Here is a 71,018-nt window from a genome sequence, read left to right as displayed (position 1 = left end):
GTTTGCCTGTTATAATTATTGAGAATTGTATATATCAACTTTTACTTTCGTAGCTCTGACGTTGTAGTTGCCATTAAACGTTAGCCCACACTTATTGCAATTATAATTCTGCCTGTTAATTAAATGCAATTTCTTATTTGCTTCCTATTGTCAATTTGAATTTATGAATGAATGATTAAATTGATCTCAATTTAGGAACGTATTATTAACTTAGCTCACTACCTCCGTAAACAAAGCCATAGTGCAAGACTGGTGGTTGATGGTAACGTCAGCACAGGTAGGGCTCCTACACCAATAAAAACACTAGCTGATACAGATACAATTCTTTTATTGTTGTAGGAGCCCTAACTGTGCTGACGTTACCAGAATTCACTAAGGCTTTGTTTACGGAGGTAGGGCTTAGCTTCACCAACTTAGCTATTAGCTTTTCATTTAAGAAAGTCAAGCTCAATAATAAATACTCGATTGCAAGTATCAATTTTTGTTAAGACTGTGTGAAACTTCATCTTGATTTGAACTTTTATTGTTAGATTAAAGAAATGCAATTATTTAACAGAAATTCAGTTATCATGAGATGTGGCCAACAACAATCACCATGGTATGAACTTTAATTGTTCGTCTTGCTTTTAAAATCGGTTACCAGTTTAAATAATCACTGAAATATAATGGGATGAAAAATGTTAGGAACATTCCTTATTAGATCTTATAATGTGAGGAGGGGAAGAGATAGAACGTTGTTCATATTGAAACACTGTACATTTATATTATTGTTAGGTCTATGATTTTTCCAACTTCCAATTCTCATTGCTGCTCAACATTTCTTTCTTTTGCATTAGTCCTCCATAACACAACGTACCTATTATTAGGTAAACGGTAGTACTCGCAGTAGGCGTTTCAAAAAATATTACATAGCTCAGGCTTTTCCATTCAACGCTAATCCATTTGACGAACATATTATTTTCGGAATGAATGGAATAGTATTTTTGTGAACAAGTGATTTGTGAAAGTATTGCGAATGCAGTAAATGCAGTGAGATAGTCTACCATACTACTGCTACTGGTCCGTTTCGAACAACAGTATTTTTAGGCTTCATAACTCAAGGCTGACTGCGAACAGTTATTCTTCTGTAATGAGATGTTAGGAAAGTTTTACTTTCTTCATTCTTATCGACCATTCAAGTCTCCATTCCAAAAACTGAATGATGCAGCTACCGTTTGGGAGATATTGCATTTTGTTTCAGGAAAAGAAAGGACTTCGTATGAATTGAAAATTATTCAAACGTGTCCATTGAAACTCTGATTACAGTTTATGAAAATTTTGGATACTTTTCAAATAGTATACTGGTTTTCCTGCTTCAGAATAAAATTGAGATGTCCTTTAGCTCCTCATAGAAATTCCATACACTAAATAATTATCATGTTAAAGATTTATGATCAATACTTTTTTACTTGAAAATATACCCTCAGTGATATATAGGCTAAAGTTGCGACCTGTTGCTACATAATATTATATGTGTTCAAGTTACATATTTTTCAGCAAATTTTAAATCTTTCTCATTATATTTTCGTTATGTAAAACATAATTTAATGAGAAAGTAATTGGTATTTTCTTTAGTAACCTAAGTTCTGCTATTTTCATTATTATTCTACTTCAAGTATGTTATTATAGTTGTACTTTTGATTATCAGTTATTGATATAATATAGACTTAATTTATATAATGTTCATGGTATTCATCAAATATGTCAATCATTTTGTAGAGCAATAATATTTTCTAGTCTCTACCAGAGTTAAATAATAATTTTACAGGAATTGAGAATAAATAAGATCGATTGTTTAAGTTTACTTGGAGAAATTATGGGGGAATCCTTCCAAATTTTCCAGACAGCAAAGAGGTAGATCCTAAATATTGATATTGTAATTTATAATGTTTCCATATATTATGTAATTTTCTCCATCAAAATATCATCAATCCAATTTAACAAAAATCTTATCACATGTTTACATTAAATGAAGAAATTATCATCATTGAAGGCAATCCCCTCCACGTGACTACGAGAGGGTAGATTAATCCATTCATGATGCAACGTCTCATTTTATAAATCGATGAGATTGGAGTTTATGTTTGATAGTTTTCGTATTAATGTCATAAATCATTATTGTTCCGTTTGACACTTGATAAATCCCCAGATAATCATTGTTTCAGATGACACTAAATAAGTAATCAGTTTTATGCATATTTGAAGTACATGATGGTAATAAAGGGTGGAAAAAGAGTTTCAAGATGAATGTGAGCCTCTGGGTTGAGTGATTATTTATCTATTACAATAATGAACACTTGTTGACCTATGACTAGCATGCACTGATTTGGTGGTTGGTTGAGGATGTCACTATTCCTCTTCTTATCACTATTATCAAGTGAGTGTTGTGACCAACCTGTTAAGAGCAGTAGGCCCACAGTGCACACGATAAAAGATGAACAGAAGTTGGAAGCCATTGCGGTGGCGGCGAGATGAATCCGGAAAGTAATCACTAGATCACAGCGATGGTTCACGAGCTGGACTGATTGTTCACTACCATCGACCACGTCGAACGTTCACTACTAGCAACTACTCAACTGACACACTGAGCGACCGCACGGCTGTCGCACCGTCGACTGAACACTGAACTGAAACTCTATCCACTCCAGCCGCTGCTGCCGCCTCCGTTCATCAGCTTCCCCCCTCCCCTCACCCATCAAGGTGGACCCCCACTCCCCACCACCACGTATGGTGACAAATATGATACAATATGCCCACCACACAACAATACAATGTGCTCCTTCCTTGAAAATTGACAATGTCAATCCATAATATCAAAATTAATTCTTGATTTTTATTCAGGTTCTAATTGTTTATTACTTTCATATTCGTTAATTTCTTCAACCTTCTGTTCTTCTTTGTTCTTGATTCTTCTCCTTTATTGGCATCATCTCTAAGAACAGCTCCTCGTTCTCCTCTTTTCCTACAACTCCATCTCCTTCTTCTCCTTCTCATTATTATCTTCTTTTTTGCCCACCCACTGATCTTCCTTCTCCTTCTCCTCTTTCGTCTCTATCTTTCCTTATCTTTCTACTCTCCTGCAACCCTTCCTCTTCTTCCTACTTCTCCACTCCTCCTCTTCCTAATACACACCCTCTTCCTCCTTTATCACCTACTCTTCTCGGCATGAATTTTTTTCACGTTCTAAAGTAGAATGTTTTCCTCCTAATATATTTCTCTTCATAATATATCATATATTTTCATATGATTTCATACATTTATTTTTAGTAAGTTTCTTTCTGATTCTAATGCAGTAATGCTGCTTTAGAAATAGTAGAATAATATTGTACTGAAGGGTTGAGTGGGAGTGGAGGAAGGTTTGGCTGCTCCCTTACTTTTCCCTTGGCCTTGGAGGATCAAATAAAGCCAACCAATCTAGCGGTTCTTTAAGTTACTCTCTTCTTCCTTCTTCTCTTATTCCTCCTCATCTTCTCCATCGTCCTACTCCTCTTCCTTTCTCCAAAAATCATATAATATTAAGCGAAAGATATATGTTTATATTTTTATATGTTTATATGTCTGTATATCACCCGATCTCGTAAACGGCTCTAACAATTCTCACGAAATTTGGAACAAAGTAGGTTTATTATATAAAAATTCTATTGCATTAGGTGTCATCTCATGTATAACTTGCTGAAGGACAAGTTTCATCCTTGGACATAATTCATCCTTGAAAAAACAGCTGAAAATTTCATCGTCCCTCGATAATGGAAGTGAGATAGCGAGTGCGTGTGTGAGTGAGACAAAATTATGCCTCGGCTTTTGAACTACTGCATTCAATCCGCTGATCTCACGATAAATATTATCCGGCAAGAAAATTATCGACGTGATCAATGTACCTAGAATAATGTGTTCTAGGTACCTTGGACATGATAAACATTAATGAACCTAATGGTTGATGGATTAGGATGGAATGGCTACATGTTCACTTCAAAAAGTCCAAAATAGTAATCAGATGCTATTAGTGTAGAATAGAACATAGTATATTATAGCAAATATTGTAGCTAACATAGTATATCATTCTAAATATAAACTATAAATATATTATAATTTCCTCCCTCGTTATAAATGTTGTATGCTTTTGTATTCCAGGGCGAAGCTCGGTCCCCCGATATGATTACGTTCAGTAGAATGTTTAGTACTATCTATTGTTTTAGGTGGGTCGCACACAAACGGGAAGTGATTGTAAAGCCATAAGCAATCAGTCGGTCACCCCTCCAAGGACAGTACCAAGTGCTCGTGACTGAGTCGACCACATAGGCCTACTTGGACACTTGATCAACCATTGCCAAAAATCAATTATCAATCATGATTGATGATAGTGAAGCAATAAACCAAGGTAAGACAATAAATTATAATTTCCAACTTCAAAGCCCAAGACATTGTAGTTTTTCTTTTGCATGAGTGAGGGAAGGAATGCGCGAGGAAGACCAAGACTGAAGTACCTAGAACAACTGAAGAAGGATCTGAGATGTGCCAACTACAGTGAACTCAAAAGGATAGCGGATGACAGCGAGGCATGGAGAGTTGCTGCCAACCAGCCCAAACGCTGTTAACCAAAGAAGAAAATCATATTTTATTTCAACCCTGTTTGAGCCAACATTCATAAAACACTGAGAATGGCTGAAGAAGAATCAATACTTGAACTCCAAATTTCTAGATTCAAGAGTATTCATTGTTTATTAGTTTAAGATTATTAGTGAAAGAAAGTCAAACTTCGTAAGTAGTTATTAGTATCGGATTGAATAAAAGATAACACTCACGTTCATTTGAGTCATACATCAAAGGGAATTTATAACATTCACGCTCAGGTTCTAGACCTACTCTACAATTACTTGTAACTCAAAGTAATTGATCCATATTCATAGTGATGTAAATGAGAACAATAAAAGCTCACTGACTATTCCTAGTGGAAAAATTGAGCAAGCTTTGGTCTGCACTTTGGTTTATGAGAAGAGTATTCTGCATGAACTCTCATCCTTTTAAGGTTCACCACTCAGAATGCTTCTCAAGATTGTGCAAAAGTCTAAATGGACACTATGTCACATTGTTATGATGGTATTACATAACTGACAATGGAAGTAGCACCAAGAGTAGTAATGCGTTGGTAAATGCTGGCTACTTTCAATTAGCCACTGCCTGTAGATATGTGAAGCATTTCCATCCACGACTCTCACAGCATTGTATAGAAACCGTTGCTTCGACTCTTCTAACTGAAAATCTCACCTCCAATCAAAGATCTGGTATGATAATAGAGAAATGATGATTCTCATCCTCATTAAATTTGATATTATTTTCCTAGCGATTGCTATTGATTTGGGATTGTAATTCACTAATGGAACCTTCACTAAAAGGTTCATAGGAGGTGGCTCTTATTATTCAACGTTGAATTCATAATTGAAAATGTTTATTAATAATTCAATCAAACATTGATATGTTTGATTCTTATAGTTAGTGACCCCTGGCAGTTTCACTTACCCTCGTAATGTTGAATATCTACTAGAGTTATTTATATTTTTAAATTCTTATGTAGATTTTTCTAGACCCTACATTTGAAGTGGAACATGATGCTTGTAGCGCACTTGAAACTTGAGTTAATTCTGTTTCCCGTTAGTTGATTAATTAGAGAACTTGCTATTCATCAAATATTCATCAAATTTTTAGCAGAAACAGGTTTGTTAATAATCGACCTAAACATTCAAATTATATAGATTCAGTATATCACTCCCACTTTTCCAGTAGCAAGATTGGGAACCACATTGCTGGAAATCGCAATTTCATCAATTGGCTAGTCCAGTTTAACTAGGAGCACATTCCACATTTCTTACTACTCTATTTGATGTGGCGCCGATCACTCAATTTGTAATCGTTATCTAACATTCGCGTACACATATATGCATCAACTACATAAACACGCATATGTCGGTGTAATAAATCAACAGAGAAAGAAAATGAGGAATTTTAACTAGATTATATTGCTCTGTTTGAAATCCGAATTGATTAATCCTACTCTAAATTCGATGGTCAATTCTATCTCCGTTACTAGTGCTGTGTTACTTCATTCACGAGAAGAAGTAAATGCCTGAATTCTTAATTTCTTTTGAGTTATTTAGTAGGCCTAATAATGTAGGCCTATTTCCAGTCTGCATTCCTCATTCCATAACTTTTTGAGTTGCTGTGTATCAATGTACTTAGATTGATAATAAATTATTCCTGATGAACGTCTTCATCATTCATAGTAATGAGAGAAAACTATGCTGAGAAAAAACGATGCTGATAAGCAATTTGATTTATTTTTTGCGACTTAAGGAGAAACTTCAATAAATACTGCCCCATTATGACTTCAAGAGCAAAAGGTTATCAACCCGAAAAATGGTTCAACTGGGATACTGAAGAACTGAAGCAGATAAGATTAATGATTAGGTTAGCAACAATTAGATGTAAAAATGGACTAGATGTAAACTATGATTCAATCAATAGGGTCAAGCAGGGGCGCCATTTAGGGGGGACAGGGGGGGCCTTGCCCCCCCCCCAAGGATCAGATGAATAATGAAAATGCGGGTCTATCTACACGAATCCTTAGAATCTCATACTGATTTAATACTTTTTTTTAACAGCAGAAATATAATTCCTTCTACAGTATCAACAATGTAGCAAAATTGCCTTGAAAGTATGGGTACGGAGTAATAAAGAATATATTTTTCCCTGTGGTATAGTTGAAGCTCAAATATATAGAATGGGTACAATTATTGATGAGAGCACAATAAGTGAGTGATTGCATAAATTTCAACGAGAGAATTAACAAGTTGCAAGATGGCACAGTGAAAGCAAAAGAAAGGGCACAATCAGATAATCAATAATGTATGTACAGAGTAGGTGAGAATTATGGGAACAGCTTAATGTTTCTTAAGCTTTCTAACTGAAAGTTATTTTCCAATTAGAATATGATCTTCAATGAAATTGTTGAAATTGTCATTGTAATAGAAAAATTTATCTTTTTCCATGATTTTTAACAAAACTGTTTCAGTGTATTCCCACTTTAGGGCCTCTCTGTAGGCCTATATTTCTAATAAATACTTCATGATTAACAACTAATAATATAGGCCTATATGCTTGTATTGATACTTCAACCACATTTGTATAAAACTGGAGGAAATGAAGCATATAATAACATCTTCGAATGTAACATTCATGGGGAAACCGAGGACCCTCTATCCTTTGGGCGTATTCCTTTCTCCCCCCCTCTAATACCTCTTGGTTTTTGCCCCCCTAGCAGTTTGGTGAAATGGCGCCACTGGGGTCAAGAGTTTGTATGATATTAAGGTGACAGAAGCATGAAAGAAATATTTTGGAAATTTGGTTTCTACATACAGTAACAAATCGAAAAATTGTTGGAAAATTATAAATCATTTTAGAGGTAAATGCAATGGTGTAACTGAGAGTATTAACAAATTGAATTCTAATGTTAAATTAACCGAGAATGATTATGAAACAGCTTGAGCTTTCTATGAATTCTTTGCTCTCATAGGATCCAAAAATAGAAGTGATAGTAGATTAAAACAAATTGACCCAGCTGACAATGACATGGGTTCCTTCCAAGAAAAAAGTCTCTTCCTTTCACCCACCGATCCAACTGAGGTAACTAACGTGATCAGAGCACTGAAGATGAAATCATGTATTGGCTATGATGAAATACCAATTATTAAAGTATTGAAGTATTGCTCTGAGGTCATTGTTGAGCCGATTTCGCATCTTATCAATTCTTGCTTCCAACAAGGCATCTTCCAAGATGCTTTGAAAATAGCAAAGGTGATACCCATATTTAAGAAAGGGGATAAATTAGATGTTAACAATTATCGTCCAATATCAATTTTCCCGGCCATTTCCAAAATATTCGAAAGAATTTTGTTCATTAGGATAATGAAATATCCAAGAAAAAATTATATTTTAGCCCCATTCCAAAATGGCTTTTATATATGCACAGCTTATCGCTACAGATACAAGTGAGAATAGATCCAATAAATTGAAACTAAGTACAAGAGTGCCTCAAGGCTCAATATTGGGGCCCCTTTTCTACAACAACTGCTTTGATAGATATTTTTGAGCAACTGATATCAGATATTGAAGACAGGAAATTCGCTTGTGGTGTGCTGATAGACCTATGCAAAGCATTCGATTGCGTAGATAAGATGATCCTTCTTGATAAATTATACAGACTAGGAATTAGGGGTAATAGCTACAAGCTACACAGCTCATACCTAACAAACAGGTTTCAATATGTACAGCTTATCTCTACAGATACAAGTGAGAATAGATCCAATAAATTGAAACTAAGTACAAGAGTGCCTCAAGGCTCAATATTGGGGCCCCTTTTGTTTATAATATATATCAATGATATTCAATATAGCTACAAAGACAAGTCATCCATTACCATATATGCTGATGATACAACTTTGATCCATAGTGATAATAGTCCAGTCAAGGAAAGGTTATAGAGGGAGAAGACAATTTGGGAGAAGACAGTTTTGGGCTATGCCTGTTGTTTTCACCCAATCATGTTATATTTTATTATAATTATGATATGTAATGACAATGGAATAAATAAATAAATAAAAGTTGGAAAGAAAATTTTTGACCCCACAGTTCTGTTGAGGGTAGTTGAGAGGTAACTAAACATATCAAAATTCCCCACCCTTACCAACTGTGCTAAGGGTGTGAGGGTGGTTTAAAGGTACCATTTTTTTATTTCTCGCATAAAACTCAAAAACTATGTATCCTAAGGACTTGACAGTCATATAACAAATTAAAGCTTACATAATCTCCTACAATATTCATTCTACAACTTTTTCTACAACTCTCATATCTCCTCTAGTTTTCGAGATATCCGCTCTTGAAGGTGTGACATTTAAAAAAAAAAAACACGTTTGAAACAATAATTTTTTTTCCATTTTTGCTTCTATATCGCTTTAAAAATCGATAAGAGTCCATGCTGATTATCAGCTTATAGAGCATTGAATTTTCTTCAATTTGGTGTATAATTTCACTTTTTTACGAATTTCCCAACACCTTTTGCAGCAGCTTTAGGGTTGAGTGTGAAATCTTCATTTTTGCAACAATAGACCAATTGACAAAGGAATTTGGAGGGAATGTTTTAAACACAATTTTTGACTTTTCAGCTTTGTTGAGACTAGTTGGGAGAACATATCAAAAGTCCCCATTCCTAACTCATGTGCCAAGGGGATGAGGGTGGTTTAAAAGTTGCATTTTTCAGCGTTTTGCTTCCACGATCATATCTTGAGAATAATGAGTTCAACCAACATAACTAACTATTCAAAAATGAAGCTTGAAAAATTCTTTACACTTCATGTTCAGTAGAATTTTGTGATATTCCCAACAGTTCCCGAGATATTCGCTCTTGAAGGTGTGTAATTGTTAAAATAACTGGTTTTTATCCAATGTTTTGCTCTTTCAGGGATTATAACTCTCCAACAATGCATCATGAAAACTGATGCTTATCGTAGGTTTGTAGAACATTGAATTCTCTTCAAAATGATGTATTTATTTCTTTATTCCAAGTTTTCCTTTCATTGTTATAGCAGCTTCAATGTAGGGGGTGAAATTTTCGTTGCGGCAACAATTGTCAACTCAGCGGTTCCACACCTTCAACAGAGGGGATGCACACTTTTGCTATATCCACCTACTAACTAGTCCAAATCAAGCTGCAGAGTCAAAAATTGTGTCACAGACACCCCCTTCAAATGTCATTGTCAAATGATCAATTATTGCAGCAATGAGAATTTCACCCCCTACATTGAAGCTGCTATAACAATCAAAGGAAAACTTGGAATAGCGAAATAAATACAACATTTTGAAGAGAATTCAATGTTATACACACCTACGATAAGCATCAGTTTTCATGATGCATTGTTGGAGAGTTATAATCCCTGAAAGAGCAAAACATTGGATAAAAACCAGTTATTTTAACAATTACACACCTTCAAGAGCGAATATCTTGAAAACTAGAGGAGCTATGAAAAAAGTTGTACAATGAATATTGTAGGAGATTATGTAAGCTTTAATTTGTTATATGACTGTCAAGTCCTTGGGATACATCGTTTTCAGGTTTTATGCGAGAAATCAAAAATGGTACCTTTAAACCACCCTCACACCCTTAGCACAGGGGGTAGGGGTGGGGACTTTTGATATGTTCACCTCCCAACTACCCTAAACAGAACTGCGGGGTTAAAAATTGTCTTCCCAACTTTTCCCTCTTTACCCATTTTTGAGCATTCATCCCCTATAAATGTCTTGAAAACTTAGAGATGAACATGAATTCATAAAGTAATGAGTTAAATCAGTATTTTAACGAAATCAATCTTCTTCTGACAAAGAAATCCAATATGATTATATTTGAAAATAGACCTTTGTCCTTCCAGCCTTGACTCTCCTTGCCTGTCCTTCCTTCTTGTACTTGACTCTCAATCTTTAGACAATTCCAATGTTGTTAAATGTTGTCAAATTGGTCAACGGTCTCGAAGGCGGATGAGGAGAGATCCCAACGGCGGAGAGGGCGGAAGAGCCACAGGGCACTCACTTGCCCTAGGGTGGAGAAATCTACTCTAAAGGAGGAAGAACCCATCAAAGGGTCAACGGCATATGGATGCAGAAGGCAAGGGGAAACCACTGCATTAAAGACCATTATTGGTATCCTTTGTACAATCAGTACAGCAATCATGGATGGGTTTAAAACGAAATATTCCGGAGGTAAAAGCTCCCCAATCGGATCTCCGGGGGGAGCAGTGGCGAACCAGAACATGAAAGCAAGGCTGAAGAGTGTGAAGATCGGAACGTGGAATGCAAGAAGCCTCTTTGCATCGGGAAAGTTGGAAAATGTGGTGAAGGAAATGTCAAGACTCAGCATAAACATTCTGGGAATAAGCGATGTCAGATGGCCAGGCAGTGGTAAGTGTGGAACGAATAATGGAGTTTTCTATTACTCAGGAATAGATGATCCAAATCATCGGTATGGTGTGGGAGTAATTATAGATAAGGCTACCAATGCATCAGTTCAGAGTTTTACACCATATTCAGAAAGAGTCATGATGTTACAAATAAAAACATGCACAGGACACCTGAACATCATACAAATATATGCACCAACTGCAGACTTGGAGGAAGTAGAAGTCGAGGAGTTCTATGCGGAACTGGAAACAATAATTGCAAGCACTAAGAAAAGTGATGTAACTATAGTAATGGGGGATTTTAATGCTAAAGTGGGCAAAGATAAGGTAGAAGCACATACAGGGGGTTATGGACTGGGTGAGAGAAATGAGAGAGGTGAACGCCTAATACAATTTTGTCAGGAGAAAGATCTAATGGTAGCAAACACCTACTTCAAGCTTCCATATCGTAGATTGTACACCTGGAAATCTCCTGCTGATAATTCAGAAAATATTGTCAGAAATCAAATTGACTATATCCTCATCAATAATAGATATAGGAATGCAGTCACATCAACAAAAACCTATCCTGGGGCTGATATCAATTCAGATCACAACCCTGTAGTAGCTAAGCTGCATATTAAAATGAAAAAGATTACAAAACGACCAAGAAATTACATAGACGCAAGACTTCTCAAATACCTGAAATTCTGGATCTTATGGAAGGAAGAAGGAAGAGCAAGGGCAGGGTGCCCACAAGGGGGGGGGGCATGGCGCAATTTGCGCCATCAACATTTTTGGGGGGGCACGATTTTTTTTACATTTTATGTCAACATTTTGAATCATGGCTAAAAAATCAAGGTATTAAATAGAGATGTCCTAATGTAGTTAATTTTAATACTTTTTCCCACCTTTACAATGTTATATTTTGCAAAGTGTAACTCAATATAAAGCATGAGAAATACAATTGATAATATGTTGTATGCAGGAAATTTAGTAATTTTAAGCCTATGAGTTTGAAGGTAAATCTTTGACAAAAATAAATTATAACTTCATCATCCACTATTATTCTGATTCCCTGTGCTAAATTTTAATTTTTAATGGTTCTGTGTTTGAGGATCCTTGCTGTTGCAACCTAATTTTCTCAAAGGCACAATGATAAGTTGAATTGAAATGTACATTTTAATCTAATAATTATTTTAATTTCGAAGGCGTTTCATGATGATATTAATGTCTCTGAAATGAAAATGCAATTATAAACAACATCGCAAACTCTAGTGAATTTGACAGAAGAAAAAACTTCTTTTCTCAAAAATTTGTGAAAAATATCAAATGAAGCCAATTTCAATCTTTCAAATTTACACCCTATTTACCACACAGTAATCAAGTAATTATTGTAATACTTCATTACTTTCTTCTGTTTTGTATAATAGTCCAGTCAAATGGTCGTTTTTCAGGAAACAGCCCGAAAGAATTTTTATCGACGGTTCTATACGTATTTTGGGGCGCTGAATTCTAATCTGAAATTTTCTGACACACCAGAGGGCGGCTTCACCCCCAAAACTCCTAAAAAACCCAAAATTTCGGACTTTTTTCAAGTTTTTCATTTAATCTTGAGAACCTTTAACTTTTCGAGAAAAAGAATTCTCTAAAATATTGAAGATAATAAAATTTCCAATAAATTGAGTGGTCGTGCAGGACTCTACGATTTTTGGTTCTGGAGCTGAAAGTTTTCAAAAAAGGGGTATTTTCAAGGAGTTTTCAAAATTATGCAAACCTACCACTTCTACCCTATACAACTAGAATTTTTTCTAGTTATGATAGAAAGCTACACATCACGTGAATTAGCAATATTAATTCTGAACAGAATTCCTGAGGTACCTATTTTTGAATTTAGTAGTGGTGGGAGGGGGAATACACCCAAAAATAGAAAATCATGTCCTACAGCCAAAATTCAAATTTTCATTATAATACCTTTTCATGGCCTTCCTAACAAAAAAGAAACATATTTCGGCTGAAATCACCTTACGAGGGTTATGTTCTATGAGAATCACTCGTTCGATTTCAGTAATTCCTAGTGGGGGACACACATAAGGATACGTCCAGAATCAAAACTTTAAGCACTTATAACTTTTGACTGAATGATCACATCTCCTCGTACTACAGCTCGTTCATATCAGCTCGTCAAGGCGGTTGAAAATCATGTATCATCTCACTAAAATTTGTTAAAAATTAGGAAATTCCTCTTTTAGTGTATTTTAGCCCATATTTCAATGCATAGAAAAATGACCGATTTCTATATTCAAAACTGTGTGTCTTGGTAACTCAAAATGATACTTGGTCTTGATTTGAAGAAAAGAATATCTTCTTTTATGTGAGGTGAATGATTTTTGTAAAAATATAATCGTGAAGTAAGATACGTTTGATTAAAAAAATCAAGAAATTTTCGATATTTTTCTCATTTTTACAGTCTCGACAGTTTTTCGATATAAACAGTGATGCAAGATCAATTTAAGACAACTCAGCTTATAAAACATGAAATTTTCTCTCATTTAAGACCAATCGCAAGTTTCTATCATGTATTGTACTCATTTTAGAGACTCTTTAATAACAGTAAAATCGCAAGAAAAATGAGAAAATAAAGATCATCCTCAATTGGCTCGATTCAATTGGCTGTAACTTTTTAACGGTATTGGAAACAGAAGTATAATTCATGAAAGTGAAAAGAGGAGAGAATTCATCACAAACTCGACTACTTTTTGGATTTTTTATCTGAAGTGTTCCACAAGATACGCAACGTTGCATATGCGAGACTGTGAAAATGGGGGAAGTATCACAAATTTCTCGCACATTCAAAGTTGTGTATCTTGTGGAACACTTCAGATAAAAAATCCAAACAGTAGTCCTGCGCGACCAGTCAATTCATTGGAAATTTTATCATTTTTAATATTATAAGAGAATGCTTTTTCTCGATAAATTCAAGGTTCTCGAGAATAAATGGAAAACTTAAAAAAAGTCCAAAATTTTGGGGGTGAAGTCACCCTCTGGCTTATCAGCAAATTTCAGATTAGAATTTAGCGCCCCAAAATACAGACAGAACCATCGAAAAAAATTCTTTCGGGGCTGTTTCCTGAAAAACGATCATTTGACTGGACAATAAGTTGTTATCCTATTATATTAAGCGAGCAATTTCTGTATATCTGTTTATATTTTTCTATTTTTTATCTGGCTATCTCGTTATATGGTTATTTATGTTCAACGGATCTCGGAAACGGCTCTAACGATTTTCACGGAATTCGGAATATGGTAGGTGTATGATATCAAAATTCGATTGCACTAGGTCTCATCCCTGAGAAAACTCCCTGAAGGAGATGAAAAGGATAATTATTCATCCTTCGAAAAACAGATGATGATTTCGTCGTCTGTCGATAACAGAAGATGCGTGTGCCTGTGTGGGAGATCAGCTGTGTAATCAATTAGCTTAACGTATCTCGCGAGAAATCTAGAAATTTTAATTGACTCGATCAAATTACAGTAATCTGATTTGTTGACATGAGATGGTATATATCATAATATTCAAAGTTAATCATTATTTTACAGTTCTAAGTGATTAGTGAGTGTTATTTTGTTATTCAATTTGGTATGTAAACAATCTAAATTAGAACTTTTATGTTTTCGAATATTTGGACTGAAAATTTCACTTGAATTCAAGTGTATGAAACAAAACCTACTTTTTGGAATATTAAATATTCTAACTATAAATTTTTTAGTGTATAAATCAAAATTCGGGGAAGAAACAGTTTTGGGCTGTGCCTGTTAGTCATTTCCCAATCATTTCAAAGAATGGAGTTCATTTTATCAATGAATGAATAACGAGCAAATCTCGGTGCCACGATATTTGGTATTAAGTTAATAGATAGAATTTACAAAATGTATTTGTTCAGATGATATATTCATTCCAAAAATCAAACCACTTAAAGATACATTTTGTTCGACTTGTGTTATTTACTCCTGTAATGTTAAAAAGTAAATACTACCAACAACACAACATCAGTGACAACCTGTTCCAATTTATGATAAATATCGGGGCACCTAGCTCCGCTCTGGAGTACCTACAAAACTACAAAAGCATATAAAAATTATTATGAGAGAAGAAATTATAATAAATATTCATAGTTCATACAGAATGGTTCTATCTAATCACAGTGGATTGAGATTAATTCGCAGAGGAATGCAAAAATTTCTCTCACAAAAGCATGTTGAATTTTAATCCTGATTAATTTCACGTGAACCAAATCACAGAGGACCATCTCAAAAAGATAGCTTATCTGATTGGTTCTACTGGAATTAATCAGGATTAAAATTTAACCGGCTTTTGTACAACTGCCACTAAGTACCTGATTGAATTAGGTACAAAAGTTCAACAGCTGAGTCATAATTTTGTCTCAGTCCCACACACATGCACTCGCTCACTCACTTCCATCATCAACAGACGACGAAATTATCAGCTGTTTTTCCAAGGATGAATAAATTCTTTTAATGTCCTTCAGCGAGTTTTCCCAGGGATGAGAACAAGTGCAATCGGATTTTTATATGATAAACCTACTATTCTCTGAATTTCGTGAGAATCGTTAGAGCCGTTTTCGAGATCCAGTGAAATACAAACATATAAACATTTAAACATCAAAACATCTAAACAGAAATTGCTCGTTTAATAGTATAGGATTTAGAATACCTAAACTTGCCGACATTATATATTGTATGAATAAAATTGGTCCAAATTTGTATGAATGTTCACCAAAATTGCTATGCAATAAATATTCTTTTGCAATAAAAGAATATCAATGATATTATTATTCAACTTTTTATAAGTAACCTTTACATTTAAAAAGCAAAGCCTCCCTTACTTATCTTTTAATATCCTATTAAAATATTTGTCATGTAGTTTTCCTGATGTTATGTAGTACTTTTTAGTCCTCCCGAACAAGAACGGGTGCACTGCTAGTCTCAAAAATAATATCAAGAAGGTACTTTATTTCTACTTTAAAAGAGATAAGAAACGATGGTATATATTTTTATAATATTATGAAAACAGAAAGAATTCCCCACAAGAACAAAGGTGAATAATGTCCTTTGGAAGATTAGAATGTAAGATGTGAATTTTATTGTCATACACTGAGCACTGACTAATGTTAAAAACTAAAGGGTTGGGAATTGGGATACTTTGGGGGGGGGGGCATTACACTTGGATTGGGGGGGGGCATGCGCCATTGCCCTTGGGGGGGGCTGGGCACCCCTGAGCAAGGGTAAGGAAGAAGAATATAGAGAACTACAGAAGAGAATTCAAAAGAGTATAAGAGAGGCTAAGGAAGAGTATCTGACATTACAATGTGAAGAAATAGAAGTATTGGAGAAGAATTTTGACAGCTTCCATGTGCATAAGAAGGTTAAAGAACTGGCTGGATGTCGCAAAAGCAGAGCGAGTACAAAATATAATAAAGAATAAGGACGGGAGTATTATAACTGATGTGAAGGAAAAACTAAAGAGATGGAAAGCATATCTCTCAGAGCTCTCCCAAGACGAAAGACCGGTAAGACCAGTTGTAGAGAGAGGGGAAGTACATTTGATGATATTGAGATCAGAAGTGGAATATGCTTTAAAAGTAATGAAAGCAGGTAGAGTTGCAGGTCCAGATCAGAACCCCATAGAGATCATCAAGCTCTTTGATGAAGATGTAATTGATATTCTTGTGAACCTCTTTATGAGAAGGGAGAAATCCCCACACAATGGTTGATCTCCACTTTTGTAATCATTCTTAAGAAACCTAACCCAAGGGAGTGCACTGATTATAGATCTATTGTGCTTATGAGCCATACTCTAAAGTTGTTTCTAAAAATTATACACAAAAGGATATATAGAAAACTTGAGGAAGTGATAAGCAATTTGGATTACGAGAAGGGCTCGCAACAAGAGAGGCTCTCTTTGGGGTTAATGTGCTTTTCCAGAGATGCCTAGACATGAATCAAGACGTTTATGCCTGTTTCACAGATTTTGAAAAGGCATTTGACAAGGTAAGGCATGGAGTGATGTACAGGTTGCTTGACAACAAGGGCATTGATGCGGGCGATATAAAAATAATCAGCAATCTTTATTGGGGTCAGAAGGCGGCTGCAAGAATAGAGAATCAATTGACTGAGGAAATCGAGATCCGCCGAGGGGTAAGACAGGGCTGTATTTTGTCTCCACTCCTTTTTAATGTCTACAGCGAAGCTATCTTCAATGAAGTTTTGGAGGAGGAGTTGGCGGGCATAATTATAAATGGAGAAGCCATAAATAATATAAGGTATGCTGATGACACTGTCTTGTTGACAAGCAATATGGAGGATATGCAAAGATTGATCCAAAAATTGCATGACAGATGTGGTGAATTTGGTTTGAAATTGAATCTGAAGAAAACCAAATTAATGGTGGTCAGGAAAGCCTTGAATAGACAAATTCAGACAAACGTAATGGTGGATGGTACAGTCATAGAGAGGGTCCATAAGTATAGATATCTGGGGACGTGGGTGGAGGAAAGTGGGGATTCGACGGGAGAGATGAGAAAAAGGATTGAGATGGCCAGATCGACATTTGTAAAAATGAAAAAATTGTTCGCGAGCCGGGACATAAATATAGAATTGAAAATGAGGATGTTACGCTGTTACGTGTTTTCCACTCTCTTGTATGGGATGGAATCATGGACCCTCAAAAAGAACCATATGGATAAGTTGGAAGCCTTTGAGATGTGGTGCTACCGCAGGATGTGGCGGATACCGTGGACGGATAGAGTCACCAACATGGAAATCCTAGGGAAAATGAATAAACAATGTGAAATTGTTTACACCATAAAAAAGAGGAACCTCCTGAACCTTGGACATCTAATGAGAAGCCACAAATATATAACTCTGCAGACTATAGTTCAAGGAAAAATCAGCGGAAAAAGGAGTGTAGGAAGGCGACGTGTTTCCTGGCTTAAAAATTTGAGGGATTGGTTTGACTGCAGTAGCAAAGACTTGTTTCGAGCGGCGGTGAATAAAATCTGGATTGCTGTGCTGATAGCGAACCTCCGATAGGAGACGCACTAGAAGAAGAAGAAGAATGTTGTTAAGCTACTTGGCATACTTATAGACAGCAAGCTCACTTGAGTACAACATATAGATGATCTTATTAGTAAAATTTCAAGAAGTATATTCATACTACGCAGCATGATAAAAATCGCACCCAACGGCACAGGTAAAATTATTCATTACTCCCTTATATACTCCCACTTAGTATATGGTATTGAATTGTGGGGCAGTTCATCAAAAACGAACTTGGATAGAATTTTCCTCATACAACAGAAAGTTGTTAGGTATCTGGCGGGACTCGGATACAACCACCCTTGTAAAGAAGCATTCAGATCGCTATCGCTACTGACTGTATAGCCCAGTCAACGAAGTGTTATTATAGGGGGAACAATTTTTGACCCCGCAGTTCTGTTTAGGTAAGTGAGGAGGTAAACATATCAAAAGTCCCCACCCCTACCCCCTGTGCTTAGGGGGTGGGGTGGTTCAAAGGTACATTTTTTTGGTTTCTCGCATATAAATCGAAAACTATGCATTTTACAGACATGACTATTCTATAAGAAATTGAAGCTCACATAATTTCCTATAATGAATTCGCTATACCAATAGAGGGAAAACATTAAGTAGTGAAATAGTACATCAAATTAAAGAGAAAACAAAGCTCTACAAATCTACGGTGAACATTAATTTTTATGATGCATTGTTGGAGAGTTGTAGGCCCTGAAACATCAAAAAAATAAGATTAAAAGCTGTTATTTTTAACAATTTAACACTTTTAAGAGCGTATATCTCGAAAACTGTTGGAGATATCACGAATCACCATAGAGCAAATATTGTAGAGAATTTATCATGCTTCATTTCTGAATAGTTTTTCATGTCGGTTGAACGCATTTTTCTCAAGATATGAGCGTGTAAGCAAAACATTGAAAAATGCAACTTTTAAACCACCCTCATCCCTTTAGCACAAGGGATAGGGATGGGGACTCTTGATATGTTCACCCCCTAACTGGTCCCAACAAAGCTGCAAAGTCAAAAATTGTGTTCAAAATATTCTTTCCAAATTCCTATGTCAATTGGTCTATTTTTGCATAACGGAAGATCTCACACTCAACACTGAAGCTGCTGAAACAGTCGTGGGGATGTGCGTAAACTTGTGAAATTATACATCATATTGAAGAGAGTTTGATGCTCTATAAGCTTATGATCAGCATGGATTCTTCCCATGAATATTGAAAAAGTTAAAAGAGTAAAAATAGCAAAAAATTGAGGGAAAATGTGCTTTTTCAAAAATGTCACATCTTTTAGAGCGGATATCTCGAAAAGTGAAAGAGATATAGAAAAAGTTGTCAGTTCAATATTATAGGAAATTATGTGAGCTTCAATTTCTTATAGAATAGTCATGTGTGTAAAATGCAGAGGTTTCGAGTTATATGCGAGAAACCAAAAAATGGTACCCTTTGAACCACCCCCACCCCCTTAGCACAGTGGGTAGGGGTGGGGACTTTTGATATGTTTACCTCCTCACTCACCTTAACGGAACTGCGAGGTCAAAAATTGTCTTCCAAACATTTCCCTCTATACCCTTTTTTGAGTATTCATTGCCTGGACTAGTAGAACTGTTTTCAGGCTGATCATGTATTCAGTCCAAAATAGAACGAATTTCAGACTTAGAGCCGATATGCATTCGTACAATACTAGAGGGAAAGAAAACTTTGAAAATCAGCCTCATAGGATAAAGCTATTTGAGAGGAAGCCTAGTTATGCGGGGTGCAAGTTTTATAATAGACTTCCACGCTTTTTGAAGCTGTTGTTCACTAACGGTGTATTGAGAGGGTTCAAGGCTGACCTTTATAAGTTGTTTTTTGAAGGAGCATATTACTCGGCTGATGAGTTTTTTGAGGGCCATGATGACTATTGTGAGTTGTGTAAACTTGTAGATATTTTTGTTCTGACTGATTTTGTCGTGATGCTGAGATTATTTTTATATAATTGACGCATTCATGTGCATTTTGTGTATGTAGTCTGAGTAGGGATGATTGATATAGATTATTTATGTTTTATACAATGTTTTTGTGATTTGAACTGACTGTGATTGATTCTTTTTATTCTCCATTTGACCTGACTGTGATATAAATGCTATCAATAATTTTATTGGTATTGTTTTAATCATAAATAGATATGTTGTTGTTGTTTTTCTGTTATAGTAAAATTTAATTATGATCTAGACTGATTCAGCAGTGGAACAAATAAGCTGTGATAAGATTTATATTGAATAGACTATGGAATGGAACTTATATTAATATTGTATTGACTCTAAATTACTGTATGACGAAACTCTATGTTTGTAAAAGCTCTTGAGTTAATAAAACATTATTATTATTATTATTATTATTATTATTATTATTATATTATTATTATTATTATTATTATTATTATTATTATTATTATTATTATTATTATTATTATATTATTATTATTATGCTCCAATATAGTCCGGGCGCAAATGTCATGAACAAGGCACTCCATGGTCATTTTTGAGTAACAGTGGTGAAAGATCTCTCAATTTTTTCGTTAGTTCTAGCATGATAAGGATCGTGATAATGATAAGTCGAAATCACAGGCAAACACCTCGGAAACAAGATGGCCGCCAAAATTTTCAGGGTTTTTCTATATCGCTTGTATTTCAATAACCGTTTAAGATATTCAACCGTTTTTTCAGACGAAAATATTTTTAAAATCTTCCTCTACAATTTTTGTTTCATAAAACTTTCCTCTAAAACGCATATTTTTTTAGTTATAACCTTCAAAAGCCCAAAAAAACTTCTTTTCTAAATTTGTTCAAATTTCATTCATTATAATTTTTTTGTGCAAGAGATACAGAGAAATTTTAAATCTATGAAATTTAGAGCATTTTTCCAAATTTGGAACGATATGTCAAAAAATGAGTTCTCCAGCGCCCTCCAAAGAAAACCCTGCATGATTTCTGGTGCGTTTTTCCATACGCATGAGGTAACAAGCTAGAACTATAAAATAGATTTTTTCATGACTACTTCAAGATAGAGACTTGCAAATGGTCTCAATCTCTTCGTTACAATAAGAGGAATAAGAATATTGATGATGGAAACAACGAAGATATTCGACATCATTGAAAAATACAAGATGGCGGTCATTATTGACAAAATTTTTATATCGCTTGTCATTCAGTTATTGTGAGAAATATCGGATTGGTTTTACCACCAAAGTGTTTAGAATTAACCAAAAAATAATGTTCAAGAGAATCATCTCATTTCAACCACTCTTTCCATTATTTATTCCATTTCAAAAACTTGAAACATACATTTTTCGGGGACAATATTTCACTTTCCACTCTGTATAATGTATTCGCAGTAGACAAACACTAGTATTATTGGCACAGTGTTGTAGAATATTTCCAAAACTTCAAAATAACATCTGTGACAAAATTGTAGAGGAAGATTTTAAAAATATTTTCGTCTGAAAAAACGGTTGAATATCTTAAACGGTTATTGAAATACAAGCGATATAGCAAAACCCTGAAAATTTTGGCGAGGTGTTTGCCTGTGATTTCGACTTATCATCATCATGATCCTTATTATGCTAGACCTAACGAATAAATAAATTGAGACATCTTCCACGGCTGTTGCTCAAAAATGACCACGGAATGACATTTGCGCCCACACTATAATAACTCAATGAGTTTTCTTTCAACAGTGTATTGTATGCGAATTGCGGAAAATATTGACAATATTATTCTATTCAGAATGTTGTTGAACATTCACAGGTTTGTTAGTCAAATTTTGAATTCTAGGTCATGTAAGTTTCATAATATATATATATATATATATATATATATATATATATATATATATATATATATATATAAAATTCATACTTGTCTCAATACTACTTCTAATATAATATAATTTTAATAAGTCCTGCATTTTCGACTTTACAATATTCAACTATTTCCGCGTATCGATTCCCTTTAATTATTGCTGTGGTGAACCTAACTGAATCTTAAACCACTGACCTTATTTTTCATTTATTAATACGTTTATCACTTTATGACAATAGTTGTTTAATGTCTTTAGCTTCAAGGAATCTTATAGGTGTTGATCCTGGTCATGAAATGAAAATGATTAGTTTATTACGGAGTGTTTTCCTCTATTTCATAGTAGTGTGGCCTGAGGTAGTGGCGTGAGAGATGATTAGCAAATTGTAAGTTAAGTAGAACTTAATTTGTTCTAGCAACGAAGAAACTGCAAATCATTGGAGAAAATTAATTAGTCCTCCTTCTAATCAGTCTTTCCTAGCTGTGATTACGGGAGTGGACACGATCAATGAAAGGGAAATTTTTCTTGTAATTTATTCTTGCCTGCTCGTTCAGTTCCTTGCTGGACACCACACCGCTCCAAGCCAGAACTACTTTTTTCGCACAAACAGTTAAAAATATACCAAGAACAGTATCAAGCTTAAAACTGGCTTTTGTTGGAACCAGTTTTTTGCAACTTTGGTTAACTTTCCTGTGATGTCGTTCCTTATGTGTCTGGTACCGTGTATCAATATCATATGTGAACAGTAATCTATTTCGCTTCAGTAGCTTCGTCTAGGCTGCGCCAGCATAAGAGGCTGCAGAGTGGTCTCAAATTAGGTACACAAATTTAGATTGAAAACTTAAAACATTTATTCACACTCTATTTGCAAACATTCACCGCTCACCGATGTATTATGTAGATTAGTGGTATAAATGTTGAGAATCAAATCAATTCCAGCAAGTCAAACAGAATACTTGTTGACAGTTGATAAAGACTCATTACCGAGGAGTTCCCGAAGAGACAATCTAAATTTAAGAATCGAAATCATATATTTCAATGAAGTCATATACCTCATCTACAATAATCAATTATTCATTCGAGAATCATCCTACAACATTTTTTACAACATTTGAAATAGGAGGTAGGCTACAGTATTTATCTTAATCTATATTTCAACAAAACCTCATGCTTCGATTTTTTTATTGCGTATTTCCAGTATTCAGGATTTAGCCGCTAGAAGCAACATAGGACAAAAAATAATGAAAAAGTATTATTCCTTCACTCTGACGCAGTGGCGGCTCCAAAGGGGAAGATCGTTTGGGTCCCAAATCATGTGTTCTTTAACACTAGGTAAATTCGATATAACAAATATTGGAAATCGATAAAATATAAAAAACTATCACAATACACTACCAGCAGGATTGCTTCGCTCGCCTTATACGTGTAGCTAAGACTCAGCCTGATATGAGACCATTTTGTCATTCAAACTTTTCTGGCTGAACCAGCCAGAAGAAATGAGACCATTTGTCATCAAACTCCCGGGTCAATAAATTTTCAGATTCGGAAAAGCTGAGAAAAGCCGATTATTGGCATTTCTTTGATGTATTTCAAAGGCTTTTCAACACAACATCTTTATTCCTGATCTGAACCTGTTTATCAAAGTCAAACAATTCCTGCTTATTAGTTCTCAAAAAAGTATAGAAAACGCAATAAAAACATATTTATGGCCTTTATTTGGATATTTTTAGAGATATGCTCTGAGTGCCCCTCGAGAGTGCTCCTGATGATGAGTGAGTGATTAAGTACCATTTTGATTTTATTAATCGATAAATTGATACAGCCTTGCTCATGTGGTTTCACTTGATGAGATATATATTGAATATTGATTGACAAATATAGTGAACTAGCCTAGCTAGGCATTTGTTCTCGGAAAATCTGAGAAAACGTAGAAAAACACTGAAAAACACCGATTTTTGGCGTATCTTTGGCGTTATTTGAAAGCCCTTCTAATACAACATTGTTCCACTTCGGCTGAACTATCTGTGCTTTTATATTCCCTGTCAATTATTAAAACAGGTAAAAGAACGCATTGAAATGTAGAAAAAAACAGGAAATTTAACGTATTCTGGCGTATCTTTGACGAAATATTGAACTCTTTCCTTCAAAAAATTTCAAGACGCTGAATAAACCTTTTCACTAAATTTCAACGTTCACTGTCAATCTGAAAAAGCTGAGAAAAAGCAGAAACCCGTAGAATTTAGGCTTATATTTGGCGTTATTTTAAAGCCCTTCCAATACAACATTTGCATACCTTAGATAGAAAGAAATATAATTTGAACTTTTTCCGTCCATTAGTTTTGGAAGAGTTGGGAAGAGGCAGAAAAATACTGGAAACACTGAAAAAACACTAATTTTGAGCGTATATTTGGTTTTATATCAAAAACCTTATTCAACACTTTTACAGCTAAGCGGAACTTTTGAATTGAATTTGACAATTTATGTTCATTTGTTCTCGAAAAAACTAATAAAAAACAGTAAAATGCAGTAAAACACTGGAATAATGTCCGATTTTTTAACTACATGTAGTAAAACTTTGTCAGAACCTAGCTGAGCTTTTGTAATAATGTACCAAATTTGAACATTTTCTGATCATTTTTTCTCGATTAAGCTGACAAAACGCAAAAAACTGAACATTCTCTGTTCATTTTCTCTCGATTAAGCTGACAAAACGCAAAAAAACAGAAGATTTTTAGTTATGTTTATGAATGGGTGAGTGGGTAAGTGAGTACCATGTCAACGGATTGAGATTCTTTATTGTTTGATCCTAGGGAAAATCTATTTTTTTACAGATTACCTTTGAAATACCTTTGTCGTGGAATCGAACACCATGCGAATATGTAATGGAAGGCTAAATGATAAACATTTCGGAATGGGGACAGAAAAACACAGAAATTGAGGACATATCTGATTCGAGGGTATCATTCTTGATAATTGGCTACAGATAAAATAGGAAGCTTAGCGAATTCGAGTTTGATTGCAGTTATAGATTGCTGGGGAGAAATTGAAAAAATGTTCCGTAAATTGCGTAGTGGGTGAATTGAATAACCTTTACCGCATTCTATCCACAACGAAGATCATTCCAATTCTTGCAATAGTACACCATAGGAAAGAAAACATTGTGAAGCAAGTCGAATCGAGCTTGGACTGATAAACGCAGTGAAAAGGTCAAGCTCACCTCGCTGCAGTGGAGGCAATCGCTATTACAGATCCGTGTACTCAGGGCAACAATTTTTCTTAGCCACGTTCTCAGTTGCCTTGAAATGTCCTCTTCGAAGGATTTTATGGATAAGTAACCTGCTAGTAATAAAAGAATATCGAAGGACAGCTAAATATGTAATAAACTATTACAGTAATAACTACTCCAGTACCACATCAGGGACAAAGCTACAGTTGAAGAATCGAATTTAGTTTCCTACTGCCGCTTTCTAATGCAATGACATTCTTCTGGACAGTTTTCAGTCATGATAAATATTTTAGACATTAAATATAACACTACTGTGACATCGAGTTCATTCAATCGACATGCGACTGAAGTAGAACCACCAACATCGAATTGCTTCCTTGATCATTAAACTGAATTTGTTCAGCCTCTATAAAAACTTATGAAGTGAATGCAGGGTCCTCTATTGTTTTAGTATCGAATCAAATATTATCTGTCATTCAATGCGATGCTACATATTCTACTACACTTGGGAGAATGTAGTTCAAGAAAGATATAGTCGCATGCACCATTCTCAGAATTGATAGTGTAATCAATAATATTGTATTGCATGCTCTCAGATAAGAGATAGTCTTACTTGAAATTTTTTTTCTACTTTGTAATTAGTTGAGCTTTTTGTTTATTAATTCTAATTGATATATCGGACATCATTCAAGAATGCTGTTTAATACGTTCAAAATAAGTTAGCTAGATTATTGAGCACCTGTTGCACCGTTAAATCTTTGAACTTCCTTCCTCTCTCACCTACAGTGTAAATAAACTTTCAACACCCAAGTGTTGAAATAAATAATGTTATTTCAATTGTTGTGATGTAATTGTCAAATGGTATTTACTTCAAAAGGTGAGAATTATTTTCTTACATGACCGTTAAAGATTAATAATAGTGTTTTATGACTATTATTTAATGAATTCAAGAATTTGCACTGAAAGCTGATTTTTATTTCAGTTGATGATTAGGCCTCCAAGAAGATGATTGGGCGCAGGTGTGTGTCAAATCCCCCCCCTCTTGGACTAGACCCCCCTCCCACAAATTGGTTCGTAAAACCCCCGCTCCCAAGAATTACTCAAATTTCCTAGCTCCCCCCTCCTTATTGGGCGGCATTTTGATTTTCACTGGCTTTTCTTCATTGATCCTCTCTATCATTTCCATGGAAATGAAAGTACTTTCTTAATTATGTGACTATCTTATCATACAATTATATATGTTGCTCATTGAATCATTCGAATGCTATCCAATTTGTGAACATATTCAAAGTTAAAATTCTTGATCAATTTTGGACCAAGTGCTTTTTAAAAATCTGTTATCGACTTGGTAGATGGTGCTATTTTGAGACAATCTCTATAGTAAAGTATTAGTATTTTCAGTTCGTTTGCATTTTTCGAAGTTATCCAATATTGAAATATTACAATAATTAATAAATCTTGCCGTAATCTGTAATTGGTAAGCATGACTGTTCATTTATATGTGTCAGAATTTGATTGGGAATATAAATTATTTCATAATCATCTTCTTCTCCTAATGCCCATCCGTTACCGAATGCAATGTTCATAATCATAATGAAACTGAACTTCATTTATCGCTCAGCAACAGCGAATTTTGCGTCTTCTGCTCTTCAATACTTCCAGCTCCTAAGATGGAAAGGTAAATAATATTACGAGTACACATGTAAGTGTCGACCATTTCGAACCTTATGCCGGTGATAATTATTGCTCAGCATAATGTCAAGGATAAAGAAACAGCTTTGCATTACTCTGTGAGATAGCATCTACGGTGTGAGTAGTGAGTTGTAGGTGTGCAGTTAGCATTTGAAAGCACATTGCAATTTCGAAAAACATGGTATTGGTCTATCACCGCCATACAGAAACAGAAACCATGATTCTTCAAGAAACTGTGTGTATATTTCAACGATTTATTTGCTGAAGGATTATAAACAAACGGTCATAATTCTGTGATAACATTTAAATTCAACTCACATAAGTCCATACAGACACGAGGACTCCTACAGTCTTTAACAGTCTTATAGAAAAAGCAATAGTCATCCCTGCGATATGATGTTTGTCGAAATGTAATTTTGCTGATTGTTGATAGGTCTTAACAAATGGGTATCATGATGACCTTGAAAAAAATTGTATTTATCAATTTTCTCATAATTAAATAAAGTTTAAAAAATTTAGAGAGAAGTTCATCTCTACACTTCTAAATTGAAACATATTGGAGGAGGAAGTTGTTAGGAATAGTTGATGAATTGTTTCTTTCTAGATATCTGCTACTGCTATTAGACTTCAAGAGTCTTTATAAGTAATTTGAGCCTAATCTTTCGTCTATGAATTGATCAATGCGTTTTCAACACTTGTCATTAGTAGAATGATAGTGATCTTTCCTAATCGTTATTGAATTGCTCGTTTGACCATTAATGATAGTACACACACTTGAAATTTGACGTCTCTGAAATATCTAGCAGTGAATAACACTGCACAAACAGAAATCTAAAAACAATCGGGAGTAATTTTGTGCATAAACGACTGCCTCATATCAATGAAGTGATGCTATTGAATCTTCTAAATGCCCGCTATGATTGCTGATAGATATCAAACAACGACAATAAAACACTTCGAGTTGAATGATTTAACTAATCCGAATCACTTCATAGATCTGTAGACTCTTTAATAATTATAATCGAGTGATAATGATACAAGCATTGTATTAAAGTTCTCTCCATAGCAAAAAATAGTTATATATTTTCTGCAATAGCTAAATATTTTCTTGAAACCATATAAAAATAAATTCATTGCAGCATGACTAGGGGAAACCAATCACATGAATCACATTCATCAATGAAAAAATCAGGAAATTTAATCCATCTGACAGTTTTGCATAGATATTGTATTGAATTGCATATAACCCCTTATCAGAAATAACAAAACGGTGCACGTATAACATTTTCTCAACCAATTGAATTAATAAAATCACTTTTGTGTTTGTTGTCTCTCGTAGCTAGGTTATCGAATTCTTCAAAGCGTGTTGAAAACTCATTATCCATTGACGAAAAAATTGAATAAATTAAATTATAATTCTAGAATTTGTGTCTTCGGAGTTTTTTTTGCTTCATAACATTTGTTCAATTGTTCTATGCTTAGTGATTTCTCATACGCTACCAAATCAAATTCATAAATATTTCAGGATGATATTAGCGTTGATGATGTAAGTGGAGATTCTGTCGGCGAAAATTAAATTGTAGGTCACTGGGTATTTCAACGAATTCTCATCCTTTGACCTCTAAATTGACATACAGTTGATCTGATGGACGTGATCCTTGATTCGGTGCGTGAGAACTTAACGGTGATGTCTTATTAAATTTGACTTTCGAAAAATTATCATTGCCGTTTCGTAATAACTGATGTTGATAAGAGTTCTTAACTCTTACCTCCGCAAAATAAAACGACCTGCTATTACGTGACAAGAGTCGTCCATTCCATAAATCTCCTACTCAAAGCTTTTCACGGAAAAGAAACTAATTGACCATAAAAACGGACGTGATATCCAGCTCAATATGAAGTTTTTCGGGTGTAATGAATGAATAAACTGGAAAGGTTGAAATTGATGAGCTGTAATAACCAATTTAGAGACAACTTATCATCATTCACTCAGAAACTACCTGGAAATTACAGCTTACCGGAGAATCATCCACTGGCGAGTCCAAACTATCGAAAGATTAACGGCCAAATCGTGCAATATTTGGCCTGATAATGCTTTATTATTCACGATGGATGAGCTATGAATAAAATATACTTTTCACTTGAAGGCTGTGAAAGTATCAAACTGGATTGTAGGAGTATTTCGAAATTATTTTGAATCAATTACTTAGGTAAACAAAAATTGATGGAATAACTGATTCATTACAAAGACCTGGGATTACTAAAATATAATATAAAAATAACTGAATACACAATACATGAGGTAGATTAAACATTAAAATATAAGATTGGTTTCTTCTTTTTAAATCAAGATATTCGTCATGCTTCAATATAATCTATATTATGATAAAGTATAGAACTGGCTTATACACGTAAGGGATAGGAAATTCACGAATGACGCATCATCACGTCTGAACTACTGGACTGATTAACTTGAAATTTTGCATTTAGATTTATTATCAACCGAGGATGGTTATAGGCCTATTTTCAATTCTTCAAGTTCATTGCGTCAAGTTTCCAGTTTGTCATGTTTTTTAATTAGGCTCTAGCGGAGCAGGGGTTACCTACTATGTAATTGAATGACTATGATTAACCATTTATAGATTCATTGTTTTGAAACATTGAACACATATCATTAGAATATGGAAAAATCTCTTTGTATGTGAATTCTTGAGGGATTATATGTGCTCCTCCAATATCAACCATGATATCTTATTGAACACTATGAGGTGAATAGCAATCATTAGCTCTTGATCACTCTTGAACTGCAAATCGATGCATCAAGTTGTGAATGAAAAGATCAAGTGCATTTGTTCTACGTTTCCCTCATCCCATCTAATCCATCTAAATTATGGACTTCAGCCTTAATTAATTATGATCTGATTAATAACTTTAGTACATTTCTATCTTCTTGTTGAAATACTCGTTTTCAGGCTTCGCTTCCAAAGCTTAGCGATGTAGCAATGAGTATGTCATTCGTGAGTGTAGATAGACGGCTTTTTCTGAATAATTGACAGATTTACGTCAAAATAATTACCAATCCAGATTGAGTAGCCGCGACCCGAGACCCAGACAGGCAGAGGCGGCGGTTCCACATGAAACGCCACTGCCGACTTCATAATCGTTTTCTCGCCTTTCGATAGCAACAATTGATTACCAACGTGGAACAGGCACGTCAGTCTGGTCCATTTTGAATCGATGCCAGTCAATAGAATGATGGAGATGCAAAATGCAAAACCTTGTTTCATATAGCAGAGCTGCTCCCATTGTTTGGCTCCTCTGTGCTTCTCTAGGGCGAAGTGCGTCCTAGCCTTATAGGGAAAAACAGCCTACGCCAAAGATCGGAATTATTCCAGTCCATTCTTCGGTTTATCCTTGGAATAATGTACTGCCAACAACCACGCATTCATAGGGCGCCATTGTATGAATGATGAATTACGATCACTTAACCATCCCGCTATTGAGGGAAGCAGCTTCTTTATGTTGCACTGTCAGTGTGATAATAAACTAGAGAATTCATGTGGAAATTAACAAGCTTGCTCACTTAGTAGGTTCACTTGGCAATGAACTTTCCTACCATTTATCATATCACGTTAATGTCCGGTGATTCAAATGTTGAAAGTTTATACTTGAGAATATAGCAGTAGCAGCCTTCATCACACAGCACAAAGCAGTTTTATGAGACTTGACACGAAAATAGTTGAGAGTAATATTCCATGGAAAAATAATAGTGTCAAAATGTAAATGTGGTTCTCTGTCTATCCTCAGCAACCAGAGCAACCTACTACGGCTTCATCCGATTTCAAGTAGTCACTCCTAGTAATCCTCAAAACTGTCAATTGATTATAAAGCGATCTGTTGGTAAAAATTGTATTTACCATAGACATGAAATCTATAGTAAAGAAAAGAATTGGTTTGTACATTTATTTGATAGGAAATTCACGAATGACGCATTGTCACATCTGAACTACTCAACTGATTAACTTGAAATTTTGCTTAAGATTCTTAATTCACCTATGAGGATGGTTATAGGCCTATTTTTAGTTCGTCAAGATTCTAGTTTGTGATCTTTGCTAGAGTGGTCGTAGATGAGGATAGTGTCTTCTTTAGCTTCAATCATTCGATTAGTAGGCAGCTTTCCTAAGTTTCCTGTCCAGAGCTATACTTTCTAATTGGATTTAGCACTGGATCCCTAGATCTTTGGTAGCTTGCTTCAGATGTTTTAGCCGGGGTCTTCCACTTGCCCTTTGTCCAAAACCTTCTAGTATACCTTTATTAGAATACATTGCAGTATTCTAAATGTGAATTCGTTGTGTATGGCTAATTACATGGTCAAGCAAAGAATACCGCCTGACCATTAGAATACGCAAATGAGATCGCTTCTCATCAACCCTTTGAAATACTTCCTCTTTAGTAATTAGTAAAATACTGTATTAAACGGTTTATCTTCCATCCTCTTCTTCTATCTATCTATCTATCGGCTTATATACATGTACGAGGTAGGAAATACACGAATGACGCATCATCACTTCTGAACTTGCAATTTCACATGAAGATTCTGAATTCATCGAGGATGGATATATGCTTATTCTCATCGCTATTAATTGATCAATTTCAATTAAATAATTGAAACAAATCTATCCAAATCGTGATTCAATGTTAACGTAATCATAAAAGCCCAACCAAACACATCTTTCCCCAACTGACTCCGCAGCTTGACCCCATATTATTGTTGGTAGCATGTGCGACTCATGAATGAAAGGTTGCGGGTTCGACACCAATCAAACTCAATTTTTTTGCTAAAAATTTCCACATAATTTTGACAAGATAATAAATAATTTTTTAGGTTTCCTGAACAAAAGGTGATTTTACAACACGAAATTTTTACACGAAAGCACGGTTTACATGCTAATAGTGAATAATATCAAATTCTTTAAGAAGCTGTAGAGTCTCTCATGCTGATAACAAACAATTCCTAAAGTTGCGTACAGACTTTCGCTCTGCTCCGCAATCGAACGGCACTCGAGCAGATCGATTGATGATCGACCGGGGAGCAAGAGTGGAACGCGAGAAGAGCTAACATCTCCCGTAACGTTCATGATCGGAGCGATTGCGGAGCGAGTGCGGAGCGTGCGTGGAGCGACTGCGGAGCGTGTTGGAGGCGCGTATATCTGTACGCACCTTTAAATGCCAAAGTTTACCAGGGGAGCTAATTATTTTCGTCTGAATCTCAACAGTAATCGAGTGGTCTATCTTATATCGAAATCATAGCCAAATGTATTTGAAGCTTTGATTGATTGTCAATAGTCAATATTATTGCAATCGTTGCTGTTGCTAGCAAGAACCTGGTGGAATAGTAAATTACAGACTGATACACGTTTTTTGAATAGAAGTGATTAGAGTGGTTCGTATCTTGTTATTGAAATGTGAATGCTCTGCCTACAATAGAATAACAAATTGCTAGCAAATGATTTGCGGTAAATTCTCTGACAACCCATTCGAGTGCTGGTTCACGATGTTTAAAAGTTGCGCAGCGCTTGGAGGGCGATAAATAAATGCCGTCAATTCCGGAAGTAGTCCAGATGTTCGCAGCCTTGGAAGGGCCTTGACATTTGAGCAGCCTAGGATGTTGTCCGCCGGGTTATCCAGGGCGGAGCTGCTGCTGCTGCTGCGGGCTGTTTGCTTGATCTGTGATCCATTATGCTCTATAAAAATAATAAATCGGTCCGAGCAGTGCGATTGTTCTCAATGGCATTGATATTTACTGTTCAAAATCACGCGCGCAACACGTTTATCCGCTCTGATTGTTTTGTTGCACAACTGAGAAACTGTAATATTATGTTTACTGGTAAAAGTTATTTTATAGTTGTAGGCTGGAAGTATGAAATATCTCTGGGAGCTAGTAAAAGGATGAGGAATTAAGATAATGCTACATAAGGCATTATTCATTCCTCCTCCATAATTAGTTTTTGGAAATTGCAGATGTTGACTATTTGCAAACTCAACAAAATATTTCAAAATCAAGATTTTGTACATAATAACATAACTCAAATTATTCTATTCCATAGATTTTGTGTATTCTTAATTTCAATCAATAGGGAATTATTATCACTATTAAATTTTATAAAACTTTAAGTGAAAAAGCACTCACATTCTTTGATGTGGCGACGTCCGTTTCGTGCTGGTATCGCACATTTTCAAGCCTAACAGGAACTGAAGTGTTTAAGGTTATGAGGGTGAAATTTGGTGGGGGTGGAGGGGAGCATTCTAGCAGAGATCATTCACACTATAGAACAAAAACACATCCTACACAACCATGATCCTAAATCACACATCCAATCCAATAGAATACTCACTTGGTTCCGATATGTAGATGACATATTAATACTATACAGGGGGAACAAACGACAACTTGAAACACTACACACCCACCTCAACCGCATACACCCAAATTTGACGTTCACACTTGAATTAGAAACCAACAACAGCATAAATTTCCTGGATATCACCATCACAAAACAGAACCAATCATCCAAAACATTCAAAATATACAGAAAGCCCACAATAACCGACACCACAATCCATTGCACTTCAAATCACCCTATCCAACACAAACTTGCAGCCTACAACCACATGCTATACACATTAATAAATATCCCAATGACAACCACAGATTACAACACTGAACTGCACACAATAAAATATATTGCACAACAAAATGGATACAAACCCTCAATGATTGACAAACTACTACAAGAAATTAAAAACAACAAGAACAATCCGCAAAACTCTGACAAATACAACACTGATAATCATACAGCATTCGTCACCCTCACATACCACAACAATAAAACTTACAAAATAGCAGCATCATTCAAGAAAATAAAATACAAGGTTGCATACAGAACAAAAAACTCTTGTCCCCACACAACACCTCTCAAAATCAATACAATAGACCAGGAATTTATAAGCTAAATTGTAGAGATTGCAGCAAATTCTACATAGGTAAAACAGCTAGAAATTATTTCAATATAAGATTCAAAGAACACACAAGAGCCATTACCCATCCGTCCTCCCATTCCACCTTTGCAGAACACATTATCTCTACTGACCACACACACCCTGACATAGACAACAACCTCGAAGTACTCCACTATTCCCACAAAAACAGAAAATTAAATGTACTAGAACAGTTTGAAATATACAAACACACCAAACAACAGCCAAACAATATTCTAAATGACCAAATCAAGTTTTCCTCCCACACCCTGTTTGACAAACTCATTTTAATACTCCTCCATTAACCACCAAAACTCTCCTCCACCCCCACCAAATTTCACCCTCATAACCTTAAACACTTCAGTTCCTGTTTGGCTTGAAAATGTGCGATACCAGCACGAAACGGACGTCGCCACATCAAAGAATGTGAGTGCTTTTTCACTTTAAAGTTTTATAAAATTTAATAGTGATACTAATAGTGGAAACAAGATGGATAACCAACAACAAATTTCTGCCGAAAGGGAATTATTATTCAGTTATTGAATGTAGAGGATGTCCAAAGGATGATAAAATTGTTGAGATCATGGAAGATTGTTAAAAAATTAGAATAAAATAGAACGCTGTTCTGTCTATGATGGTGCGGAATTTTTTCTGCAGAGATACTTGATCAAATAGAATCAATTGAATTGCTTGATAGTTGAAGTAATTCTATTGAAAATTAATATTTGACTCATATTTTATTACAGGAGGAAGATTACAAACTGTAGAAACAGTTGATAGGGCCTTCATAAGATGATACAAACAATAATAATAAGAAATTTTGTGCATTTATATCAGGAGATCTTGAATTTATTGTCGCTTTCTAAAGGTGCGTACAGATATACGCGCCGCGAACATGAGCAATTCACTTTTAATCAGTAGATTACTGATTCCTGTATTTTCACAGGAACGGTAAGATACAGATATAAAAAGCTTGGCATCAGCTGATTAAGAGTGAATTGCTCATGTTCGCGGCGCGTAAATCTGTACGCACCTTTAGACTCTATGACTATTTATTCCTTTTCCAAATCGATTTATATGTCAAAGACCTTACAGTAAACCAATAACCTCCCATGATTATTTTTAAATCTCATTCTACTCTCAAATCCACACTCCTTTTCTAATTATGATCTAGAATGCTATTAGTTATAAATAATATCAACTTGGTGATAAGAAAATTACAGTATATATTGTTAGTCAATGTTGTTGTTTGGTTTGAGCTCGGATGTCTTCCGATTAGAAGGTTATTCCCCGGGTGAATTACTTATTAACAGCTTCCATCAGATTTACTCGAGCCTTAGGCAAATAAAAGGATGTCTTGATTGCCTACTTGCATAAACTCCACTTCTCATGTTAATCCGATATTAATGTACTGGATAGGATCTATTTCAGTTTATGAGATTATAATGGCTCTTTCATTGGATTTAGAAAACTTTGAAATCACATAACTAAAATGATAGCCTAAGACCTAAGTTACAATATAAGTGGATGAATGACAATAAAATTTCAAATATTGAGTTTGGCTGAAAATTTACTTGAAAGATTCTATTTCATTTCTTATTCTGAATCGTCCATCCAAAGCAACATTTGGAAGCTATTAATTTCCAAGTACTGCACTACTGATAGCCCATTGGCCACTGTAGCTTATAATAGTAGACAATAATAATAGTAGAAACTTGGTGTGAGGTCCATGTAATAATGGCATTGGAGAAAGATAGAAGAAGAGAGTTGCCGATTCTCTGCCTTGCCACTGCCTTCTATAAACGATAAGTTTATCTGATATAATATTAACTGTTCATTCATCATTGAAATAATCAATTATTTTTTCCGTCAAAAATCATTCTTTTTAATAATAAATTAATAAATTTTCATAATATTTTGCTAATCTAAATGCGAAATGGCACTGATTCATTCACTCATCTACTCACTCACTCATCTACTCACTCACTCACTGATTCATAATCAACAAAACTAAAACTCTACTGAACCAAATACGTTCAAATTCTGCATGTACGTCCAGTTGACCTATTAGAGGCGAAGTAAGAACAGATTTGTCTGGGGTATAGACAATTTTTTTATAGGACTTCGAAATTACGCCGAAGATACGCTTCAAAATTAGCGGTTCTCAGCGTTTTCCCAGTATTTTTCTGCGTTTTCTCATCTCTTTCAAAAACTATTTGACAGAAAATAGCCAAATTCTGTAGGAAAGGGTAAGTTTATCCAGGATTTCCAGAAACAACTGAATTTGAAAATGTAGAAACTGAAGTAGACAACCTCAAGTAATTGCGATGCTAAATTAGACAGTTTTCTTTCTAAAGTGTTATTATGTATGTTTTCAATGCTTTCTTATACAATTCTCAAGTAAATTTATACTTGAGAGAGTTTGATGTGGAAAGTAAGTACTTTACATCATTCCTGTTCCAAATGTCAAAGAACAAGACTGGAATACAATAATTCTCATAAAATCTTAACCAAGTCTCAAATTGATAAATAACTGAATATTCGTTTACTCTGATAAAAATTATGATTTCTGCAACCCTGCGCCAGTCACATAATACAAATTAACTGGTTATTGAATCTATCCTAAAAATCACTTTGACTTTTTCACGAAAGGAAGCAAGCTCAAATGAAAAATGCAGGCGAGCGAAGTTAGCCTGCTGATCTTATTTTCAGATGATCCAGCCGGATGAAACGAGCCGCCCGGCTATAGTTGATTAAGCTTATATTTTCTACATTGTTAAAATTCTATCTGGCAACGCTGCGGAGCTATATAGGGATAGCACTATTTGCTTTGTCTAATGATATATAAGAATAGCAACATCATTTCTAATCAAATATTTAATATGATTAAAGCTAGAAAATTGTATAAGTATTTAGTTAGAGCAAGAAAAGAAATTCAGGTAGAACTCAATCAAATAAAAGGTATTCACTCCAACAATATCACATTATTACCATTGTAATAATTTATGATTTCACTGAATTCGGTTTTGACCATCCAGTTCATATTTATAATCAATTCTTGAGAACGAACTTCATCATGGACGGTTTGATTTCCCAGCAATCGAGTACTAGCATCTGGTTGGCTTCTGTTTTTGGGAACTTTCATGAGTTTTATCTCAAGAATTATAAGAATTATCTTGAAGTTATTGCTGAGGCCCTGGTTAGATGAGAGATGAGAAATAAATCTTATTGGACAAGTCTGTATGCGACCAAGTGACACTGTACCGTTGAGAGTTGTTGCGACAATGTCATCAGCTCAATTCGTGCCTTTCGCGATCCATTCAGTTCACGCCGGCCCATAAATCTCCACATTCGCGTTCACTTTTCACACGATCGACGTCCAATACACGTGACAACATGATTATTTCTGTTGTTATTCCTTAGAAATTAATAGCGTACGCTGCCTTTCACGCGACGATCTCTCACTGCTCTGCGGACCGCATGCCGATTCTCCGCTGAAATATGAGGTCGACTCTTAAAGTCCGCGCTGACAGATGCCGTTAAACGAGATAATAATAGTGCTTGCATTCATGAAATGGGCAAACCACTCCTCATAAAATGCATTATTATTCCAATAGCATCGTCCCCAATACTGTGAGTGAAATGTTTTCAACACTATAAAAGCACATTTCATTCTTATTCCTTGCATTTCATGATCAGATTATCCGATATTATGAACTATAAACTATCGATTGGATAAGAACGAGATTCTCCTTGTTATTTCCCAATTATTCTAGTTCTCTTTTTGATTCCAGGTTCTGGTAATGCCAATCAATGCGTGGTGACAATTTTCTACGCTAAAGACTTCATTTATCAAGAGATGATGAACAATGCATACTACTAGATGATGAACAATGCGTTCATCACTGTATGAGGAAATGTTCTAGAATATCACAGTAAATTATATTCTGCTAACCAACTTTTTAAACTGACTGGAGCTAACTTTTGCTTTATCTATTACCGCTTCCAAAGGTGGATCAGAGTTAACAAAATCAAGTGATTGTCTTACAACTAAGCTACAAAACCCTGATCACAATAATTATCAATATAAGCTCATTTATTGCATTTTAAATCTCCTTCTTCTTGGTGTCATTTCCATTGATTGAGTTCAGTAAAGTAAGACGGGTAATAGACGCTTCATTCTCATACACAGGCATATAATATCTGATTTTCCAAATGTTGAATATATCAAAAATTAATATTTTTTACACTTTTTCCAATTGGTCAACATCATTTTTCATGCTTTCTATTTCCCTCTGAAAATCTCACATGACAATAAATTATTAATAAAATTTGTTTCATTTTTTCTCTAGTCTTTAATGAATTCAATAAAGAAATTCTCGGGTCTCCTCGACTCTTTCGCGTTTCTCTACAGTTCACTGCTTAAAGTAATCCCATTTAGATTATCAATGATTGATCATTCATTGAATTATATCTTTTATAAATAAAAATATTATTCATGTTCCAGACTCCCGCGCTACCGTGAACTCTGTGTTCAAGCCTATACAGTTTGTATGAAATTAGGCTGATTATGAATTGTTATACGTACATAGATTAACATTTTGAACATACATGATTGAAGTCTCATTTTCTAGTATGTTATTCGGAAGCGGGGCATTAGTTGAGACAAAGGAAATTGGTCGGCTGTCTTCCGTCCGGAAGGAAGAGGAAGCTTCTGTTTTGGCAGCAGCGATGAGGACGGAGATCTAGTATAAAGAGCAGGAAATTATCATCCAATGAATTTCCCTCCTGATCGTGGCCAACCTATCAACAATAACGATAATTCGATAGCAAGGAAGAGATTGAGATCGTTATCAATGTTGCCTCTTGTTTAAACCCTGTGCTGGATAGAAAGGCATGCAATCTCCATTCATCACATTCTAATGGATCCGTACTGTTTTTAGTGATGGCGCTAACGACCAGTTCTCTATATTAATGATTGATTTGGTTATAGTTTCTAGGAAAGATTCATTAGCTTCCGTATTTTAAAAAAGATTATGCTGTGTCTGAGCAACTGCATGCGAGGTCTACACAGAATAGCTAAATATATCAGTCATCTAGAACTTATTTAAACTAAGCCCATATACTGATCAACATCAGTATTTTTTAGTGTGTGTTTTTCACTTTTCATAGTAATTGTGAGTCTTTTATTATATTATTATCTTGTTATATGAATTGAAACTAAATAACAGTTCAACTTATTTCGTTTCACTGTTTATTGGTATGCTGGAATAGAAACTATATTCAACTTGATGATTGTAAAAGTATGATTCTCAAATTAATGAACATTTATTATATTCAGTAATATTCAGTAGAGCTAGGGCCAGTAAATAAGGATTCTGAATACAAATGAAAGTATTCTTGAGCTATTGGAAATAGTATTAGAGCATTGTATATTTATTGATGGTAGCATGTCGTATTTAATCTTCTCATCGTTAATGTATGAACACATCAGGATTGTTTGTTTTGAGATGCACGAACTTGGATGTCGGAAAGTTCACTGATGAATTCAGAAGGTTTGGAAATTCCTAATTAGTGGATTATTGATAAGGACACAACTATATATATATATATATATATATATATATATATATATATATATATAATATATATATATATATCCTGGCATCTCAATTCAGTACATAATTACTGATGTTGATGACAAGTTGGTTGCAATGATTGATCCTATTACAAAGCCATTTTGTTGTCCATAATCCGGTAACATGTGATTATAAATGGAACTCAATTATCCAACTGAGAACAACCGTTTCGTAATCGTCTTCATTTCATCGTCGTCTGTGAATCGGTGTTTCGCCACTGATTATCTAGTACACTGGCTGCTCGCAGTTCATGTAAAGCCTTAGTCAAGACTTTTTCCATCAATCTAAGGCCAATCCTCTTATTTTGTCCACCCGCCTCAATGAGAAGAAGACGATAATAAGATAGATAGGTAGTGGCACACGGCGCACGGAGCGTGGCTCGAATCAGAAGATACTATCGCAGTAAATGGAACAGCGGCCGAACGTGACATTTGCAATGGAAGCGAACGAGTTGGAGTGTAATTAGCTGGAAACAATTGCCGACGGTTGCACCAACGGATCGTAGTCTATGCTAGGGGAGTGCTCGTGGGGCCCTCGTCGAAGAGGGACCCTCGGCCAAGGTCGCTCTACCACTAGATTCAAAATCCTATAGAAAGATTCACATCCAAACTGTCAGCATTAGTTTGATGAAACGCTTCAATATTATATAAAAGAAATGCTGATAGTAAAAAGGTGATAGTAACCAGAAAACCCTATCAGATCAGCCGTCGCCATCCGGGCCACTCTTTTGTTTTTCCCGTTGCATCAGCACCCAATCGACTAGATAGATCTTAATGGAGCCGCACCTGACATTGCTTTTCCAAATCCAAGGACCCATCAGACCGACACAACGGAAAAACGCCTTTTAACAGTAATGCGTATTAATTTGAAGCAGTTCCCAACAAGATGTTAGGTAGAATAATCAAGAGCTTGGGAGTTTGTAGGTAGTATTAATTATAGCTATTACCATTCAGGGTAAAACCAACTTGGACGAATTACTCATCTATTTGACTATCCATGACCAACTGCAAGTAATAATCCGTTTTCAACTATTCCCAACGACACTACTGTCTAATTTTTGAATATCATTAGTTATTAAAAGTAGTACTCACATGTGGAGCGCTTTCGGATTTTTTAAATCCATTTTCAACACATCTCAGTGAGTTTTAATAACTAATATTCAAAAATCAGACTGTTTCATTCACCTATTTTTCTTGCTTATCTTTTCTGCTTCTGTTTCTATATATTCCTATTGCCTCTTTCTTTCTCACTCTTCTATTCTGAAAGTACTGTTATCTATAAAGGTCTATAATCTTCTCTCAAATCATTGCTGGTTTACTATGAGTTTATTAAGTATTTCTTATAATCTAGATTGATGTGGAATAAGTCAATTCTCATACATCTCTTGGCATTCTATAAAGAATTTACGACTGATCCTTATAATTCATCGAAGAAAATAATCCGGATTTACCATGTCGCCTCGTTTCACCAGTCCACCCTCGTTTTCTCATCTAAATCCACCTCAGCATTCGATTATGTACACATAGAATGCCAATAAGAATCAGAGCTATAAGAGGAAGCTATTATGCGACGGAAATATGATCGCGAAATGAAATCTAAAAAGTGTCTTGAGTAGGTACCACGTAATGTAATTATGTAATGTAGATGTAGGTGATGTCAATGAATATTACCCAATAAATTACAGTCGGGAAATGAACCTACTTTGACAACGGAGACTAATATTAATTTGGTCTAGTCTATTAATTAACGATCTGAGCCGCCTGAATATTTTCACATTTCTGAAGTGGATAGAAAGCTGATGAAATAAGCTGCAGTAGACGACAGTTGGATAAATGAGCTTGAAAACTTTTACTGATTTTAGAGGTATGGATTGAATACTAAATTGACAATAAAAAACTAGGTAGGCTAGGTAAGTTTGAGACTAAGATTCACTGTAAGTAATAGAGTAATGTCGATACCCGCCAAATAAAGATACTTCTTTCTTTATCTTTTTATATGAGTCTGGATGGCTCTGCTAAGTAGGCCTATGGGTCCATATATTACCATAGGATGATTATCAGAATAATCATTGATAAGTGTCATAGAGATGTGAAATACTGTTGTCAAAAAATATATAAATCTCTCTTAATAAATTAGATTAGTAGTATTGGAAAGAGATTCTTCATATAATCGTGTGATTATGCACTATAGGATCAGCGATTCTCCCAACTGTATCATCATGAGACTTCTCTAAAGATCATGCGGCACTCTCACTTTTTTCGAGCGAAACTTTTATATGTATTTTTCCTTTTTTCTATTAATTAGCAGCTCTATCAGTTTGTAACATTTGTTTTTGATCTGCCAGTATTCATGAACCCATCATAGAGTGATTATTGAGAATTATTAAGTTCCTCAATAATAAATAATAATGAAGTGGAGAAGTCGAAATTCCAAATAATGTTCATCCATTACTCACAACCTCTGAGTACTGAGTAAGTTAACTCAACCAAAATTCTGCAGAAGGACTCAAGGTTTGATTTATCATAAGAACTATTGCTGTTACGAACTTGGTACTTTCATGAGTAATAGGAACTTTCAACTTCCGCAAGCAATGTGAATTATATAGAAACATAGAAAAATAAATAGAAAGATTTCAGCCTAGAAATTAACGTTTTAGGACCGAAATAGAAAAATCACATTACTTCCATAGATACTGTAATGCATGACTATTCAAATAATATTTCAGAATTATAAATGATAAATAGATGTGAAATATAAATATATAGTGACACCGGTTGAAACTTTCAATCTATAACTTAACTCAAGATCTCTTGTGAAACTTGTGAGTGGCTCAGATGTCAAAGTCTCTCTGTTTTCAACTTAGCGAACTTCGATAATGCACTTAAATAAACCGGTTTCAATAAATATATTATTTGTTCAATCGTCTGAGCATCAACCTTGTTACGTTTGTGTCTCGAGTTTTTATTCTCAAGGTCACTTGTAAAGGTCGAAAAACAGTTTCTCGCGAATAGAAGAACGATAACCGGCTACCATCATAAAATATAATTAAAAAAAAACAATCGCTGTCTATTTCAATTCTTGTTATAGGATATCAACTGCATTTTTATTCGTGATATAAAAACTATAAATGGTAGTATGATTTTGTTCTCAATCTCGGAATCTTCTCATAATGCAGATTATTAGGATCTTTGCTCAAACTCTCTTCTATGCTCATTTTGGCTAAAACTCTATTCAGATTGTTTTTATAGCATTGTGTTCTTTAGCCCAGATGTAATTTTTTTAGAATAATAACCAGCCTTTATTCCCACCCAGAATTTACTGAGAGTTGATGAGAATTTTGATTCAATCTCAATATTCAAGCATATAAAGCGCATCTGTATATTTCTATTTATTGGATGCATCCTACATATCTTATTATTGTAATAACACGTTTGTGGCCTAATCTCCCTTTCGATGACCTCTCGTATGTTGTCTTTTTTTACTGTAAGGTGTGATAGTGATTGATTTTTTAGTAGGCATACTATCGACTTGAGTTGCTTCTCGTTTTCTACATGAAGTGTCAGATTTTGAACTAAAAATTCTGTTTTGAGAATAATTTTCTCAGTTTCATTTGCATAGATCTTTGAAATTCATGTTTGCAAGCATTTTTATGTTGAATGCTTTCACTAACTAACTCTGGGATGTACCACTCCAGGTTCCAGGTCATTTGGTCTGTTGGTCATTCAAGCCTACCAATGATCCCTTAACTATAAATAATAATAGTATAATAATGGGCTCATGAATTATTGAAATCCAACAAAAGTTTATGCGTTTTGTCACTTTGAAGCAGTTTAAGATCGTGAAATCTTTACACAGAAGCTTTCCAAGTATTCCAACCTATCAAGTTGATTGCTGCTACTGACTGACAACCACTCGTATTCCAATCATAATGCCAATGTTTTATTGTGCAGAAAACAACTCTCATGTAGATTATTTGGACTCACAAAATTATTATCTAGGAAGTAGAATAAGAGAAAGAAGCGCAAAGTGCTTTTGAATCATCGTAAGATTGTTGCAGTGGTTGTTTTAACCACTTGTTCATACCTCAGTGGATTCCTAATCCAACTGCAGTTGGATAATTTTTCTTACCCAATCAAATCGCGTTGCGTTAAAATTGCAGTGTAATAACGACAGTTCATCAGCTGAGAGCAATGATGATGCACTTCACTGGTGCATCGGTCGGTTTCAATTATTATTATTCTCTAAGCGATCATGCGCATATTGATTTGATCAAGACAACGACCAAAAATAGGCCACCCGCTGTTTCTTCTACTCAAACAGGTCGCAAATTGTTTTGAAATTGAAACTAATTGTTTCTTCATTTCAGTAAAAATCATTGCTCAACTCATTACTTCTACAGTTCCTAATGTCTTTCAACTGTAATCATGAACATAATTATTATAAACTTATTTGTCATTCTAAATTTAAAACTTTTCAGGAATGGCTTTATCAATAAGTGATGAATAAACTATTGTAGCCCACCTACATAATTTCTGACTCTTTCAATCTGCGAATCAAGTAACTACTTATAAATAAATGCGTGAATATCTAAATCACATTGATCATATAGATTTCCAGAGACAAAAAAATATTTCACATTTTAGAAATAATTACCATTTTGTCCAAAACTTTTTTACATAACACTTATTAAAATACAACTAGTTTCAGCTTTCAAGTCAATTCAAGTTGAAAGCCGAAACTAGTTGTGTTTTAAAAAAGTGTTTATATAAAAAAATTTTGATAAAATAATTCTATGAAATTTTTCCTATATTAGTTAACAATTGAAGTAGCCCTATTAAAATACTTTATTTTACATTCAATTGAGTCTGGCGGGAAGTGTGATTCATTCCATAAACATGTGGACATCAACCCAAGCAGAAAAAAAATTATGCTGGAACTATTTTTTTTAATATTTACTAAATTACTATCACTTTAACTATCTGCTGAATTGTCATAGGCCTACTATTTTATTATTTTGGGTGTACAGTAACTTTAAATAAACAATATAAGCCATTCTATGGCGATAAAACATAATGAAAATTGAATTTCACCAAATCTATCAAAGTTCAAAGTAGATTTTCTGTTGATTAATAAATAATTTTGCACAATGTGAGAACGAACTCATAATTTGTATCAGCTCGAAGTACATCTTTGAATCTCGTCTCGAAGAGCTCTGCCTGATTAGGTAGCAGCCAATTAAACACTAATTTATTGTCGAATATTGATGCTTGGAAGATCAATTATATGGCGCAGAGAAAATATTCCTCTATAGACAAATTCACTTCAGGCTGTCAGCTAGAATTTCGTGGGAAGCGTTGGCGGTTTTATAAGAAATCCTGACAGTTTAAATTATCTCACTACAGCAGCAAAGTTTGCTTAAATCGAATTAATGCCGGTTCATTTAATGGTGTATGGTAGGCCTACTGTGAACGGTACGGAGAAATCTAAGGGAGAGTGAAGTGTTTGAGGATGCCTGGCGATGTTTGAGCATTTGTCGGTGGAATGGCATCGTAATGCGCGGGATTAGCACGCTTGAGCACGGAAGGCCTGAACACTGGAGAGTACAACCAATGCATGCCTGCTACACTGATAGACCGAACATAATGAGGTTAGCGCGAGTGCGGAAGACATGGCCGGACGGAGGGCGGAAGTCCTGCTCGGTCCCAGAGACTTGTGCTCAGCTCAGCTCTGCTCTGGTCACTCCTCCACTCAAACTCCTTTCTCCACCTCAAAATTGATCACACACAGCCGACCTGTGTTTGTTTTTCACGAATGTCTCCTCTCCCTCGCCTCTTGTGCAAAAACTGACCAAAGTTAGGTAACCGGCATTAGTTCAACAAGTAGTTCACTTTTATCTGTAACATGGGTGATGTGTATGAAGTCACTTACCTCCTGCCTATCCTCGAACAAGGTGTGGGCTTCATTCCTGCACATAATACGAGTTGAAAAAGATATGAGGCATTAATTCAACGTATGGTTCACGTTTAGCAGCAGCTTATGAGATGATAGAGCGCATAGGTCCTACTTATTGGCATCACAACTTCTTTAATCCTTCATACACGAGAGAGGAAGCTATATACATCAAATAAATTCACCGCAAGGAAAATTCAAATGCTTATATATAATGCGTATGTTACACATTATTGTTATTGTGATAGAATTTGCCCTATTTTCAATTATAGGCTTTATTTCTCCAACCATAGAATAGAATAAACTTTAATTCACTTGCTCAAAATACAATACAATATGGATTTATAGTATATAGTATATATTTATGCATTATCCAATATTATTACAAAGCATTAAAAAATAACTAGCATAATCTAACGTATATGTTTATAAATAATAATACTGTAAATTTTAAATTTGACGAAAATTTTGTGTTATAACCAAATGAACAAACAAAAGATGATTAATTATATGCTTGATAAAAACAATATAAAAATCTTGAAGTACCTTTTATTTTTAAAAACTTTAGAATAGTTCATCAACTGGTTTCGACCCCAACTTAGGTAATTTTCAACTTGAACTATTTTAAAGTTTTTTTTTAAAAAAAGGGTACTTCAAGATGTTCATATTGTTTTTATTAATTTTAAAAAGTAGCCCATGTGAGTGAAGTGTTTTTTTTTAATTATCAAACAGTTCTATCAAAATCTTTTATCTAATCTAAGCTGAAGAATCGTGTACAGAGTAGCTTTGCTTTTCATGTAGTGCGATGTATCGATTCCACTTCTACAAGCTCGTATTTGCTCTTATACTGTATTAATAATAAAAATTAACATTATTTCTAATTTTTCGTGTAAAATTTACATTTTCATGTAAAAATTTCACTATTATCTACCGTATTGTATATTTAAATACTTTGAGCTGCTATATTCAACATATTTTAACCTTATCAAATCACTGCATAGTATTAATATTTGATTTCAATGAGTTTGATAAAGGGTTTCACGAAAGTGCAAAAATGCTAAAAATGCATTCAATCTGAAAATGCTACCTAGCGTGGTAAACAGGTGTTTATGTGTTCGACTCTCATCATTTCTGGTATTTATTTGTTTTTTACACTATCTCATTCCCCATCCACTAGCGCCCTAGTCACCATTCACCACTAGTCATGGGCATAATATTATTTTGGCATCATCAGCCAAAAAAGTTGAAAATTTTTGTAATAAGCATCAACAATAAGTATGTATGCTTGCATGCTCGCTCATGAACGCATAGTCTGTATAGTTTAGCATCAATGTTCATCCTATATCATGGAGAACACTTTCCCAAATAGGCCTTTATAAGACGTACTAGGAATGCTGCTTTCTGCGCTGACATCATGGCTGGTGGTTGGAGTTGGCTGATGTAACAGTGCCGTGTTCTGTGCAGTTCAGAGAAGTGTGCTGCTTGGTTGTCTGCAGTCTGTAGACCGCGATCTAACGTCCTATTCACCGTGAAAGTGGTGCTTTTTTCTCAGAGAGGGCCGCTACAGAAAATACGATACGGGCGACCTGCAGCAGCCTACCCCGGTTTCGTGTAAATATCGGCCTTCGTCATGTTCCATTCATAATGCACATTCACTAAACTCCTACTCAATCGTTCATGAGACTCATTACTTGCATGCATGCGCCCTGACTCCACTACGGCACGGTACAGTATAGATGCATTCTAGATTTACAACGACTTGAACGGAATAGAAAACCGTCCGGCCTCCTGCTATTGTTGCACCAACGACCTTCGCTCGCTATGGAGGGTTTTAATCATAACGAGCATATTGTACTGCACTAAAAACCTATCTCACGACGTTATTATATTCGTGTTTACACAATTTATTGCTCTACAATTATAAATTGAATTGTCTGATTGATAGTAGCCGATTCTATACTCTCAAAAGAGCGGTTGGGAAGTTTGACAGCGCATTTCTTTTGCTGCATGAATGGAATGTTCTCGCTCGACCAAAATAGAAAACTATCCTGTAACTTCTCTACTAAAGAGTGATGCAAAGTGAAAATATAGTCGTGATAGTAATATCCAAAATCAGTGAGACAGAACAATAAATATATAAAGAACTGTACCAAAGTAAATCGTTGATCGAAAAATAATTTCAAAAATCAAACTTAAAAGCCACCAGTATTTGACGTTTGAGATTCAAGTGTCATAATAATACTTCCTTATCTCTGGCTTTTTTCTCGCAAAATATTAACATTCAAGGATAATATTGTAGGCTTTTATATTGTGAACTCAATAATTTCCCATCAGCGATAAAAGGATATTTCATTGTTTTATAGGCTAGGGTTGGACCGAACTAGCAAATGCTTTCCCTGAACAAAAATTAATAAAAATCTGTATGAAGCCAGTTTGAAAGCTGTAAAGCTAACATTGGATTCATACACTTTTGAAGACATAATTTATAATGCTTTTCGTATTGTGTTGAGTTTTTCTATAATTTATGAGTTTCATGCTCCAGAATTCGTGCTCTAGCTCTATGCTTGTTTAGTCTAACCCCAGCCTTGAGACAAATCGTATCTCTTATTGAATTTAGTAATTCTAATTGAAATAACTGAAACATGCTCATGGCTAATTGCCATAAATTTAATATTCTCTGAATACCCATTTGAGTTCTCCTTTTGGCTACTAGTTCACCTTGGAAAACAAGTGTTAGAAAATAGCTCTTTTTCAGAATTTATGCAAAGATTACGTTCACCACAAATGAATACATAACTAAAAAATATCATTATCAATTTTTTTTCTTATTGCTCTCATTAGCAAGTGCCTCACCCAATGGAAATTGGAAAAATAAAATAAATCTTTCTTAACTGTATGCCTAGAATCGATTTCGAATATTTTCCAGTGATGAGCTTTTTTGTTTGAATTGACCAAAAAGTGGAGCATCATATATGGTGCTCCCAATTGTGTGAATTTTCGACTGATTCAGTTGGAACAAAAAAGAGTTTCAATTGGGTATAGGATGGATGACATGGAATGTACTATTGAATAACTCCAGTTCTGAAAGGATGCATAAGAGTTATTTCAAAACGCTATCAATTTCAAGAGCAATATAATTAATCTTTTTTTGATATAGCCTAATTTGATTCCAATATATTTGTTTGGAGACAACAAAGTTTCTTACTGAATTATAATATTGAAATTACTGAATTCTCAAGAGACTAGAGATATCTTATCTAAATTTGATTAGTAGGGTTTTATGGTTTTAGCTAATGTTCCTATTATCTTTTCAATTTGATTTCCACAAATTTAATTATTTAGTCTGATGCCCATTCTAGTTGGGGTGGATGTAGTAGTGAGAGGTCGATGGTAAATGGTGTAAAGGTGAAGTGTCATGTGTGTTCCAGCCACTAATCAGCGCTATGTACTGCAACTATTTTGCCATTCTCGCCAAACAACTGATGCATGCTGGGTGAGTTCCGTTACGGGAACGGCAAGGCAAGCAAGGTCGACTGCTGTCCCACCCTCAACATAATACTCTATAAAAACAATCACATCCTTATGTATATTCGCTATCATGTGCAGTTAAGTTACATGTATCCCGTAAGCAACTCTGGATACATAGGAACTGCAGTTGGTGGTATCGAATGAACTTTATATTCGATCACATAAAGTGATACCTGGGAAAGGTATCAACTTTTCTTCAGCACAAGATGACAGTGTTTAGTCAAAAATAGTCTAAACAATAGATCAATACCGTACATAGATTCTAATGGTGCATTTTCGTTTGTGCTTGAACTTCTGCAGTCGACGGCGACAAGCATTGTTGACATTCATACTGTCCAAATTTCAAGTGTGCTAAACCTTCCATTATTTGTTTTTATTATTCAAGAATGAAATCATTTCTAATAGTTATTGCCATTTAAAAGTATAAAAAAGTAGACTATAAACTCAACCTCACCCATTAAAACATGATATTTTAGGTCATTCAGACAAATTGAAATCTACCCAATCTGAGGACCTCACCCTGTCGTGGTCGACGCAGGACCTCCTAAATACCGGACCTGCGCCTGTGTGAAAATTTAGGTAAAATGGCACCGATATTTGGTGGGGTCTCAACTCAGCTGACACTGTTTTGTTGTCATCAGTTTTTAGTATTTAGTTGTAGTTAGGTGATGTTTGTTTACAAATGTCACGGGCTTTATAATATTTACGAGTTTTATAATTGATCAATTATCATTTTATAATTATTTAATATGCAGATCCAAATTAGAGAGATTCAAATTAGATTTTTTTAGTATTCAAAGTGTTTAGTAAGTGTTTAATAAATTCAAATTGTGAATAGTAAAATTTTAAGAATTCAAAATGTATAGTGAGTGTTCGAAGTGTATTCAGTGTTCAAAGTGTTTTAATCAACAATAATTTTATAATATTCAACCTTAGCCTAGATTAATTTTTGTTTATCATCCGTAACTCAAAATTTAACTTTATAACAACATGCTACAATGAGTAGGCCTATGAACAGTTTTAATTGAACATGTTTAGAAATTGTTGTGTTCCTGGGTGTATATCAAACTATATTATAGAAAAAACCCCTTAGTGACAATATTTACTTTTTCCAAGATAAGGAGCTGAGGAAAAAATGGACAAGGTGTAGAAAGATTTAGTATTTAGTATTTATTTAAATAAGTCCATAAAAGGGATCACTAAAGTGAAGCCCACTGGGACATGTCAAAAATGTAAAAAAAAACAACTGCCCAGAGGCAGAAATCAAATACGAAAATAGGCACTCACCACACTGCTCTCCAACATACAGAACTCACGGAGTGAGTACAGAGGGTGATCCGTCAGCAGGCTCCTCAGAGCCCCTCGAAACCGCACAGCAGGCAGATCCCTGGCCAACAGAGGCAGCCTATTATAGAGGCTGATAGACATATGAGCCAGACCAGTTTGAGTTCTGCTCAGCCTCTGGTAGGGTAAATCCAGCCTGAGTCTACCCCTAGTCTCATATGGGTGGAAGCTCTGTCGGGTCACGAGCAACCCCACGTTCGTATGTGTTCTGCAAAGGGTATGGAGAACATAGAGGGAGAAGACGGTGAGGATCCTCTCTTTGATAAAGAGTGGGCGACAGTGGGCTAATGTACCAGCCCCACAAATAATCCTCAGGGCCCTCTTCTGGAGACGAAGGACTTGGGCGACATCTGTGGCTCCACCCCAGAGGGGGAGGCCATATAAAATCATGCTCTGAAAAAGCCAAATAGCACATTTTAAGATAATGAGGTGGCACACTGTATTTGAGACCCCTCAGCAGGAAAACCACTCTGCTCACCTGGCGCAAACTGTCTCAATGTGCTCGCCCCATGAAAGCTTCCTGTCAAGGGTAAACCCTAACAGTTTGACAGGCGCAAAATTGTATTCATTCCCATCTCTGAGACTGAACACAATAGACTGAGTTTTGTCTTCATTGAGGAGGAAGCGATTGGCAGAGAACCAGTCCGATGCAAATGCTCCAGTCTCCACCATAGCTGCCCTCAGTCCTCCCATCTCATGACCAGCATTGAAGAAGGTGGTGTCGTCCGCATAACAGACAACACACCTGCCATCCACCTGAGCTATATCGCTAACTGAAATAAGAAACAACAGAGGCCCCAGGACAGAGCCCTGAGGCACTCCACAGTCAACACAATCCCTGATCTCAGAGAGAACTCCATTAGCCAGCACCGCCTGTCTGCGACCCCCCAGGTAGGCCTGAATCAGTTTGAGAGGAGACGGTCCCACACCATAATGCCTAAGCTTGTCCACGAGAATAGCATGATCCATTGTATCAAAGGCCTTGCTGAGATCACACAAGGTGAGCCCAGCAAGTCCACGTGCCTCAAAGCAATCAAATATTGTCACAAAGTAAAATTGTGACGGATGATATTGCTAAATAATTAATAATATTGGAGAAAGACGCTCGGCTATCAGCAATGCTAGCCGACCGCGGAGATAAGGGAGGTACCGATGGCGCACCATCTTCCGCGCATCAAGACGATTTCCACCGCCTCTGGCGGCGGCTCAACTCCATCCCCTCCACTTTGGGGGAGTATTTAAAGGCACAGCGGACCGTTGTCTGCCGTCCCTGACCTCCCATCACCCTAGGGCACAGCGGACCGTTGTCTGCCGTCCCTTCCTCCCCTTTCCCCAGGGCACAGCGGACCGTTGTCTGCCGTCCCGACCTCCCATCACCCTAGGGCACAGCGGACCGTTGTCTGCCGTCCCTATCCTCCCATTTCCCCAGGGCACAGTGGACCGTGTCTGCCGTCCCTGACCTTCCATTCCCCAGGGCACAGCGGACCGTTGTCTGCCGTCCCTGACCTCCCATCTCCCTAGGGCACAGCGACCGTTGTCTGCCGTCCCTGTCCTCCCATTTCCCCAGTGCACAGCGGACCGTTGTCTGCCGTCCCTGTCCTCCCTTTCCCCAGGGCACAGCGGACCGTTGTCTGCCGTCCCTATTCTTCCTTCTCCCCAGGGCACAGCGGACCGTTGTCTGCCGTCCCTATTCTTTCCATCCCCTCAGGGCACAGCGGACCGTTGTCTGCCGTCCCTATTCTTCCTTCTCCCCAGGCACAGCGGACCGTTGTCTGCCGTCCCTATTCTTCTATTCTTCCTTCTCCCCAGGCACAGCGGACCGTTGTCTGCCGTCCCTATTCTTCCTTTCCCCAGGGCACAGCGGACCGTTGTCTGCCGTCCCTATCCTTTCTGTCCTTCCTTTTCTTACTCCACTGGAGCGGAACTGAGGCTGTAAGGCCGATACAAAATTACATCAAAGTGTGTCATCAGAGAAGAGAGCGACCTTCACGCCGTCAGAAGCACCAAGAGGTGCTGTTCACGCCAGCTGAGGGACAAAGAAGAAGGAAGAGGAACTTCGACTTGCCTCCTTTCCCCGCCACATTACGACTGAGCGAAGTCATCCAGGAGCAACACCGGGTATCAATCACCCACCTCTGAAGCTACTCAGGGTGTACGTGATAGATTGGCGCCCAACGTGGGGCCCGAACCCACGACCCTGAGATTAAGAGTCTCATGCTCTACCGACTGAGCTAGCCGGGCGATGTAAATATGTACCTGTGGACCAGGTATAGATGAAGCTCATAGCGTCATACACCTCTAAAGGTGATGCCTGAGAGGTGTACACCTCTTAAGGTGATGCCTAGATGGCTCACGCCTTTAAAGGTGGTGCCATAGAGGGCTCCGACCCCCCCCCCCCCCTAAGTAGGAGTGGGGTGTCACAAAGTAAAATTGTGACGGATGATATTGCTAAATAATTAATAATATTGGAGAAAGACGCTCGGCTATCAGCAATGCTAGCCGACCGCGGAGATAAGGGAGGTACCAATGGCGCACCATCTTCCGCGCATCAAGACGATTTCCACCGCCTCTGGCGGCGGCTCAACTCCATCCCCTCCACTTTGGGGGAGTATTTAAAGGCCGGACGAGCCCCAGACCACAGCATTCAGCTCACAAACCTTCCTGCTCCTGGTACAGCGGCCCGTTGGCTGCCGTACGTCCCCGACCTCCTGCCCTGGTACAGCGGCCCTTGGTTGCCGTACGTCCCTAACCTCCCATCTCCCTAGGCACAGCGGACCGTTGTCTGCCGTCCCTGTCCTCCCATCTACCTAGGGCACAGCGGACCGTTGTCTGCCGTCCTGACCTCCCATCACCCTAGGGCACAGCGGACCGTTGTCTGCCGTCCCTGTCCTCCATTTCCCCAGGGCACAGCGGACCGTTGTCTGCGTCCCTGTCCTCCCATCTACCTAGGGCACAGCGGACCGTTTCTGCCGTCCCTGTCCTCCCATATACCTAGGGCACAGCGGACCGTGTCTGCCGTCCCTGTCCTCCCATCTCCCTAGGGCACAGCGGACCGTTGTCTGCCGCCGTCCCTATTCTTTCCATCCCCTCAGGGCACAGCGGACCGTTGTCTGCCGTCCTATTCTTCCTTCTCCCCAGGGCACAGCGGACCGTTGTCTGCCGTCCCTATTCTTCCTCCTCCCCAGGGCACAGCGGACTGTTGTCTGCCGTCCCTATTCTTCCTTTTCCCCAGGGCACAGCGGACCGTTGTCTGCCGTCCCTATCCTTTCTGTCCTTCCTTTTCCTACTCCACTGGAGCGGAACCGAGGCCGTAAGGCCGATACAAAATTACATCAAAGTGGTGTCATCAGAGAAGAGAGCGACCTTCACGCCGTCAGAAGCACCAGGAGGTGCTGTTCACGCCAGCTGAGGGACAAAGAAGAAAGAAGAGGAACTTCGACTTGCCTCCTTTCCCCGCCCACATTACGACTGAGCGAAGTCATCCAGGAGCAACACCTGGGTATCAATCACCCACCTCTGAAGCTACTCAGGGTGTACGTGATAATATCTTGGAAAGCAGGAAATCTACTGCATCGATGGTGGATCTATTTTTCCTGAAACCAAACTGGGTGGTCGCAAACAGGCTGCACTGGTCACAATAAGCAAGGAGTTGCTCAGCAATAAGAATTTCAAAAATCTTCGATATAATAGGCAGGATGGAGATAGGCCTATAGTTAGTAGGATCATGCCTATCACCCTTCTTAAAGACAGGCACTGTCTTGGAAATTTCAAGTTGAGAAGGAAATACACACTGCTGGAAACACAGATTAATACAAACAGTCAGGGGAGAAACAATAAGAGCTAATACATCCTTAATAGTAGCACTGGTCATACCATTAATGTCTTTACTAACCGAGTTGCTCAAACAGTTCACAACTCAAGTGACATCATCACAAGTAATACGGCGCCAGGTCAACAGCCGAAGAGCGGGGGGCCGAACCGAAGCCGAGAGCAGATCTGCCGCCACCACAGGGGAAGCTCGGATCCCCTCGCAGATACCGTGAATAGAGCTGGTCCACGCGTCGTGAAGATCATCCGCAGATACCGGAACAGCACCAGGAGCTGGTACACCCACAGCGGCCCTGATGATACCCCAGGCAGCTTTGCACCTATTGGGTGCCCGGTCAATCAGCTCAGAGTTGTAGCGCATCCTAGCCGCACGAGCAGCCCGCTGGTATGATCTCCTCAGTCCCATGTAGGTCCGTTTAGAGGACAGAAGTCGATCAGCCCAAACCGCTCATACGCCATAAGAACCAGGTCTCTCAGGTCAAGAAGGTCATCCATAATCACAGTGCACCACATTTACCAGGCCCTTCAGAGAGAAACGTTTTAGTGGAAAGCAGTTGTTGAAGCCAGTCAGGAGTCTATCAAAAAACGCCGTGAAATTGGGCTGTGCATCAGGATGATCCTCAGAAAGCTCCAGTCAATCAGAGTCAGATAATGCAGAAAACGCTCGCATCCACCCTGTGTGATGGTTGCACCCAAGTGAATCGATCATGCCCTGCAGTATAGAGGCAGGGTAGTGGAAGTTGGCAATTCCACATTGCAGCCGAGTGCCAGGTGGTCACTGAGGAGAGGATTCACAATTGAACAACTAATGTTATTGCCAAGTTCAGATTTGTAATCACATCATCGAGGCAAGCATCCAATCTAGTGGGCTGCCAGTTAGCCACATAGAGGTCCATAGATCTCAGTAGGTAACAAACTCCCTTGTCCTTGTTGAAGTCACTGCCAACAATTATGTTAAAACCTGGATTTAAGTTAGCTAGCTGAACAACAAGTCCCTAAAGTGAGTTGAAAAAATTTTGAAGGCAACCAGCTGGTGACCGATAGACTGTAATAGTGTATAACTTTGCATGCAACAGGGATACACATGCGAATTCATGCTCTTTTTCAACACAGTGCATAGAAATGTCAATGCATGCAAAGTGGGCAATCACAGATGTGTCTATAAAATAGCAACCCCACCACACTGGAACTCACTTCGACAGAAGTAGGCTACCAACTCATATCCAGCAATTTTAAAAAGTTTCAGATCATCCAAGCACATCCAATGCTCAGACAGACACAGCAATTTAAATCTCATGTTTGTGCTAAGAAACAATTCAAGTTCATTCACTTTACTTTTAATGCATTGCACATTATAAAAAGCATGTCAAAAAGCAGTTTATCACAAGGAAAATCATGCATGGAAACACAATCGTCAGAATGATTAGTCTTTCAGTTGAGTAGCCAGTTTTGGACTGCCTAAAAGAACATTAGATGATTGCTTATTTTTCCTGTTTGCAGGGATGTATTTTTTAACTAAAGTCCCCTCCGTCCAAAATTCAGCAGACAGCACACGATCAAAGAACTTATCGGCTACAGCCAACTTGAAAGAGGAATAGGAGTCATACCTGGAATTCAATTTTTGGCAGTTAAAATCCGTGCTGGCTATGCCAGACTGATTCAGATATGTGGTAACTTCAGACACCGTCTTTTCAGGCTGCAGCCTACATACAAAGATTGATCTACGCTTATCAACCGTTTTCAGAGGCAAAACACTGTGCCTAAGAAGATAAAAAAAGATAATTGAATAAAATTTAGAATTTAGAAATAGGCCGGCACATCTAGAAAATACCTGAGTCTATACCTAATTCATGCAGGTGAACGGGCTAGAGTCAAGAAAACTTCAATTAATCTTGCCATGCCTGATTTAATAGGTTTATCCTATAAAATAACACTACAATTTGAAATAATAGAAAAATACAAACAGCTTCAATAAACATTGGCAGCTAAAATCGAACAACAGAAACAACAATATCATGTTACTTTGTTGACATTCTTCATCTGATTCGGGGGCGCATTACTATCCCCGTTTAGATAGCAATACGTCACAAAACAAACAAGATCAGTCATAAAATAACCAATCAATTTCAACATGAAATTACTCAAGAAAGAAAAAACCCGTTGAACCCAAATTTCGTCGATAGTAATCCATATAACCCATTTCATAATAATTTTGAATCCCCACTTTTATTGACATTCTCGAATGAACCTTTGTTTCACTACACTGCACTTTCGTTGGTTTGTACGTTGCTTTATCGTCGGGGTTACAGTACCTTGTTTTTGGCGGTGAGCTTTTACCGGTTGAATTTGGCTTGACGGCGACGTCCTCTTACGTCCCTAGACCTGTCGTCTGAACGGGTGTCTTGAAGCGGTTTTACATAAAGTTGCGGAACCAAAGGGGTGGTAGTACAAGAAGTTGGTTTGGGGACACATGAACCGCTGTAAATAAATGTATTACAGCATTAATTTCTAACTCTTCCTACAATTCATCAAAAGCTAAAACAGGAGTTTATTCTGTTATTTAATTTAGATTTTATCTTGACGTTCTGATTTCATTCTCAAAATTTAACAGATTTAAAACAAATTTACTTGCCAGAGTGTCATTGAAATACAATGTAACCTTATGAAAACATCCGTAATAAATTAATATAATGCGTTTAGAAAATGAATACTTCATTAATTATGATGTTGACTTTATGATATTTTTCGTTGGATTGCGAAATCAAATACAATTTTTCATATAGTAGCTCGGCTAGTATTGTTGGAAACTTGTGCGCTAGCCAACATTATTTTATTTATTATTTATGAACTTTAGGACGCAATCCAAGTGTAAATAACGGGCATTCGCCCAAAACTGCTCAGAACCTTAATTAAAAATGAACATTCATTAACATTAATTTCCTGGAAAAGAAAAACTTTCTTCTTCGTCTATTAAGATTTCTATCATAAAAATTTACTAAATCATTCGAAAGCCTTAATGACATAAGAAAACAGAGTCTGAAAAATATAAATTATAAAATGTCATAAACTCAATATGAACATAATCTTAAAAATTTCATTCCAATTTAAGGCTATCTTCTGACTTTCAGCAATACTCTACGATAATATATCTCCAGGAACAATAACTCAAATGTAACGTAACTGAAAACTTTCTATACTTCTGTAGAAAAAAATTATAAGTATCTTCCATCACTAATAAAATCAAAAGGATTATTCTCAATCAATATTATTAACTTGAAAAATAACAGGCTTAATTAATTCAATACTCTTATGGAAGTTTCAATCAATAAAACTAAATTATATTAACCTTATTTTATGTACCTTAGCGGTTATTTGAAGAAACAATTATTCGTACATGATGAAGAAAACAATTAAACCTTTCAGGACATGGCACTACTAGTAAATTTAACATTAATAAAAAATAAAACTAGCTCCTACATTAACTAAAAATGATATAAAACTCATAAACTTGCCCAAAAAGGGCGAAACATAATGACTACATCTTTACTCTCGTAGTGCTCCTAGCAAAGTGTCCTCCGGAACGTAATCTGGTCTTGCGCGGCTGGGGAATCCCCACTACTGTATTTAGAAACAGGTCTCCTATTGGGCGAAGGAATCAATTTGACCAATCGTCGCGTGGCTTATAGAGCCTTTGGACCAAATAGTAACTGCAAAATCGGTAGTTGTTATAATTTCAATGCTTGCTGTTTTCCAACTTATCGCATTTTATGTCGCGACAAGAAGGCTAAGTTTTAGAGATAATTCCATAATCTACATTCCTCGACGACTCGGAGCCACAATTTTTAAATATCTATCATGGGAAACTCGAAGTCATGGCCGTTCATAATAGAGAGAGAAAATAATTTATTTCGCTAACTCACTTACAATAATGGCTCTAGTCTATTGCGTATTAAATTACTATTATAACTTGGGAAAAGGCCTGAATTAAAGAGAGTGCCCGGCACACTCCTTCCTTCCGGTGTGAAACACGCAAAAAGAAATCTAATCAGGATATGTTACCATAGAGGCATTCTGTATGATTTGGAGAGTCGAATTTCTGGATTGATAGTAGGATCCAATTTGAAGCGGGCCCTCTTCAAAAGAAATCTCTTAATCATTCCGAAATTCAGCAAAATGTATATCTAATTGAGATTTGTGGCAAGAGTCTTTAAAACTGTGGCAAGAGTCAGGACAAAACAATATGGCGTGTCCACCTTTAAGTAGACACTAAAGACGGACCGAGTATAATAATCTTGAATACTTCAATCACTTTATTGAGTCCCTGGTTATTTTCTTGGCAAACTCTAACAAGGGAAAACGTTAAAAGACATCATAGTTTTAATTGGTTCTATGTTACTCTGCTGTTGTAAAATATGAAGTACGTTTGATCATAATAGTAAAGGATGAAACTTTTTCACTCAGCTGAATGTATTGAAATCTAACTATCATTACTATAGAGTTGAGAGTGCAAATATTTTAAACAATAAAAGCAATTCAGTAGGCAATACTATTCTACATAGACTAAGATTCAAAGATAACAATGATTGGAACTGCATTATTAGATCAACGCGAGAGCTATATGATACAAGCACGATTTTGCATTCACAATCATGAGAAAAACACTTTTCATTATAATATTCTAGTAGGAAACCTCTACAACAGAACGCTAGTCAAAACAAAACTATGATATCGGGTGCCAGGCTATTATTATCGTAACTCAAAGTACGTGACATTTTCTCTAAACACTGGAAGCATAGGCTACTATACACTATTACTGATTTACAAGTGCACTGACATTTCCAACCTTACTGGAGCTTCACAAATATTTCTCAACAATAAACTTCATATCCAACTAGTTTCAATACTCTACTAGATCTCAAAATATCTCAACTTATTCACATGGAAAACTCTCTCACTCTTCCTTCTCCGTTTTCCTTTGAACTAGACTTTACTGGCCAAAGTAAGATCTCTACTATACTGTTAATTACTTAATTTAATTTTCCCAACAAAAATTCTATTTCCTTTTTGACACGAATTTTCCTACATATTTCTACCTTATTCCCATTTAAATTTTTAATCAACCTTTCAACTCTCAACTACAGAATAATTTAAACTCATGCTTAACTCAAGAGATTTTCCTTTTCATTTCAAATTGAACTAGAAGAATTTCACTGTTATTTTATTTTAATTTAACCGTTCATTAGTGTTCCAATATTTATTTCTACTTTCACTGATAACCATTTTAGCATTACCTAGGTACTCGAAAAAGTTTCTCTGTTATTTATTGTATACCTTAACTAATCACTTTAAATATTCATTGTCAAAACTTTCAATTTCTAAGCAACTTTAAACTCAATAATACCCCTTTTTTTTACCAATTATTACTTGTGTCTTTGCGGCTGACTTTCCTATCAAACATTAACGAACCTTTTGACTGGGCTTCCCTAAACTGCATTACGCTGATTGTTTTCCTTACAATCACTACGAAGACTCACTAAATATTCTAGATTTCGGTTTACGTTATTCTACTGACGAGCCCCATAACTCTCGAATGAACCAGACCGTTTACTAGATACAAAAAAAAAATCTCAGCTCACACCATCTTCGGTGCCTTTCGCTAAAATTATACAATTCCACCGTACAAATTTGCAAGGTTAGTCACAGCTAAATTCCTTGATTTGTTACATGGACAACTTTCGGGCAGTGCTCCGTTCTCTCTGGACACGGACCTACACTCGCGCCGGTTACCTAATTCAACAACAACACACATAGGCAGGACATCCCCGTGTCATCCTCTAAATCTTGAGTCTCAACTAAACAAAAAAAATTCCCACAGCCTACAGGAAACGTCACTAACTCAACGGATCTTTACCATATCACTACGCATGCCTACCGCAAAAATCACACCCTAAAAAAAATATTTCCAATAATAAAACTGATTCACCTTTTCGAGAATAAACATACTGATAAAGGGACTTAACAACCTCATCTGAATCAACTTATTTTATAACAAATCCCAAGGATTTGATCATCGTTTCAATTTCAATCTACAATATCTAATTATTGGTTTAAACATCTCAAGGCCAAAACTACTCATCAACTTTTCAAAACTACATATCAACAATAACTAATAACAGTTCCTATTTATTCTCTGATTACCTTCGATCTACCTAAACTTATCAAAAAAATTTCCTATTTTCCTCAAACATTCTCCCATAATAATTTCCGAATTTTCCTAATTTACTTGGGTTGACCTTTAAAATCTCAATATTCCTTTCACTACTACTATAATGATATTCAACTACCAGACGTGAGACCAGAATACGTAGGTTGACATTACAATAATTTCTATCATCATTCACGGAATTACAGAATACAAAAATTTATTCAGCACTTAGAATCAGTTTTTTCTCACATGTCTAGTTTCTTCTACTCATTTTTATTCTAACGTTAAACCTTTCAATATCAATGATCAATTTCAATATGAAGTTTCAGAATACTTTCAACTTAAGCATCAATGATACTTGACTTTATCTTTAAGCACTTCAAAAGATTATTTTTAATGGTTAACATAACTGAATAACTTTCCTGTTTCATCTACAATTATTTAAACTTCAGAAAAATTGGAGTAGCAACAATAAATTATTCATTCAACTCCAAACCCAAAATATTGACAGTTAACACGTTCACAGAATGAATTATTAAGTATAGACTCAGAAAAATTGATCTAGTATTATTAGAGTAAGTTATGAAAAATTTAATTTTTTAGAAAATTTGAATTCCAGAGATTTAAATATCTCTAGACAGCAGAGTCGGCGCAGTTTTGTGTGCCTTTCGCTAAAATTAAACATTCAGCAGAGTGCGCAGTTGTGTGCCTAAGAAGATAAAAAAGATATTTTGAATAAAATTTAGAATTTAGAAATAGGCCGGCACATCTAGAAAATACCTGAGTCTATACCTAATTCATGCAGGTGAACGGGCTAGAGTCAAGAAAACTTCAATTATCTTGCCATGCCTGATTTAATAGGTTTATCCTATAAAATAACACTACAATTTGAAATAATAGAAAAATACAAACAGCTTCAATAAACTTGGCAGCTAAAATCGAACAACAGAAACAACAATATCATGTTACTTTGTTGACATTCTTCATCTGATTCGGGGGCGCATTACTATCCCCGTTTAGATAGCAATACGTCACAAAACCAAACAAGATCAGTCATAAAATAACCATCAATTTCAACATGAAATTACTCAAGAAAGAAAAAACCCGTTGAACCCAAATTCGTCGATAGTAATCCATATAACCCATTTCATAATTTTGAATCCCCACTTTTTATTGACATTCTCGAATGAACCTTTGTTTCACTACACTGCACTTTCGTTGGTTTGTACGTTGCTTTATCGTCGGGGTTACAGTACCTTGTTTTTGGCGGTGAGCTTTTACCGGTTGAATTTGGCTTGACGGCGACGTCCTCTTACGTCCCTAGACCTGTCGTCTGAACGGGTGTCTTGAAGCGGTTTTACATAAAGTTGCGGAACCAAAGGGGTGGTAGTACAAGAAGTTGGTTTGGGGACACACATGAACCGCTGTAAATAAATGTATTACAGCATTAATTTCTAACTCTTCCTACAATTCATCAAAAGCTAAAACAGGAGTTTATTCTGTTATTTAATTTAGATTTTATCTTGACGTTCTGATTTCATTCTCAAAATTTAACAGATTTAAAACAAATTTACTTGCCAGAGTGTCATTGAAATACAATGTAACCTTTATGAAAACATCCGTAATAAATTAATATAATGCGTTTAGAAAATGAATACTTCATTAATTATGATGTTGACTTATATGATATTTTTCGTTTGGATTGCGAAATCAAATACAATTTTTCATATAGTAGCTCGGCTAGTATTGTTGGAAACTTGTGCGCTAGCCAACATTTATTTTATTATTATTTATGAACTTTAGGACGCAATCCAAGTGTAAATAACGGGCATTCGCCCAAAACTGCTCAGAACCTTAATTAAAAATGAACATTCATTAACATTAATTTCCTGGAAAAGAAAAACTTTCTTCTTCGTCTATTAAGATTTCTATCATAAAAATTACTAAATCATTCGAAGCCTTAATGACATAAGAAAACAGAGTCTGAAAAATATAAATTATAAAATGTCATAAACTCAATATGAACATAATCTTAAAAATTTCATTCCAATTTAAAGGCTATCTTCCTGACTTTCAGCAATACTCTACGATAATATATCTCCAGGAACAATAACTCAAAGTGTAACTAACTGAAAACTTTCTATACTTCTGTAGAAAAAAATTATAAGTATCTTCCATCACTAATAAAATCAAAAGGATTATTCTCAATCAATATTATTAACTTGAAAAATAACAGGCTTAATTAATTCAATACTCTTATGGAAGTTTCAATCAATAAAACTCCCTAAATTATATTTTAACCTTATTTTACGTACCTTAGCGGTTATTTGAAGAAACAATTATTCGTACATGATGAAGAAACACAATTAAACCTTTCAGGACATGGCACTACTAGTAAATTTAAACATTAATAAAAAATAAAACTGTCTCCTACATTAACTAAAATGATATAAACTCATAAACTTGCCCAAAAAGGGCGAAACATAATGACTACATCTTTACTCTCGTAGTGCTCCTAGCAAAGTGTCCTCCGAACGTAATCTGGTCTTCGCGGCTGGGGATCCCCACTACTGTATTTAGAAACAGGTCTCCTATTGGGCGAAAGGAATCAATTTGACCAATCGTCGCGTGGCTTATAGAGCCTTTGGACCAAATAGTAACTGCAAAATCGGTAGTTTGTTATAATTTCAATGCTTGCTGTTTTCCAACTTATCGCATTTTATGTCGCGACAAGAAGGCTAAGTTTTAGAGATAATTCCATAATCTACATTCCTCGACGACTCGGAGCCACAATTTTTAAATATCTATCATGGGAAACTCGAAGTCATGGCCGTTCATAATAGAGAGAGAAAATAATTTATTTCGCTAACTCACTTACAATAATGGCTCTAGTCTATTGCGTATTAAATTTACTATTATAACTTGGGAAAAGGCCTGATTAAAGAGAGTGCCCGGCACACACCACTCTCAACAGTCACAGTGGAAGAACTTTTTACTGAGCCAATAATATGTTTGACTTTTTACCTACAGCAGCACTATAGTTCATACGCGACACTCGCGAAGTATCAGATTTCTTCTGATTGGAAACAAAAGCACTCTGTTTGTCACTAGAAGAAGATTTTGTTTCAAACGTTTCGACAAGTTCGTTAACACTAACAGCAGAAGTTTATCAGCTACGATTGTTTTAACCTGCAACTGCTTGTTAGGTTGTTGCGTCACAACAGGCAGCCCATTGCAATTGGGATTTGTCACGTTTTGAATTTTTTCTAGTAATTCCAATCTTTTGCACAGATTTAATAATTTGCATTTACCTGTTTTAATTGTTCACAGTAACCATCGAAAACATATTATCACAAGTAGACTTAACACAAGTAGTAGACTTTGAATTTTCAATCGTCTCCCTAACCTTCAAATTGCACAAGTCACAGTACCACGAAACTTTTCTACTTAGGTCTTCAATCTTTTTGAATTCATTCGTTGTTATTTTCACACATTTAATATGAAACCACTTCATACAATAACCCTCGCAAATTATAGACTTTTCATTATTTGAGAACAATTCTAGGCAAGAGCCACAACAGATTCGTCAACACTATCCACTGCCATCACAATCTGAAATGATTCTGAAGTCACCAACAATTCGGCTGTGTGTATCAATCATTTTATAGCATCAGACATTATTAAAGGAGACAACAATAAATTTTTCATTTTTTGACCGAATTTGACTTATGATGCATGATATTGAACCGCCTTGACGAGCCGAGAAGAATGAAGTGTATAATGATGAAATGTGAGCATTGTGTCAAAAGTTATAAGTGTTTGAAATTTTGATCCTTGAGGTGTCCTTAAGCGCGCCCCTACACTAGGAAATACTGAAATAAAGTGCATCTAACAGGTGATTCTTATAGAACATAATCTCATGAACTTGTGACATTGTGCCAAATATCGATTTGAGGACAATGTAGTTGGTGATGATGGTTGAAGCTGAAAATTAGGTGTTTTCACAATACAAGGAGCATTGTTGTCAGGTGTACCTGGAATCTATATGATATAGAGCGCTCTACCTGATCTCAGATTATAGAGCACAAAAAGACGCCCAGAGGGATTTTGAATCATACATCTAAATGGTAACAATCGGAAGATATTGTTGATCAAAAACTAAAATTCATCAAAATTGAATGTTTCTTCAAATTTCACTCTTTTTTGAAAAATCATAACTCAGTACCTATTAAAGAAAGAAATGAGTTCCGAATGATCTCATTCTATTCAGAATTCTATAGTCTGAAAAAAATGTGAGAGCAAATATTTTTCTGTCCGATTACGAGAGTTGGCAGAAATAGCTGGAAACTGGAAAATGAACAAAAAATACGATGTTTTTGGGCCACTCTGTATCTAGCACAAGGAAATTTTGCATGAAGAAATTGGTTCTGGACTTATCTTATGTACCCAAATAATATACTGAAAAATCAGAACTACAATATAAATTGCATGCACCAATGTGCATGGACTGGACTAATGACTGGAATAGTGACTGGACTATTAGGTAATAGAAGACTTTTGAAACAACTTGACTTCAACCATGGACCTTTCATCGAAATTAACTCACATAGACTGGATTATAGTGAAAACATTACAAACTTAGGACGTACATTTAACAGACACCTAGACTGGACTTGCAACTGGGTTTTTGCAGGCATTCACTCACTGAAGAGAATTGGAGCTGTTATCCCTTCACGGGAGAGAATAATGCTTGTGAAGACCTTGATATTTCCGCATTTCCATTATGGAGATGTGGGCATACAGGACATGACAGTGACTCTTTCTGAAAGACAGCAAAGGGCTCAGAACTACTGCGTGAGATTCGTCTTTGGTCTTGAAAGGGACGTCCACATAAGCCCTTACACCACTCAGATGGGTATTTTGAAGCTTCAAGACAGCAGAATTTATCATGTGCTGATGCTCCTCCACAAGATTCTGGCAACTGGGTCTCCTCTCTACTTGAGTCAGAAATTTCAATTCCTCGCAGGAATCAACAGAAGGGATACGAGGCATAGCGCAAGCCTGTTGAGCATTCCCATCCATCGCACTGTGACATATAATAGGTCGTTCTGTGTGACTGCTTGCAGACTGTGGAATAGCTTACCCGCATCTTTGAGGAGTGTGGAGAGGCGGACACTTTATTTATTTATTTATTTTTCATCCACTGACCACCTGATAAAGGGGTATAAGGATATGTCAATTTTTCATTAGTCAAACATAAAATGTTATCATCTACCTACGTAAACCTCCATTTTGAGGTTTATAATAATTTCTATACTCCTCCACTGAGTAAGCGCAAATGGACAGCAACTCTTTTTTTAATAAAAATCTGAAAACCTTTCCAGAAGTATCTTTTATGTGAGAGGGCAATATGTTGTACATCCGGATACCTGAACTTCTTACACCTCTCTCATACTGTTCACACTGTTCGGCGTGGAGGTCTTGGCGTGGCTGAGGGATGGCGATCGGGGCGTGGAAGGAGGCGTGAGGAGGTGTGTGTGCGTGGTGTGTGTGCGTGTGTGAAAGGTGTGTGTTTGCGTGAAATTTATTGTTTCTTGCTTAAAAAAACTTATATAACTATATTTTCTAACTTATTTAAAAAAATTTCAGTCTAAAATATATTCTACTAAATGAAATGAAATTGTTTTTTTTCAATTATTGATTTATACTTTTTTATCATATTACTTATTATTATATTTAAGATATTATTTCCTTATGTTGTAATGTAGATACATTAGAATTGTATAGGAGGGTTAAGTGGGAGAGAGGGCCGGCTGCGCCCTAACTTCGCCCTCCAGGTTAAAATAAAGGCAGCCTATCTATCTATCCATCTATCTTTTAGTAAAATAACAATTATTTCTGCGTTAAATAACATTTTTCTTGCCAACAAGAATCGAACTCTTCTTGAATGTAGATTTTATGACCTACACACTGTAGATTTATATATAATTCTATTTATTAAATTCATGGAAATTAAAGTATTTATTTCAGTCAGTTTATGGTGAGTTGATGAAATTGATTATCAATCAAAAAAATTAAATGATTATAATTTTATCAGTACAGAACTAGTTGAATGAATTGTCATTGTACTGGGTTCTTGGTCAACAATATTTTAATATTGGTATTTATCCATTCATTATTTTTCTCAGAAGTTATTTTATTTGAATTAGAAAATATTTATCAGCTCCTATCAATTTATCATTCGTAACAATGAATAATTGTTGAAAACTTGAATTGAATCAAATAAAAAAGGCCTATACTTCTGTATTCATGTTCGCTTTTTTTTGCATGTTTTCCACTTGTGATGGATAGCCAAAATTGTAGAGCGAACTGCACGGCGGATTGAAATCGAGGACTCTCATTGGCTGAAAAGTTCGGAGTGCGGTAAGACAAACAGTTGAAACAGAGGCGAGCGGCACGGCAAACGGTTCAGAGTACGGTACGGCGATGTTTAACAGCTGATTTTTAATATTATGAAACATAATGATCATGTTCGCTGAAAAGCGCGATGTTCGGCGCATTGCACGGTTTGCTGCGCGGTTCGAGGCTCGGTTCGGCAATTGTGGACGTACCGTAACAGGACATTTATACAGATCACAGGTCAAAGCAACATGATAATCTATAAAACTATGATAATAGTAATACTAGTAGTTCTGTGAACAGTAGTCCTCGCGCAGTTATGAATCACAGCCTACTCTTATCCTGCCCATCAGAGTGAATCCTGTCTGTATGTCGTGTCGGCGAGATATCGGTGTGAAAACGGCTAATGGCTGTTGTGGTTGGTGTATAAAAAATGCAAACATCAAAAGCTAATCTTCTTCAAGACATACTGGCAACAGGTCAGCCAGAGTTCAAAGCAGAGAAAGGTCGAGAGACAATACTGTGCTATTTAAGTTATTGATTGCATGCAATCAAAAGTTCATTTAATAGGTTAAGATTGCATTCAATGAGGCATGCAATTAATAGTCCACACAGCAGCTGATTTTTAACCAAGTTACACTGAGATATTGAATTGCATGCGCCATGGCATGCAATCTATAATCCATTCGACAGCTGATTTATGATGAATAATTAATTCTATAGTCTGATTTTTACGGTAGTATTGGCGTTCGAAGGAAACTCCTTTTCCTTTTGTATTATCCTTTAAATGCAGAATTTTAAAAAACCTCATGTATACACGTCGACGCGAAAATCAAAAAGGAACACACCTGTCAAATTTCATGAAAATCTATTGCTGTGTTTCGCTGTAAATGCCCAACATAAAAACATAAAGAGAAATGCAAAACCGTCGACTTGATTCTTGGACCTCACTTCTCAATCCCTGAAACCTCAATATTGTTGAAAATATTAATTTAAATTTACAAAATTGCAAAAAAAATTTTATAATATATTTTTTTAAATTGTGAAATGAGGGTACAGTTACACTATGAGCAAGTTTGCTCATATAAGTGCTTTCAAGCTGGTAGTGAAAACTTACAGGTAAAAACAGAATCTGGTAACATGCATAGAAACACATCATGACATGCACAGAGAGAATAGAACTAATCCATGAATAATGCAGAGTTAGTCCATTCTCTCCGAGCACATCATAACATCATAAAGTGTCTTATCCATTTAAAGAAAAAAAATGTTTTTCACCTGTAAGTTGGCACTAGGTACCAGCTTGAAAGTGCTTATTTGAGCAAGCTTGCAAATAGTATAACTGTACCCTTATGTTCTCACAATATTGTAAAATAGTGTCAAAAATTTTTGTACAAAATTGTGGAATAATGTTCTCACAATACTGTGGAATAATTTTCCCATAATATTATGGGATAATTTTTCCACAATTTTTTGTGGAAATAATCGGTTCAAAATCAATATTGTGTTAATATATTTCAATATTTCAGGAAAATATCTTCTCAACATCAACCAATATTTTCAAATATCATAGGAAAAATATTGAAGGTTTCATAAAGATATTGTCAGAGTATTCTGACAGCATTGACCAACATTTCCAACACATTGAGCAATGTTGTGATAATTTTTGTCACAATATTGAGACAATATTGAAAAAAAATGTTTTGCAATATTGTGACAATATTTTCCAATATTTTGTCAAAATATCTTAGCAATATGTACCAGCATTGCTATAATATTTTCAAAAAAAATATTAAAGGTTTCATAAAGATATTGTCAGAGTATTTTGACAACATTGACCAGCATTTACAATATATTAAACAATATTGGAAAACATTCCTTCCAATATTAAGACAATATTGTTTTGCTACTTGAGACAGTCGTAAAATAAGGTTAGTTTCTTTCTGATACAATTTTATTCCAAAATGAACTTGCAAACTATAAATTATGAATTTAGATGGACTAATCCAAATAATTTAGGTATTCCATGATATATATTTGGCTTTTTATCTACTCCAAAACAATAACTGAATTGTGTTTGCTCAGTTAAGTCTAGAACTTGATTTTAAACCCTACCCCAGTCGAGGGTTTAAAATCACGCTGTTTTAAGTCTTAGACTTGATGATTTTTGATAAATCCTTGACTCAGAAAGAGCCGAAAATCTAATTCCAGTCCTGGATTTATAAGCCCTTCACTCAGAAAGTGGAATTATAAACTCCAGGGTATAACATGATCTAAACTCCAGATGAGTCTATTTAAGTCATCAACTACGTTAACTCTCTGACTCAGAAAGCCAATTTTCTGACTCCAGAGTTTAAAGCCAATTAAAGTCTAAAACTTAGCTAAATCACGAGCTCGGAAACCGGCCCTAAATGATAATAAAGTTGAATCTTCAAATAATAGATACTGTATGAGAATGTGATAATTTTAAATTGATTAAATGAGGTAGGTGATAGCCCTTGGAAAGGGTCATAAGACATACAAAACTAAATATAGGCCAAGTAGGCTAATACAAAATTATAATTTGAAAATTTAATAAAATTACTAATAAAAGATTTCAGGGTGACGAGGGTTCGCCTAAGGAAATAGACCTTTCGGCTAAGTAGCATGGATATTAAATTTTACTTATTGAAATGAGAATCATTTATAATAATTTGGTACCCTTAAATCTATAGTCATGGCTCTTTCCCAAATTGATGAATTTAAGCGCTGTGTAATTTTCGTAGAATAGCGGGGATCTCCTTTTATATATTCGAATAGCTTACATAGACTTTTGTTTCCGTTTTGGTATTGAAAATATATTGGCTGTAGAATATTTCATGCCGGCTGGATCCATCACGCATGGCGAAATCGTCCATCAGACCTCACTATTTGAATTTTAGGGACTCTTTAAATGAATTCGTAAAAATTAATATCACAGATTATTATAGGAACTTTAGAACAACTTTTAAAAACAGAAAGAACAATAAGAATTAATTACATTAAAACAGGAATTAGAGCTTTTTAAAAAATTAAGTATGTGGACCAGATCTGTATCCCACTGGTGACTTGTCGAAAAATGGCCTCGAGTTCTCCTCTTCTAATTTCCACCTGAGTTTCTTCTCAGAAATTAATACTCTCCAAATTTGCATACTAATTCAGGATTGGTCAGATCCCGTGATGTAACAAATGTGCCAATTGAGTGGTGGAAATAGATCCAACTTTAAAGCTTTCAAATGAGAAAAATTCCATATTATAAGTTGTTTTAAATTATTATTAGGTTCCTTTGAAACATAAAATAAATAATATAATCACATCTACTACGATATACATTTGTTAAATAAAGAGATAGGTAGGCTTAGCAATTCAAAAGAACTTGTGCTGGCGCTAATTTTGTGAACTTCCAAAATAGCCAATAATTTGTGAAACATAGACGTAATTGAAAATGTTGGTACATATTGCTAAGATATTTTGACAAAATATAGGAAAATATTGTCGCAATATTGCAAAACATTTTTTTTTTAATATTGTCTCAATATTGTGACAAAAATTATCACAACATTGTTCAATGTGTTGGAAATGTCGGTCAATGTTGTCAGAATACTCTGACAATATCTTTATGAAACCTTCAATATTTTTCCTATGATATTTGAAAATATTGGTTGATGTTGAGAAGATATTTTCCTGAAATATTGAAATATATTAACACAATATTGATTTTGAACCGATTATTTCCACAAAAAATTGTGGAAAAATTATCCCATAATATTATGGGAAAATTATTCCACAGTATTGTGAGAACATTATTCCACAATTTTGTACAAAACTTTTTGACACTATTTTACAATATTGTGAGAACATAAGGGTACAGTTATACTATTTGCAAGCTTGCTCAAATAAGCACTTTCAAGCTGGTACCTAGTGCCAACTTACAGGTGAAAAACATTTTTTTTCAAATGGATAAGACACTTTATGATGTGCTCGGAGAGAATGGACTAACTCTGCATTATTCATGGATTAGTTCTATTCTCTCTGTGCATGTCATGATGTGTTTCTATGCATGTTACCAGATTCTGTTTTTACCTGTAGGTTTTCACTACCAGCTTGAAAGCACTTATATGAGCAAACTTGCTCATAGTGTAACTGTACCCTCATTTCACAATTTAAAAAAATATATTA

General features: G+C 35.9%; 1 protein-coding gene and 1 non-coding gene across 2 annotated transcripts; one reads left to right on the top strand and one right to left on the bottom strand.

Annotated features, from left to right (window-relative positions):
* Positions 1-10,811: 10,811 nt before the first annotated feature.
* On the top strand, positions 10,812-49,014 carry LOC111062584 (craniofacial development protein 2-like). The gene is made up of 3 exons (XM_039434794.1): positions 10,812-11,397; positions 17,068-17,237; positions 48,946-49,014. Exons 1-3 carry the CDS (start codon positions 10,812-10,814, stop codon positions 49,012-49,014), a joined length of 825 nt encoding a protein of 274 aa, XP_039290728.1.
* Positions 49,015-52,557: 3,543 nt separating this feature from the next.
* On the bottom strand, positions 52,558-52,630 carry Trnak-cuu. Its single transcript has one exon. It is a non-coding gene; the product is annotated as a tRNA-Lys (tRNA).
* Between the last annotated feature and the right edge of the window lie 18,388 nt (positions 52,631-71,018).

The sequence above is a fragment of the Nilaparvata lugens genome, chromosome 1 (assembly GCF_014356525.2).
Source record: "Nilaparvata lugens isolate BPH chromosome 1, ASM1435652v1, whole genome shotgun sequence".
NCBI lineage: Eukaryota > Metazoa > Arthropoda > Insecta > Hemiptera > Delphacidae > Nilaparvata > Nilaparvata lugens.
Note: the sequence above shows the minus strand (reverse complement) of the source record. Positions and strands in the feature narration are given on the sequence as shown.

What these genes read in the sequence shown, in the direction of transcription:
- LOC111062584 (XM_039434794.1), top strand. Translation starts at nt 10,812, where the DNA reads ATGGATGGGTTTAAAACGAAATATTCCGGAGGTAAAAGCTCCCCAATC. An exon ending in TACAGGGGGTTATGGACTGG is followed by an intron (nt 11,398 to 17,067) that starts GTGAGAGAAATG and finishes CCTGTTTCACAG; the next exon opens with ATTTTGAAAAGGCATTTGAC. An exon ending in AAATCGAGATCCGCCGAGGG is followed by an intron (nt 17,238 to 48,945) that starts GTAAGACAGGGC and finishes TGTGTGTTCCAG; the next exon opens with CCACTAATCAGCGCTATGTA.